We start from the raw sequence: 72,089 nt of genomic DNA, 5'->3' as shown, positions 1-72,089 counted from the left end.
AGAGGTGGTTTGGCAGAGTTTCAAATCTGCTTGGAAAACAATTCTCACTTTCACTTATCCCTTTATGTATTCCTCCTCTCTCCTGACTAGCTTTGTATATCTCAGCCCTTTTTTTTCTCTCTCTGTTTTTTTCACACAATCTCGACATTCTTTCTTATTCTCTGTTGTTTACTGTTATTCTTTTATATATAATTTTTCTACTTCTTAAGCATCCTTGCCCCATTAAATTGCTTCTTCTTTATTCCCCTTCTCTTATTATTATACTTTCCTCATTCAATTTTTTTTGAAATTTACCTCTTTTAGTGTTTGTCTTTGATTATCCCTATATACCCTATTCACATTCCACCCCTATCAGGGGCTGGAGAATGGTTTGGAACAGGGGGGGGGGGGGGGGGCTGACCATGCAGAAAATCACAATCAGATGGTTATTTTTTAGTTGATTTTTTTACACATTTAGGGGGAAAATGGGGGAGTTGGAAGCCCCCACAGCCCCCTGGTTATGCAGCTCCTGCCTATCATAGCATTTCTGACAATCTACTGTAATTTGATACTAAAAACAATAAACAGTTCATCACAAAAATTGATTAAGTGTAACAAGACCGTGTTAACTTACCTTCAACAAGACAAGCAAAATAAGACACAAAGTAGTAAAAAAACAATTACAGGGGTGGATTTAGCCCCCTCCCCCCAAAAAGAAAAGGCAAAAAAGACCGCTGGAAACTAACAAAAGAGCCCTATAAGTCCCCAATCACACCACTGCCAAATGCGTCCCTATGCGCTTCATTGGATATCATTACCCTGGCTTTAGCCCCGCAGCCTTTTACAGCGTGGTGGTATTTCAAGGAATAAATACCTGCCAGGTACCCATTTACCTCACCTGGGTCAGTCACTGCACAATGTGGATAAATTTCTTGCCAAAGAAAATTACGCCATGGCTGGGATTCGAACCCACGACCTTCTGTTACAAAGCCCGAAGACTAATCCACTGGGCCACAACGCTTCACGCTAGAACTTATCCAATGTTGCAGATTTAGACAGTAAGTTGTGAAAAGAAGCCCTCAAAAATAAAAAATAAGCAATGGGTAAGCATGACACCTACTTATTAAGCTGCTGTATGGACTTCACATAATATCTTTTATCGATTTCATCTACTACTTTCAAAACGTAGGGCTGAATGCATGAACAATCTCACTTTTAAAAATTGCATGCACCCTTCACAGGAGTTTCATTTTCACTTTGGAAAGCTAACGAAAAAAAAATGTTCAACCCCTGATCGCAGTTCATATAGTTAATCACTGGGCTTCGTGTTGCTTAAAGGTTAAGGTATTGAACCCACTTTGTTGATTCTTAGAAATGCTCAGAGAAGTTTCAATACGAAAGTGCAAGTGGGGGAATCTGTCAGGCAGTTGTCATAACCCTGAATTATACATTTCTCAGAAAATTAGGAGAAGAGCTTAGTATATATCACTGCTGTTATGTTCCTCCTCTGACAGTGTTGGTGTGTAGAATAAATAAAGAAGATGTCAATCATGCGGTTTTGCTCACAGACATTGGTTAAATCCATTTAGTGGAATATGAAATCAAAACATGGAATACTTTCATACAAGTAATAAGTAAAAAAAAAAGAGAGCTAATTATGCTATAAGGGTTGGGCTCAAGTACAAGGTAATTGATCAATTATGTAATTAATTACATTTCTTGAGTAATTGTAATTGTATTTGAAATTTTGAAAGGAAAGTAATTGTAATTGACAAAAGTAATTGATAATTGTAAATGAAAAAAAAGTAATTTAATTGAAAAGTACTTGTAATTGAAGAAATTAATTGATCCCAACCATGAATATAATGATTGGCTCATAACTGGATACCGTGGGAGAATTTCATGAACTAATTAGTAGGGGATTTCACTGACAAATTGTTATAAGCTATTGAAATCCTTGCAGCTGATTGGCTCATAATGAATGAGTCACTGAAAGGCACTGACACGACCCTTCACAAAACACTCTGCAATACATTCCACAAGTTATAGGGCTAATATATTGATTTGTGCAATATTGGCCTTTATTCCTAGAATATTTCTGGTATCCCATAAAGAAAAAGATATCCAATATAGTATCCTGTAAATTTGTTATATGTTAGGTAAATTTAATAAGGTTATATTCCAATTTAATTCAATAATTAGATTATTCATAATAATTTAATAATTGTATTCAATTCGTATCTCATGACACAATTCTGTGAGTGTTTAATCTATGATTCATGAATTTAAAGCCATTGTGTGTAATAATCTTTGAAAATCAATTTCTTATTTCTAATTTTTTCAATTTCATCTATCCGCACACTTTTTTAATCTTAAAACCATCTCAGGTATATCTTGGACACCAATCATGTAAAGATTAAAGGAATACTGATGTATTTAAAATATGAGTTGTGTTCCCACCCCCTCCCCCATGATTTAACCCACTGTAATTAAAAGCCTTTAAACTTTGGCTGAGAAGAGACAAGACAGAAGTTGTTAAATATTAACCCGAGCTTGGAATTTCACTGCTTAAATGTTATTAGCAGAAATGTACACAATACATATGGGCAGAATGGAATCAATTTAGCAGGGGTCATAGTACATGGAATATAACCTGATATGATGGTTTAATACAACAATATTATCATTATTATCTCATTATCATTATTATCTCATTATTATTATTATCATCATCATCATCACCACAATTATTATTATCCTTATGAGAAGTATTATTAAAATTTATTTGACAATAAAACATACAAATTGTACAATATAATTATAAAAATACAATTTAAATAATAAAATATAAATATATGTATGATAAAAGCTATAGATAATAATCTATGTTAGTATATTCATTTCATTTGACATTCTATTAGTGTACTTTAATTATAGTATGTGATGACTTTGTATTGTCTCTTTGATGAATATGAATTTAAATTTTACTCTGAATTTAATTGAAATCTACTCTTGATATGAACATACTGTACAGATAAGGTAAAGTACCACTTGGGCTCCTCCCATTATGCCTACTTTCCAAAAGGTCACATCCCACTTAATTGCATTTTGCCTAGAACTTTTTTTCTACTAATAATTTGGTCAAATTGCCACTTAGCCCATTTACCATTTTAATTGTTTCCCAATCAAGGTATGGCAAATTCATTTATGACCCACCTGGTCTAATACCTGTTAGTCAATATGATATCATAAACTTCTTATACACAGAAAAAATGTTGTTTAATTCATTTATACAATGGTGTTGACTATATGAACCTTTATAGTAGTTTTTGAAACAATTTAAACAAGTGTTTAAAACCATTAAGCAACTACTGTAAGGTTCACAATGTAAACAGAACTGTATAAAGATTTCAGCAATGTATTTTAACCATATAGATCAAATTTCATTTGACAAACAATGTAAATAGAATACAAATTTAAGTAGATTAAGTGGAAAACATACTAACTTTGCATTAGACCAAATGGCAGTTGGTCTGAGTATTAGACCAAGTGGTTATTCACTACATTGATTAAATTGGCTTGGGCCATGTAATACCAGACAACAAAGAAGCAGATCAAAAGTGGTTATATATACCTGTAAATAAATAATAATACATGCCCTTAGGAAAAATCTTTTTTATTTGAAAATAAGATATGACTCCATACTATTATACAAAAAAGACACAACTATTAGCCATCTAAGTGAGTTTCATATCAATTTTCCCTGATTAAAAGCAAGATTTTAAATTAGATTGTAAAATAAAAGTGTTTCTATTTAAAAAGTAGAATATGAAGCAGTGGACTACAAATTGTATTTCTTTAGCATTTTTCATACAGTACAGCGAGACTTATTAAGGTAAGAGAAATCGAAATGCCTCGTAAAAATAAATCCATGACGCGTGTTTGCTCTATGCAAGTCTGTGCTCTGCGTGGTACCAGTAAACCTTAATGTGTATCTGAATTAGGTAAATTGCTCGTACATGGATGGAAAGTACCATTAAAGCCTTAATGCGGGAATATACGACAATAAATATATCAAGATATAACTAGAGATATGTATCCTTCCTGAATAGGTTGGTGTCTTTCAGTCGTGAATGTTCGAAATAGAAATTGCTTTTAACATGCTCATAAGATACGCATGTTTTTTCAGTGTATTTCTATTGGATCTTCCAGCCGTTAGTTGAAGCCGTAATTAAAGCAATACAAAGACTGAATACATGCAGGTTTAAGGGGAAAGATAGATAGTAGGGAACTTGCTGCCCACCCCCTCTTCCTTTCTTTTCTAAAATTGATTTAAATTTCTAAGTTAGATTAGTACCGATTGACATTCCTTTTATCCCCCCTTCTCTTTTCCCCCAACTTCCCTTCTTTAGCATAAAGATAAACCAACATGTTTTGGAGGGAATAGGGACTTGCATATTGTCACAGAAAATATTCCTGATTTTAAAAGAAAGGAGTATTACTGTTCATTCCATCTTTTCCTAAATTTCTCCCTTTTTTAGACTTTATTACCTTTTTTTCATTTTTATTTGGTCTTTTTCTTTCCTTATCTCTCTAATTATCTATTCTCTCTCCTTTTTTTGTCTCCAAATTATTTTTATTCATCATTTGCAAATTTCTTTCTTCCTTTCTTTTTCTTTCTTCCTTCCTGCTTTCTTTCTTTCCCTTGTTTATATCAATCAGAGGCCTATTGCATAATTTTATATAATAATAAAAATAAAAATAGGCATATATATATCTCTATTCCAGGACACTCTACTATCATTACCCAAACTTTAGCTTGAGCTGCCTTCCAGCGCTCAGAGCACATAAAGCTCTGAAGTGTGACATCATCAATTTTCCAATTTTGCATTTCAGCATTTTTCATACCATATTTTGGAAGAGCATGATGAAGTATCTCCACTTTCAAAATTTGGTGAGAATCGGTCCATGGGGGACTGAGATATGACCTCGTGAATACATAATTAGCCTCACTGAAATCAATGTATAACTGGTCTGGTTCCTTACTATACTGTAGAACTAAGCCAATAATACAATGACTTCAATGGGCCCAATTATGTATTCACGAGGTCTTATCTCAGGCCCCCTAAGACCAAATCGCTCAAAATTTGGGTAGCGGAGGTATTTTATCATGTTCTACCAAAACATGGTATAAAAAATGCTGAAATGTAAAAAGAGGTTTTTTGTTGTGACGTCATCACTTGGGTACTTTATTATATAATGAATTATTTTACCAGGTAAACATGGGAAATTTTCTTGCTGAAGAAAAACACGCCATTGCTAGGATTCAAACTCCTGTCCGTCTGACTGAGGGATGGGGGTTGTAACCATCAGACCACAAAGCCCCCATATCATAGTAACTTGTAAGCTAATGGTAACTTAACATGGAATCCTTGCTTCTGATTGGCTATTGAACATATCCCCATTGTTATTACAATTGGAGGACTGAATTACAATCACAAAAACTTTTATGCGACAGTACCCGGCTGTCTGGCTCAGATGGTTACATGTTACCTTCATATCTTCATTAGATTTCATTAATTTCCATGTACTTGGATTGCTGTTGTCTGATTGGCTTAAAAGAGAATCATGTGATCAATTTGAAATTTGCCAATCAAACATAATGTGGTTTTCTTCTTTCGCTGATCAGTCAATGTTAACAGCCTTGATCTAGAGTCGCAACAAACATAATTATTTAGAGTATGCAAAAAAAATCACAACGTATTTTAATGTGTACTTTCTTTCCAATAAGTGCACTTAAGTAGGCATAGAGAAGTACATTAGTTCAGCAAGCACATAGTTATTACAAACCAGGGTATGCCCTTATGACAGATAAAAGCTTTATCTTTGTCTCAAGTTAGCAATATGATTTCACTTCATAAATGTATTGTTTAGGTGATGTGCTACCTTTTCTTGCTTTAATTTGATGGTTTCAAAAGTATAATATGAAGCAAATAATCTTGTTTGGTTTCAAAAGAATCTATCGCCTTCATGGCAGTGTGAGTGTGGACAATATCTTTCCTCAGCTTTTGCTTCAGGAAGATAGCTACATAAAAATTGCCTCAGACATAATGGTTTGTCCCATCAGTTCCACCAGTAGTGACTACTTCCTTACAATCACAAAATATATTAATTTATTAGTAGCAAACTACATGTAAAATGCAAACCCTTTCCTAAACTACAAGGCCTTTATCCCCATTACACGATGAAATTTATGATTTCTCTATGGCATAAATCATCATCTTGAAGGCTGATTATGTTAAAGCACCTTCAATTCAAGAGAGGAAAAAAGTACAACTTCTTGAAAAGCTGGCTCATCCATCCAAGATAAGGAATGGAAATGATGGCCCAAAAGGATAGCTGAAGTCAAGCTTTATCTCAATAAACTAGACAACAAGATTAATGGAGGGTATTTATAGGAAACAAGGCAGCTGAGCTTTCGACTATCTCAAGAGAGATGTCAAATTTGATGTGTCGGTCAAGTGGTGTATGTCGCAGATTGACCTCAGGGGTCAGGGCGTCTGTGTGACAAGAAGAGTAAGATTCCTCCCATGTAAATTAATCATATGAAGAGGGATTACATTATTTTTTTTCTAAAACTTATTTGTTTATAGTGTCTCTTCAGCATAAGTTTGTATTTATAATCCCTGTTACGACCCTCCTCTCTTTTTCTATCTATCACACTCTCTCTCTCCTTTTAACCCGTTGCCTCCGAGATTCTTTGAATCCCATAGGTTTTTCACAGGGACCACCCGGTTCCCGTAAGCAATGGCTTAATAATCTTCATTATCTATAATGCACTTAAGGCAAACTGTACACTGTCCGTGAGTGCTTAAAGATTAATTATTACCCCATTCATAGAATTCAGTGAATCATTCCATGCAAACAATGTATGCACATTCTCCACTCCCTGGGAAGTATTCCAGACAGTAGTCCCCAATGATGCGTACACAGTACTGAACAAGCTACAATGACTTTCCACATCTATACCAGGTACCAGTTTAGCACCGGGGTGGAGAGTGGCAAAGTGTGGATTAAATGCCTTGCCTAAAGACACTAGGCGGTGGTGGGACTAGAACACATGACCCCCTGATTACAAGGCAAGAGTCAGAATACACCGTCCCCTTTCATCATATTCCCCCTCCCTCCATTTTTTTTGCTCCTTCATTTCTCTCTCTCCCTCCCCCTTCCCCTCCCTCTCTCCTTCTCTTTCCCTCTCCCCCCCCCCCCCCCCACTCTCTCTCTCTACCACACACTTATATTTATTTCTCTCTCTCATCTTATAATCCCATCGCTGGTAATAGATCAATCCACTTGGCGCATCATCTTCTCCGTTCCTCCAAGTTCTGGTCCAGTCTCATTCGTTCTTAAGAGCACTGACAGATGGCCAATACAGATTACACTGCTAAAAATATCCTCCACTTACTTCACCCCCGAAACAATCCGCAAACATCCAAACTAAACATGTCATCAACTAAACTTCCTTCCATAAAGAGGCTAACAAATGTGTATGAGCAAATTACCCATCCTATTCAATGAGCTACACTCGAAGATTAGCAAACTTTTATGCTACCCGGTAGCTCATGTGTAGTTTCATTTTGGTTTTTCAACAAACACAGCCTGAATGAATACAAGAAATAGAGTGTGCGATGAATTTTAATATAACAGAAAATACATAAAAATGAAACACAATGCTTAGGGAAACATATTTATTTACTAATTACTCGGGCCCGTATTCTGAAGTTGGGTTTAACTTAAACTGTGGTTTAAAGTTGTGGTTTAAGTATGGATAGCCAACTGTTACATAATCACTAACGGCATAGAGACATCAAACTTCAGCTCATTTGGCTCTCAAATCATTTATAATTGTGTAGGAAGTATAAATAAATGATTGTCTTCACCATCAATAAATCAGGAAAGAGCACAGTAAACATAAGAAACATATAACTCAATAAAAATTTTGATACTTTTGGCTTTCCATACTTAAACCACAACTTTAAACCTGAGTTTTAAATTAAACCTGACTTCAGAATACGGGCCTCAGTGTTGCAGACGTGTTCAGCAGTGATATTAAACAAGGGAGCTTGCAGCGATTGAGTGGGAGAATTTTGCAATTTTAATATTGAAAATGTCAATTTTTTAAAGATTTTATTGCCCTGAAGGTATGAAGCATTGCACCAATATTAATTACAGTCCATCATGCTGAATGTATTTTCTTCCAAAATGTGGCCCCCCCAAAAAAAAGATTGGTTCCGAAATCCGTTATTTGGAAAGGATACCATAATGAAATGAACTGCTGCAAAGGAATGCATCCCTGATGCTCTTAAGGGGTGTTGTAAGAAAATATTTGCGATCTATTGCAACTATTCTATTGCAATTTTACAACTGATAGATCAACGTTAGCTGTAGAAAATCAGATTTAACTTCTTCTGTCATGGAGCAGATTAGAAATCAATCACAAATTTGCAATTAACTATGAAACACATGATTGATTTTAGGACCTAAAATAGACTTGCAATTGATCGCAAGTTTCTTGCAACGCCCCATTAGTGTGTGTTCAATGTCATTTTCTAAGTTTAAACAGCAACATGAAAACAGCAATGATTGAAACCCTGATTACAAAACGTGATATAACGAGAAACAAAGGGTGTGTTCAATGTCCTCCATTCCTGGTGGTAAATGTAAACGTCTTTCAAATCATGATTCGATGAATATTTAAATGTTGAAAAGATGCGTTTGTAAACGCGATCAGCTCAGAATTTTGACCTTCAGCATTGTGAATGCAACATTTGAACACTATTGAGGTTTGAAACGTCTTCGTCACAGTTGAAACCTACACAAGCACTTGCCAGAATTGACCTTTATCTCTCAAATTGCATCTTGCTTGCTTCTGAGCATCACACATGTCATGGGAAAATAGAATTCACACCACATATGTCAAGGTCAGAAGGAGATAGTGTGAAATATGTAAGATAAGTCTGAAAAGTTGTGTAGAAACGAATAGAGTTGTTCAAAAAACCAGCCATTTTGAGGATGCCCATAGAAAGTACAATAAGATTTTTCAAACTTCCATAACTTGCTTATTCTATAACCAATTTTGATAGAACAAGTTTTAGTTTGCTCCTATCGTTTTATTCTTTCTGAGAAGATTGATTTTCTTTTGTATTTTGGTTCCCTTTAAAGAAATATATGTATTCTAAAGGATAAGCTTCATGATAGAGAAGTAAGGGATAGCATCATCTTAATGTAATGCCCATCATATCTCTCTAGCAGTATCAGCAAATGAATGCATGCCATTATGTAAGACTGTTGTCAAAGCCCATTATCTGAGGTATCCAAATACAACTGATTTAATTGCATCCAGACTGTTTGTATATCACTGAGGGTCAAAATATCAATCAACAAAATTCAAGCTTGTAACTATTAGTTTTACTTGACACAATATGCTAAAATGGACCAGGGGCCTGTTTCATAAATCTTGATATAATATCAAATTGGCAATAACAGTTTAAAGGTACTGAAATCTATCAATCTGATTCGCTAAAAGTAAATTTGCTATAGAAATTGTGCATTTGTTACTATGATAAGTCTTTATGAAAAAGGGACCCAGATTAGATCACAATGACACCAAGGGCCTGTTGCATAAAACTTTTTACCTGAGAAAACTCTGGTAAAAACTGGAAACTAAGGTTAGTCTGATTTCTGCCATTGACTTTAACACAGGGCAAAAACTCAAAATAAACCTGAGTTTTCTCAGGTAAATAGTTTTATGCAACGGGCCCCAGGTGGGTGTTTCATAAGGCTGTTCGTAAAATTAAAAACGACTTTAAGCATGACTGGAACCTGTTCTTAGGTCATAAATCAATTACATAGGGATATCACATAGCACAAGAAAGGATCACCAGTCGTGCGTAAAGTCATTTGTGTCTTACGAACAGCTTTATGAAACACCCACCAGTTGGCTCACTAATCCTTGTTCTAGTTTTCTAAATGACAACCTTTCCTATTTCTCAAAAAGTGGAAAGGGAGAAAGAAAGAGCCATTCTATATGTCTGATTTTCTCCATCAAGCCGACAGGACTATCTATTCCCCGCCACTTTCCGTGTTGCATTTGCTTTGGGGTTTCATGCCGCGACACTTTCACGCTAACTCAAGCCCAGCGTGAATCTGGGCAGCTGTGGGAGGCGACGGCAATCTGGAGAAATGCAACATCACGGCTGGTCGAGGCTTTGCGGTATGGGATTCCAAGTGTCAACATCGTCATCGCCATGACAACAAGATTACCTGTCAATCACATGACCAATCTTTCCCATTTAAGTCAATCGACTTCAGCCGATACTGTCTAGCGAGCAGTCTGGTAAGGAATGCAGTGAAGTAAGAGATGTAATTAAATCTAATCAATCACATGTACAGAAAGCAAGCAATCGATGACATCCTCCATCATCTAGAAGTTTTCATTTGGTTGACTAAAAGGACCATCATTCTGTTTGGTAGAATCAGTGACTTATGCAAGAAGCATGCATCATTTCTCACCAGCTCTGTGTTCAAAATATTTTTGTTAAAATATTATGCTGTAATTCACGTTCTGCACTTGATAATTCTGCTTGAATCTTAAATCTTAATCTTATATTCAGCCGGTCACTATACACAGCCAATCTTGATTTATTCTAAATCCTTGAAATTTAGAGTGTAAGATTGAAGAGCATACTTTGCTGAAATATAGTAGAATATGGAAAATTGGTTTACAGAGCTGAATTGGTGAGTGCATCAATAAGACCAATTCTAAGACCTTGGCTGTGGGCTCAAAAGAGCCCTGGCTAGGGACCTCGTCCGCACAGCATGAAGTTGGGAGAGGCGTCGATGTTCTTGTGCATCGATCATGCTTTGACCATGGAGGCGCCGCGGCCTGTCGGGAGAGACCGATGGACAATTATCGTCCCACTGTGTGGGCACTTCTCTCGCTAATCACAGTTTAAAGCGGGAGATCAGACTCAAACAGATCTACACAGTTTGGCTTCACAGGGGGACTCATAAGTTTGTGAACCCCACCAGAAAATGAGCAAAGTGAAAATGTTCAAAATTCTAACCATGTTTCAGATTCAATTGTGAAGTCGGGTGATAAAATTCAATAAAGTTGGTTTCTTTGGCATCACTGAACGTAATAGTGTTGTTGTCTACATTCATCACTCAGCTTGAAGGAGTGCATTTTGTGCTAGGGTCCACTAACTTTTAAGCACAACTGTATTATCACTTGGAACAGGGATTGAGGGTTGAAGAAAGGGAGATGATAGACCTTAATTGGTCACACTTCTTGTCAAAAGTCTGCACTGCATCTTTTACATGCAGGAGGAATTGTCAGAGCTGCCAACCTGAACAAGAACATTTAAGTATCATAAAAGCTGAAAATCAGTATTTTGGCGAGGAAATCAGTATTTTCAAAGAAATACAGTATGACAAAATATAACACTGAAACTTTAGAAATCAGTATTTTGCATGAAACAATCAGTATTCTTCTCATTTTCAATACTAAAGACAGAAAATCTGTATTACTTGGCAGCTCTGCACTATAATAATGATGATAATAATAATAACTCATATTTAACCAGGGTAGCCACTTCAGCTGTAAGCCGTTCTTCCAGCGGGCCCTGCATAACATAACTTTATTATTACCCTTCTCCAATCTAAATACTGAGTGCCAAGCAAGAAGGTAGAAGGTCCCATTTTTGAAGTCTTTGGTATGACTCGGTCGGGGATTGAACCCACAACCTCCCATTTATGATGCAGGCGCTCTACCACAGAGCCATCATGTTCATCTTCTCATTGTGGCTTTCCTTCACTCCCCATTGCTTTGTCTGTGGTGACTGATGATTGTGATGAAAAACTACTTCCAGGATTCCTGCAGGAAAAAAGTGGCTCTGACCTTTGACAAGGTGCCTTACTGGTGACACGACGTATGTTCCTGCGACAACTGCTCATTTCTCAATATCTCAAAAGGCATAGGACTAGAGTTAGGATTGTAATAGAGTTTTATTTCAGAATGATGCAAAGATTAAGATTATGGTTTATTTAGTTTTGGAGGTTAGGTTTTATGCTTCGCTTACTGTGCAGATTTTCAATTGGAGCAAATGTCATGGGACCACCTTAGCCTGCAGGCACAGACCCTGATTGGAACTTTGATCAACAAGTGTGCCTCCAAGCAAAGACTAGCACATACAAAGCTTGAGAACGAGAGGGCCTTCAGTACACAAGGCATGAGTAGGCTGCACATTCAGAACTTTAACTCGAGTGAAGGGTTTGCCCAGCAGACTAGGACTACCTTACCATCCCCATCATCACAATCATTGCATACTTATAATACTGAAAATGTTGCACATGGCCTCACTTTGTAATTTCATTTCATTGAAATTACTGAGTTTTTAAATTATCATATGCTGTTGTTATTTTGGCGAAGCAAATGACTCTGTGACTTTTAAAAAGTGAGGGTTTTGCTGTTCATGCGTGTTCACTCATACATGGCTCATCTGGGTAAATTTATTTAACAGAAGTTAGGTATTGAGTATCAAAACATTCCTGCAGAATCATTTGAAAAAAAAAAACATATTTCAATAAATTGGTATAGTATTTTTTTAAAGAAACAACTTATTTTAAAAATATTTATTGTGTATCATGACCGAACTTGCTTTACATCTCTACAGTTTAGCAAATAAATTTATCTTGAAGATGAATAAAATGGAGATGATTGGGGTAATGATACTGCAGTGTAAAGTGTTTAGAAACAAAATGTATTATAAGCATGATATTATTATACACTGCAAAAACTCAGGTGTTAATCTAACACCAACTCTGAATCGATATCTGTCCACACCAGAGAAGTATTGAAATAACACCAGTTTGGAATCAAACCGATGCTGTTTTAATACTAATTGGTGTTGTATAAACACATATCTGGTGTTAGACCAAAACCAAACTAGTGATGTTTAACAATTCTCTTGTGTGGACAGATATAGATTCCAGGCTGGTGTTAAATCAACACCGGAGTTATTACAGTGTAGATAAAGAGTGAAGACACAACCCATCCCAGTTCTTTCAAATAATTCCATCCATGATTTTTTCTTTTATTCCTTAATATCTTTCAAACTTCTCCGCTAAAACAAAACAGATACCGAGACCTTGGATACAGATCCTGATTAGCTAGCGCCATCCCATGGGTCAATTAGGGGTCATTCGATTCACGTCATTCTGCCGTCTGACTACGAGCAACCTAATCTCCAAGTATTCACTCCTCATATCGGCATGCATCTTTGGCATATTTCATCTTCGACATCAACCACACATAAAACCAAACAAATATTGAAGATTGTGTTCTTTTTTTTCTTCCAGTTAAAACTAAACAAGCCCGGGCAAACATCTTGGTGAGATAAACAATGTGATTTGAAGGTTTCAGATCTAAGCTTGGCTTCTGTATAATTTTTTTTTTCTTCCAAAGGGGAGGGGAGTATGTATGATCTGCGAAGTCTTTGACAGATTATAATGAATCAACATACTCTTTACAAGATTAGTATAAAATACCACTGCATAATCAATTTCTCAATATACAACTTAAAACATAACATTTGCTTGAAAAAATAAATAAAGGCATATTTAAGATATAATATTTATAGTCTGCCAAAAGTGGTAAGTTTATCATATGAATAAAAACTGAAATATAATATTGTTTGTCTTCAAATAGAATGGTAAAGAAACTTTCATGGAAACATTGCTGTTTTGTTTTTTACACAACTTATCAAATGTATATTTCAACTGTATACCAAACTCATATATTACCTAATACATGTATTGCCATGTTTCAAAATTACATCATCTTTGAAGTAAAACCAAATTCCTTGATTAGTTTAAACAAAGGAATCAATTGACATCTGTATATAAAAAGGGAGTAGCATTGGATAGTTCAAATGTACCATGATATATTACTTTATCTTTCTATTTCAATATTTTATTTCTTATCAAAGTTTATGAAGTAATGATTAAAAAATTTCTGCAAACATTACCTAATCGTAGCCATATCAAACTGCTGTGCTGCTCAGAAATAGAAAATTTGCTCATGCATGGCTAATAAAAGCTAGTCACTAATTGTGTGATACGTGAAGTTACTTTTCTAATGAAAATTAAGTTAGAAGGAATATTTGATCCTGCCTGACCCTGTCTGAAGGAAAGTTTCAAAGGAAACAATCCCAACAATTTCATGCTCGATGGGGAGTCATTATTAGAGGAACAGTATCTTGTTGCCCTTGGCAACCATGGGCGATGCCATGACGTCACCCAGGAGTGAGGGAGGGAGGATGGAAGGAAAGAGAGGTGGGGGAGTGAAAGAAAAAGACCGTCATGTGATTTACTGCCACTGGAGTTTGAATGCAACAAATTTAAGAAAAGAGGAAAAAGGGGGTTCAGCTTATAATATGTATTTAGATTGAAGGAAATGAAGTTTAAATTATGATGGCATGTAGAAGTGATGTAAATGTGAGGTACAGAATGTGATAAGATTTTTTAAGAGGAAAACATGAATGTGGAATGGGAGATCTTAAATGTAATGAAGAAAAGAGTAAAATGTAGAAGGAATACTTAATCACAATGATAGATAGATTATAATAACTAAATGAAGACAGTGTTATGAGCCCCCACCCCCCCAAAAAAAAAAGAATGAATGGCCCAAACATGTTGTATGGGTGAAAGTCTCAAGCAAGAACATTTTTGATCTCTAAAATACAAAAAGCTAATTTTGTGGCAGACTTATATAATATAATTAGAAAATGATATCATATTTCAACTTTTTCTTTTCCTTTTGCTTTCTTTAAGAAAAAAATATATACTTCATTTCCACCTATATGCCATTGAACAGAGACTTGGAAATATTGATTTTAAGTTACAAATGGCCTTTCACATAGCTGAAAAATATTTTTGGATGCTAAATCAGATTCTAAATCTTTTTCATATTCATTGGCTGAACCTTACAATCTACCTCCATAGATTAGATTTCCCCAAATAAATGAGGATTGTAAGGAAAATCTTAATTAAAATAATATTAACAATAGATAGAACAGTATAATGATCAATATAAGAACTTGGAAATATAGAGGATTAAGGATGGGTTGATGATGAAAGATTACAGTATACACAAAGGGATTGACTTTTCTAAGATAAAGTAAAAAAGAACTGTATGAAAGATTAAATGCAGAAAGTGAGATTAAGGGATTGGTGATTGAATAATTTTTATGAATAACATGAATGAATAATAAAAAAAGGTGGGAATGTTGGTGATAAGAGAAGATGGAATAAAAGGATATTCAATTATTAGTATGAGAGACAAGAGAAGAGAGGAAAAAATAGATGTGAGTTATAGAATCCAAAGATATGAGGAAAGGTAGTTTCATGGTATGATTAAGGATTCACATCACCCAACAAAAATAGAAAGAGAAAATTTATCAGATATCAGATACGTCTAAAATTAAACATTTATTGCAATAAATCTGAGTTTTATGTATGTCACTTTCCGTTAAATTCAAGATTGATGTATACTTTTAACGTGTTAGCAATATACGAAATATGATATTTGGAAATCATTTTGCATATTTGTTGTGAAGAAAATTTGTGAAAAATTTGCCTATTTCACATGCTACTATATCTGATAAGCTCTGGCAAACTTTTGTGTTGTAATGTACAACCTTTGATTAAGGTAAATGCCAGTTTTGGTAATGATATCAAAATGAGTTCGTACAGACTCCAATGAATAGATCACCAAAGTGTCATTATTGTCAATACCTGTCATATCATCTTGGTCATAAATTTTAATAGAGGTGTTGTGGCTTAGTTGACAAGTCTCCAGACTTTGAAGTACAAGGTCAAGGGTTCTAACAACCACACAGCAATCACGTCCTTTGACTAGGCTTTTATCTACATTTGCCACTCTCTACCTAGGTGACGTAAATGGATAAGAAGTTCCATGAATACTCAATCACCCGATCAGTGTAGCTGCGCTAAAGCCCTGGTAATAACATGCAGTGCCTAGATACATTGTATTTACCTGGAATTTTACATTTGCCTAATGAAAATGGAAGAGTGCTATGAGCATCACTCCTTCATGATCAATGTTATAAAAAGGACCTTTAGAATGTTTCTGGCCTGTCATTGGAATACTGCTACTTCCATTTGTAATATGAATGACACTTAAATGACATGTGCAAAGAGGAGACTATATACTTTCAGTGACGATAATGTGGAATGCTACATAAGATCACAAGAATGCATTGCGCACAGTATCAAATTCAACACAGCTGTGAAGTGTAGACACGCACGCACAATCTTCGACAAGATGGAAGCAAATATCCCCCTAAAACAGAAAAGATTGAAAGATTTGATCAGCAAGGCTGTTTACAACAAATGCCCTTTTCTGTTTGGTATATTCTATTTTCCAAACAGCACTCTTGAATCATGCTTAGTAAAGCACTAAATGATAGCTAACCACGACTTTGAGATAAATTATTAGACAAGTCTCATCTGATATATTCTGTCATTAATGATTCTATAAAGTGATAAGGCAACACTTTAAAATTAACCTAAATTGAAAACAAAAGCAAAGAATTATATTTTATTCATTTGATGGATATGCATTCTTATACATGCTAGAAGAGTCTACTAAGACTCAAGATTGGTTGGGAATACTATCATCAATGAATAATTAACTTGTATCTTCAAATAATTATAAATCTCCTGCAGACATTAATTCTCAAGATCTTTTTGTGCATAATTAGTTTAAAATTCTGGCAAGGTCTCCCCCCCCCATGAAAAATGAAGAAATTACATGTCAGAAGAAATGCAAAGCGAAAAATGTCAATTTAAGTTACATTTTTTATCCTTTTTAAATTTTTGTTTCATTAAGTGATTATCAAAATATAGAAACCAATCTCAAACAGTTTCTGCACAGTATATGCCACTCTCTACCTAGGTGACCTAAATGGATAAGAAGTTCCATGAATACTCAATCATGATGCTCTTGGTCATATGGTACCCTTTTCCAATGGTATATAATATGCTGCCCCCTCTTGGTAAAGCTTAGTACAATGCTGAAGCTTCCATCACGCATGCTATAATTTCATATCTTCAATAGATAAATTAATCCTCCAAAGAGTCAAAGAAGGTCTGCTGCCCTCTTGTGTTTTCTGTATTCACATGTTTTAGTTTTGCAGTTCAGGATGTCAGGGGCAGATGGCATAAAAGGGCATTTGCAATGACTGTCTTTCATGTTGCCAATTTACTGTGAACATGATATCAATGAAACCAATAGTTCAATGCTGATTCTGACCATTCAAAAGAAGAAATATACAATGCTTGAACAAAATGAACACAACAACAAAACATATTTCTCTTATGTTTTAGCTTAAATCAAATGTACATGTGCAGATTAGTGTGTTTTTCTAATGCTAAATTTACTAAGCATTTGTCATCACTCTGTTTAACAGTCTTAATATGTTTTTTCTTCATATTTTATCTTTTCACTGCCAATTCTACTATTTTCTTAACAAGAAAGTATATCAAAAAGTTTAAAATTAGCAAGTGTTTCAAAAGACTAGGATATGGCAAGCCGAATGGGTGCTTAATCATGTCTAATAGAATTTAGTGAAAATGTTCAGACATTGGTTAATATCGTTCCAATAAACATAAACATTCACTTCCGCTTACAAGTATATTATGGCACAATAATCAAAATTACATTATTTGAAATGAAATCTTAAGTAAATTATCAGGGAAACTTTGAGCGCAGCAGGTATTAGAACTTATTGAGTTGTTCATAATTTCAATGATAACTTTATGAACAGTTTACTGTAACAGCCCCCCTCAAATATACTGTAATGTCAATGGTGACATACCAATACCCAAATAGATAGTCCTAACTTGATGGATGCAAGTAGCCAGTTGTTGATGTCCACAAGACCTTGGGAGGAATACTGCCATCTTGAGTCCACAATAAGATAGTCTACAGATCATCATTGTGAACAATTTTTGCTCAATTTACACACCAAGTACAAACAAGGAAAACAAACTCCCGTACACTCCAGGTGGCCTTTATCAGCGTAAAACATCAATCATCACGATGTCATTTCTCCCCTCTGCATTTGGCAAAACGATCATAATATTGTTGGCTTTAAAATTCTCCAGAGCTAGAGCGCAGAGTGAAGGATAAAGCCAGACACATTTGCTTTTTAATTGGTCTGCATCAGCATCCTGTAAAATACAATGTGTTCGTGAGGTATTTGACCAAGCACATATATAGTAGATTTATACCTATATCAGCTTTATTTTTGCTACATTATTTAACATGTATATTCAAAATAGTTTTAAATAATGTTGCCCTTTGAATTGGTCTATGACTAATAAAAATAAGACCTACAGTTTGTTTGCAAAAAAAATTAAGTACAAGTAATTAATAGTTAAACTAAAGCTGTTTATTGAAAGCATATTACAAATTAAATCAACTTGTTTTCAACGACCCCCAATTAGAACTTGATGAAACAATGTTTTTTACTCAGGCATTTTCCAGACAAAACATTAGGCCTATAAATTTAAGCCAAATTTTAGGTACTTCTTCAACTAAATCTGACATTTTATCACAAAAACATTGTATTTGTGTATTTTTGGTCTGATAAAAAAGACGCACTATATTTTCACATTTAACGATATGAGGGTAATATAAAGTAGTATTTCTTTTCACCAGACGTCATTCATGTGTTTTTCACCCGACCTCCTTTTCAGTATTGAAGAGTAAATGTCGCGGCAGACAATGCTCAAACAATGAAACACTGAATCATAATGAGGGTCAAAATAAGACATTGGATGAGTTTTGCTAAGGAAGAGGCAGAAAGATGCAAGATGGGGAGAGTCAAATTTCCATTTTGATCTATTGTTTCCATGTTGGTTCATTGCTATGGCAACATAATGCCAGTGGCTCTGAAATAATGAGATTGTCTGGTGTACTGTGCAGGTTCTATTAAAATGAATCTTAATTTTACAAGGAATAATCTCATGAGGAATAGGAAGCTGGGGAATGATGTCTTACTATTTCAGTACTGATGATGATGCTGATGATGGTGAGGATGAGGAGGATTACCATGTTGATAATGATGGACATGATGACAAAGATGGTGATGAACATGAATATGATGATGGAGAGGATGGTGATGATTGCAAAAGTGATGATGATGATAATGATGAAAAGGATGAAGATGAGGATGATGAAGATGATGAAAATGATAACAATGATCATGATGAAGATGATTTTTAAAATGATACTGGCAATAGTAATTAAACATCAATGTAAGCATAATAGTGACGATTAAGGTGATGCTAATGTTGATGAAATTTATGTTGATGATGAAAAAGGAGATGATGAGGAATAATAAATAAGTAGTACTAGTAAAAGATGATGATGGAGATAATGGTACAAGGGAGGGGAAGAAGAATGAGAAAAAAATGAGAAAACGGAACATGAGTAAAAGAAAAAAGAAGAAGTAAAATGAACAGTAGTAGAAGAACAAGAAGAAGAAAGGAGAAAAAGAAAGAAGAATGATAAGGTGAGGAAGGAAAAGAGAAAGGAGAGGAAGAAGAAGAATGAGAGGAAGAGGAAGAAAAAATGAATGGAAGAAGAAGAAAAACAAGAAGACAACAAACAGATACTCCTGCAACTAAATGTTCTTTTAATGAAACTGAAATGTATTATCAGGGCCCATTTCATAAAATTATGCTATGATGGCAAGTCTTGCTAGAATTTCAATTGCCATGACAACAGTGAAAATTCTGCCTTTTGATTGACTCTTCCAATGAAAGGTGTTATTCCAGCAAGAGATGTCTATTATCAAGATTAGATATGAACACATTAGAGATTCCTGTTTGAATGCTGCAAGCAGCGACTACCCATCCCTCTTTAGCTAAATATAATTTGAATAAATGAATAAATAGTGACATGTTTATTCTTTGTACATGCTAATTAATTTATTTAAATTTGATTAAATTTAACAATACACTGATTGAAAAAATAGTAACTAATGACCTAAAAACATAAACACATCCAAAATCAAATAAGCATGCATTGAATATTGAATGATACATAAAAGTCTCCAGTATTGTGATTTCATAAAAATCATAAAATTTAATTTATATCAATGAATGAATAACATATAAATGAGTGAAAATGCAAATAAAAATTGAGCACCGTTCTTACTTTATGGAAAGGCAATTTGAAAATGTAAACACAGGCTTATATCCAATTTGCTTATCCTAGTATCTCCCTTGTAATCAGATAGGTGTAGGAATGATTTGTCAATTAACTTGATGTTTGCAAAATTAAGACAATGTGGCTACTTTGATTTCATCTAAAGGCAGTTTTCACAACGAAATCTCTCAAGTGAGGTTTTGATGAAATCTTGGTTTTATATAAGAGAGGTTTTTGAATGAGCGGACAATGAACCTTTTTTGATAGACCTTTTTTGTGGCTGTTTTAATCCTGCCCCCCTCCCCACTCAGTGTTATTTAGGGTACGCCTATGCTCGTTTCCTCCCTTTGAAAGCACCCCCCTATTGAAGGTCTGCCAAAATTTCTGAACCCCCCTTTCGAGGGCTTTTTGCTGGCTTTTCTGCCTTGGAGACCCCCCCCATCCGAAACATTGCTCAATGTACCCCATATCTCAGGTGAGCTCTCATTCCAACAAACGGTCCGTACTTTACTTTTCAAAATGAAATAATCCTGAATTCAGAATTATTCAGGCTCATTCGAATGAGCTTTCAAAACTAGCAAGAATTTCAGGAATTTGATTCTGGGATTTGATCAATTTTTCTGTTATTCACAATATTTGATAACCCCCTTTTAAAATTTCTCAGGAGTCCAAACAGAGAAATAAAAAACACCCCCTTTTTAAAGAAATCTGCGGATGAAAATACAAATACATCCCCCTTTTTTACAATTCGCAGGCTGGACTTGTGCCGCGAAAAAGTACCCCTTCATCAAACATTTTGGGAACATGCATGCAATCCTTCCGACCCCGTATTGGGGGGCCGGGATTTTAATCTTGATAGCTTCAATGAAAGGTCTGCTTGAGCTCCTCTTAAATTTAGAATACAAGAAGTGACAGTTATAACAACAACTTTGCCAATGAAGGCAAATATACTCCATTTATCTTCATTTGCCACTCTCCATACGGGTGTATTGAATGGGAGCCCGGTGCTAATGAATTCCTTGAAAGCCAGAGCACCCAATGAAGGTAGCCATTCCAAAACCAGAATAGCATGCAGAGCTTAGAATTATTGGCCCGAATTCACACAAGGTGGTTTTGAAAACCATCTCTTTAACCCATGGTTTATGTAGATTTCCTGTATAAATTACACTTATTTTACCGCGTATATTAAAAAATGTCCAGTGCACTTTTGTCACAGTGCACCATATTGAGGCCTGTTACCATGGTTAGATGCGCTATTTTATTCATGAGTCCACTGTTTTGAATTAATGAGTCCACTCTTCAAACGGTGGACTCATGAATAAGATAGCGTACCTAACCATAGTAACAGGCGTCAATTTGGCACACTGTGACAAAAGCGCGCATTATTAAGCGTAATTTATACAGGAAATTTGCATAAACCATCTATTCAACCCTTTGTTTTCAAAACCACCTTTGTGAATATGGGCTATTGTGTTTAAGTGTTGTATACAAGATCTTCATGGATTAAAAAAATCATATACATGTAGCTTATCAAGCCTCTCTTCCATTTTCCATTGTTGTTTTGATTATATATTCCTTAATCTATTATTCATATATTATGTATTATTTGATCTCATACTTGTATCATTTAAATCAACGTGGTATTTCCATATATTACCTTTACTTACAAATATTTTTAGAATGGAACTAAATGAATGAATAAGGAATGGTGTATCGTGGTGCAGCAGATCTGTCTCTTATCGTGTGTTTGAGTGGAGCTAGATCAATGACAATGATAATTGGAAAACATCCCAATACTAATTACTATCCGAATTCAAAATGTGTTAAACGCAGATAAAAGTATTAGATATTCTGTGGTTTGCGTAATCTAATGAGATGGCATGAAATAATTTGTTGCAAATCCTTTCCAGTGGGGATGACCTTATTAAATAACACCACATCTCATATTTTCCAACCAAATTCACACTCGTGCAATGGAATACTTTGGAATATTTTAGATGACCGTGAAAGGACAGCTATTTAAATATACTTGAAGCTGTGAAAGGAGATGAGATAGAGAAAGAAAGAGAGAGACAGAGGAAGAAAGGGATAGAAAGAAAGGAAAATAGCAAGGCATATGGAGAGAAAGAGGATGAAGGCAAGAGAGAGAGAGACGGAGAGATATAGATAAAAGGGCAAGAGAAAGGGAATGAGTAAAGAGATGGGCAGAGAGGAAAAGTATATAGAGAGGGAGGATATATCATAACGGGATGAAGGAAAGATAGAGATGGGGAAATATAGATAGGATGGGATGAGAAAAAGATGAAGAAATTGAGAGAAGGGAAAAAGAAGTAGAAATGAGAGGAGGAAGGGATTATAGAAAGGAGTTGGAAGAAAGGGGGGGCAATAATAATAATAGCTGGATATATAAAGCGCTTGTTGCCAGAGGATACAAAGCGCTGCTAATATTACCCCGGCTTTAGCTCGAGCTACCATCACCGGCGCACAGTGCATGCCAGGAATTACTCCTGCCGGGTACCCATTCACCTCACCTGGGTCGAGTGCAGCAGTGTGGATAAATTTCTTGCTGAAGGAAAACACGCCATGGCTTCGATTCGAACCCACGACCTTCTGTTTCAATATGGAGAGCAGGGAGGAGAAGAAAGAGGGGCAGAGAGGGGAAGTATATATAGAGGTAGGATATTGAAAGAAGGACATGGACAAGAGAGGGAGAGAAAGATGGAGAAAGAGAGAAAGTGAGAGGAATCAAGAATAGGAGTATAGCAAGAATCATAACAGAAGGGTAGATATATAAAGAGAGCGAGCGAGGGGAAGCGAAATAGAGAGCAAGAGCAAGTAAGGAAGTTAGGTAGAGCATTTGGATTGAAAAATTAATGACACATATAGATAAATCATTCAAGGAAAAACAGATAATAATAATAATAATTGCCAATTTTTATAAAGCGTTTTTCCCAGAATGGCCCAAAGCGCGTTAAAGCATATCATTACCCCGGTCATTGGATTCATTTCAATCTCGCACAAAAAATGCACAATTTCCACTCCCTGGGGAGCATTCCTTGCATTCATCGCAGCCACATTATGGCGCTGGCAAATTCAAACATACAATATCTTTCGCATCCTACCGGGTACCCATTTAGCACCTGGGTCAAGAGTGGCAAAGTGTGGATTAACGCCTTGCCAAAGGACGCTAGACCGCGGTGGGATTTGAACACACGACCCTCTGTTTACAAGGCGAGAGTCAGAACCACTACACCACGGCTCTTCATTTGGTTTGTATTTATAAATAGAAATAATGTGAAACTGAGATGGGTAGAGTAAAAATTAATAGCAAAAGCAAATAAACTAGGGATGAAAGAAAATATTTATCATTTCCCATTATCTCTCGAACAAATAGTCGTAACCATCATAACCACAATTCCATAGAGCGAAATGCAAACAAATGCTCAAAAGATGAAAACAAATCATCATTCAGCATGGAGTATCCGGGGCAAGCAGCTAAATGCCTTGCAATATACTAATGGAATGGCAACACAAATATCCAATGAATGATGAAAGAAATCGTGATTCAATTTCAGTCCTTCAGCCAATGCTGCAAAATCTGATAGAATTAGAAATGATGCGACTGATTTATTTATGTAACATTAAGGCTGTCAGAAAGGCAACGTATATTAGCATTACATCAATGGCCCGAGGCTTATAGAGAAGAAAATTTGCTCTTTGGAAATGAAGTTAATGGATTTTTATGTCTAATGAATTAAAATACTCTAGATATTGATACAGACTACGAAAACAGGAAAATGAAAGAAGAACAGGAGAACTATGACACACTTTTGCTGACATCTGAAACTTCTGTACAAATCAATTTAATTCAATTCAATTGTGCTTGAAAATGTCTATAGAAAAATAAAAAATTAATTTGCTAATCATTTAAAATTAGTACTCTTAGCAAATTGTCCACACCTGAAATGACCAAGCAGCCAAAGTCTTCAGACTTAAAAGTGTATTGCAAGAAACCCATTTACAATTGATGGCAAAAATATCAATTTATACTCAAATATTGCAAGTACATGTAATCGATTGCAAATTTGCCCATTTTGCAAAACTCGTAACTAATTTTTAATCTAAAATTGACCTGCAGTTGAATGCAAGTTTGTTGTAATGCCCTCTTCCTATCGCAAGTCCAACTATCGCTTCACAAATGTTTCAGCGAGACACGAAACAAGAACATCTATGCCAAACATTCAGACCTTCTCCCAATTGAATGATCACTGAACACAGCTATAAACATGTGCATGCTTCTCATTCTAAACACATTCCAGTAATTACTTTCCCGGGCAAAAACCTTGGAGTTCAGCGTCTTATTTCTTATCCATGAAAGAAGTAAAGGCCCCTTCTCATGCCCCTCAAATCTCATTTTCGGTAACGAGACCCTCTCAATTTGACAGTCCATAAATCTTTTTCTTTCGTCAAAAGAGCAATAAGGAGGATTCTTTAATCCTCCTGTGTGTTTATTTTAATTCAAAAATAGCTCTTATAGCGCCATTATATGACTAGCTTGATGAGGTGTCCTATTGGATTTCAATTCTTTTATGAGGGGGGGGGTCTAAGAGATGTCTGGGTTTTTTTCACTAAGAGCAAGAGCCGCAAAAAGTGTTCCTCAGTTTTATCTCTTATCATGAGTGGCCCTTATTTGTATTTATTGGAAGAAGAAATTCTTACATATCGTCGCACGCATCACGAACCGTCCTCTCTGCGCACTTGGATGTGAAAGTTAAGCGCACTGTATCTATTCCACGAACCATCCTCTCTGTTACGTTGCCCACTATGGCGTAAATAATTAACTTCAAGAAAATATAAAGATACGGGATGAAACTTTGGAACCTGAACTTTTTAACGAAGACACTGGTAAATAATTTGCTCTCCTAGTAGATGCACTTATTGCTGGTTTAAAAAAAACTTTTCTTTAAATGCGTTTTCTGCAAAAGTAACTTTCGCATAGAAGTGCTCAGAGAGGATGGTTCGTGGTGCATGCAACGATATGTTGGCTCCCAAACTTGTTATCTCAAAGTATATATTTATTGATTTTCTATCTAACTTTATTTTTCTATTCAATTGGTGCCCAATATAATTCTAGAACAGGGTTTTAAAATGGAGAGGGTTGTAAAATCTTATTCCTGCTGGTTTCTTTTAAAAACAAGTGGAGCGCCTCTGGCAGTCTCGCCTGCATTACGTGATTTAATATAGCAGCAGTGCTGACTTTGAAAATGACTATAAAAAATATTCATAAAATGCTACTACGTTCATTGACCCGAAATGACATTTGACCTTGATCAAGTGATGACTTGTGCAAGATGAGCAATGATACTGGATTACCCCTATGTCCATATATATCAATAAATTTTCAGTTCTGATGGCAATTCAACAATTACCTACAACATGGCCAAATTTCACTCAGCCTAAATGACCTTTGAACTTTGTCATGTGACCTGAATGTTCAGTGATACTTGATTACTCTTCCGTCCAAGTTTTATAAACTTGATCCATAAACTTTGAAAGTTATAATGGTATTTGGACAAATACACAAAATATGACAAAATTTCAGACCCTAAATGACCTTTGAACTTAGTCATGTGACTTGAAACTCGCAAAGGATCTTCAGCGATACTTGATTACTCTTTATGTCCAAGTTTTATGAACTTGATCCATAAAACTTTAAAAGTTATGATATTTCAACAAATACACACAATATGACAAATTTTCACTGACCCTAAATGACCTGTGACCTTGTTCATATAACCTGAAACTACAGCAGGATATTTAGTAATACTTGATTACCCTTATGTTCAAGTTTCATGAACTAGGTTCATTTACTTTTAAAGTTATGATGTCATTTCAAAAACTTAACCTTGGTTAAGATTTGATGTTGACGCTGTTGAGGTCAGAAAAGAGGTACCTGAAGAAAGATTTTCATTATTTGGTCTGAATCCATTTTTAAAAGCCCATTTATAACCTCAGACCTATCCTCCGTCTCATGGCTTTATTAATTTGTCCATGTCCAGAGAATAATTTTCCTGGTATTGCAATGCAATTTGCTCCACATTTTTTAAAGACTGCTACACAAGAAGTCTTTTGTGTAGCAGATTTGTTTCCATAGGACTATACAGAACATAGCTGAGAGCTTTTTTCTCTTATGACAAAAATTAAAATTCAAATATGGTACATGTACAAGGAAAAATTATTTCTAGATGTCTCTTGTTTTCCTTGACAAGTGACTATCATAGATCTGGAAAATACTCATTTACTTGAGCACTTTTAATGAGATCTCTGCCCCCTATCACTTTTATCCTTCTTCTAAATAATCATAAAACTATTCATTCAATGCCTCAATTCTATGTTTTCAAATGTGATCCCAACATTATCAGCAATGGCTGCCCCCAGTGCATGATTTATCAAGATTCTGGTTCCAAATATCATCAATGTATTCACAAGACAAGATTTCCATGCTGCTCTAAAATGTTGTTTTCCACAGATAAAAGAGGAGTTACATAAATGCATCCCCGAGGAGTTGGGGAAAACAGGAATAGAAAGGGATCTCTTAAAGACAATTCAGATTTGAAGATATAAAAAGACACCCATCCCATGCTATAATTTCACGAATGTGCGTCACGTGCACGGGGCATTATACAGACAACCCTGTTCAGCGGTCTTAACGTTTTCATCACCGTAAGAAATCAATGGGTAATATGCATTAAGTGCTCTTGTGCTGACACGAGCCATGCATCCCGATCCAGGCAGATAGTGATGGGAAAGCTAGAGAAAGAAGTGATATGAAACGTACCCTCGGTGCCCGCAGGCATGCGTCCATAGCACCTATAGCTCCCTGAGGACAACAAAGCAAGATGTTACGCCAATAACCATCATTTATCCATATCATTTATTGAGGTAGTGGGATTAGATATGATAGTCCCTCTGCAATGCTTTGTAAAGGCTAGTCTAGTTTCAAGTCAGAAATATCACTCCTCAGTCAAACTTAACGCAGCTTAAGGGGCTTAATGTCATCTGGAATCTTGTGAGAAAAAGGGAAAATCAAGAACTCATCAAGGCCACTCATATATTGTATTTTCTGTTAGGAACTAAAAAGACACTAAGCTATCTTTTAGGACGGTATTAATACCTCTTTGGCTATTAACAACAAAGATTACCTCATAATAAACCTGTGACACAATATTTGCTCTAGGCTTAATTTTGTCTAAGATGTAAGGTTTGCTGCATTCATAATTCCCCTACGGCTACCGTAAATGTGACCTTGCCAATAGGGTTGCAATTGGGTTTTATGTTTAAGGTTTGGTTTAGGTTAGGGTATAGTGCTAAACCCAGGGTTGAAGTTGATCATTCGATTAGTGTGTGGAATTTATACAGCCGAGCAATTGTCGCCAGAGCAAACGTCATGGAACCAATGAACAACTTGCACGAATGTGACACAAACAGTTCTTGATATTTAGTCTCATACAAAAGAACACAACTAAAATTCTATTAGAATGTCGACCAATTGTTTTGACAATAAAAAATGGTCTGGTATAGAGTGTTAAATTGTATTTAAAGTCATGCAAAATGTAAATAAGGATAAGATATAATTTCACATAAACTAGAACATGAGTGCTTACTTAATTGGATTTACTTGGATGTTGAGACATAAAGCAATATGCTTATGTGCCCTTCGTTGATTTTCTTATTTTGGTAAGGTCTGTACTTCAGAGAGAATCATGAGCGCTAATCACAGACACGATTTCATAGCAATTATCATTACAATGATGATTCAAGATTAACGTGTGAAAAGGCCCTTTGACAGTGCGAAGAATAATCACTCTTTCTGATAAGCTAATCTTCTAATTTTTGCATTTTGAAGACCGAGTTACCTTTTGGGCTATTTATAGAGAACCTTGTCTGGCAACTTATTGTTGGTTTCAGGTGGCTGGGGACAATCCCACTGCTGCCACCATAAGTCAGAATGACTGTACGTAGCTCTTCTCAAAATGCAATTTCATTAACAAAATCACAAGATTATGTTTCACTGGGTTACAGGCTTCTGGGTTACCCAATCCTACCACCTCTCTTTTAAATGGGAAATAAATGCAATAAAAACATCAGTGAATTGACTTCTGGTCTGGTGCCAATTTGTCGAATCCTGAGTAAGTCCTATTTCAGTTCACCTGGGTCCCGTAACACATAGGTTAGCAATGAATCGTACGCTTGATTTTCACAATTGTACATTGTAGTCAATGCAATCAATCGTAGAAAAATGTTCTACAATCATTGCTAAGCTGTGTGTTACGAGCCCCTGGACACAATTGTTATGCTCTCGATTACATGAACAAAAGTTTGGTTTGGCAAAGAGAATTTTTAATAATTACATTATCAATACGTTTCATAATTTCTCCTTTCATGAGCAATCAAAAGTTGGTAAATAATGCTCCTTTGACTAGTGATTTTTCAGGTATACTGAAAGGGTTCGAGCCGACGACCACAACACTGACACGACTCACGAGGGCTGCGGTTTCATTGAACTCTTTTATTCACCAAAGGAAAACAGCCTCGGTCAGACACTAATTCTGCATTTTGCTTCAACATCTAAAGTAAAATTGTACATCAAGGGAAGTCCTTGCAGAAGTCTTCTCTACTTCAAAATTAAACTTCCTTCTGTAGGGACAAGTCTCCTCCTCAACAACAAGCAGTGGGAATCCCCTGGCTACTGCCAGTGTCATGAGTCACTGGACTCTCTCCCTAGCTAACAATAAAAGTGCAATGGTGCACATCATAGTACAAAAGCATCCCTAAAGGGGGTACATGAATTGGCATTACTGCTACTCCAAAAAAGGCGGGAAAGAATTAGCCAATGAGCAGAGAGGGAGAGAGTAAGTCAAAGCTGATAGAAGTACAGAGAGGAAGAAAGAGTACTAAAGATAAAGTTGGCAGATATAATGTGCAATATAAGTTCATTATACACTTTATATTCAAATGCTACATGTACTGAATTGAAATAATAAAACATAGTATCATTTTAACTAGATTTTTTTTAGAGAAATATTACACAAGGAAAATCCAATTTACAACATCTTCCCCACGATTAATGTCATAATGTTTGAAACAAAGATAAAACACAAAAAATACAATATCTTCCCCACATTCCATGCAATAATAGTTGCTATCTGCGGTAATTGCATGAAATTCAAAATGAAGTATAAAAGTGCTTACTACAGTAAACTTAACATGCAGAAAAAAATATGTCAAACATTATAGAATATTAATCACACTCTATATCAAATGCATATAAGATGAAAAGTCTCTCTAAAAGAAATAATCTTTTCACTTCACTTTGGTAATACCGACACTGGGAGATGTAGTCGATTTCTGTGTTGTCCCTTGTTCACCCGACGGGACCTCCGACGCTCGACCTCATGATTCATGTTATCATGTCGAGATCTGTCGTCTTCAAGGGGTTCATTCTGCGGTATGGCATCTTCCGCCACATTGGTTTCTTCACTAGGAACATTTCTACCAGTGGGCTCATTCTCTCCGCAAGAGCCATTTTGATTAAGGGTGACAGGTCTCTCTTCACCAGATGTAAGCCTATCAGGCTCTGAGGGTTCCCACAAGAAGGTGAAGTAGGGGGTAGTATTCTCTGAAGTGGGCAATGGTTGTGACTTCACTCTGTCCTCTGGCTTATCCTGTGGAGTAGGAATTGCTATTTCCTCCCGCGGGTCAGGAATCAACAATCTCCTGTTGACCACCTTTGTTGGTCCTCCAAACATGGGTCGGATTTTATACACGTCACCCATCTCATTCACTGCTGTCACAATGAAGGGATCCCTTAAGACCTTGTCTTCAAGTTTATGACGTCCTTCAAATGCGCATTTCTTCAGTAGTACCCTTGCGCCGATGTTGAGAGGTGAACTCATAGGGAGGGCATCATGCCTCATCTTCTCACTATTCTGTATCATTTCCATATTCTGCTGCGCTAACATGTGGGCCTGTTGGAGTGACTTAGAGTGTTCTGACACAAAGTCTTCATCCCAATCTGCATTTCCATTCCCTATGAGTTGGTCCAGTGGGGTGTTGGGCTCTCGTCCATACAGAAGTCGGTACGGTGACAATCCAGTTGTTCCATGTGGAGTACAATTGTACAAGAATACCAACTGGCCAATAAGCCCAGGCCACTTCTTTCGACGGTCAGGATCAAGGGAGCGAATCATACCACACAAGGTTCGGTTAAATCTCTCTGTCTGCCCGTTTCCTTGGGGATAGTAAGGAGTGGTATGTGTCTTTTCAATGCCATATAGCTTGCACAACTCTCGTACCAACAAACTTTCGAAATTTCGCCCCTGATCTGAGTGAATTCGAAGTGGAGCACCGTAGTGAACGATCCAACCATCAATCAAAGCATGTGCTACTACTGCGGCAGTTTGGTTCTTGCAAGGAATGGCTTGAGCAAATTTGGTGAAGGCGTCTGTGATTACTAAGACATCCTCATATCCACCTTGGCCTTTGTCAAGCTTGAGGAAGTCGATCGCGATCAACTCGAGGGGTCTGAATGCCAACAGATGCCGTCTTGGGGTCCGTATAGCTGGCGTTGGAGTCTTGGATGCAACACAGGGAAAAAACTTCCTGATGTGTCCTCTCACATCATTGCACATACCCGGCCAAAAGCATCTTTCCCGCAGGATTGCTAAAGTTCTATTGATGCCTTGGTGGCCCCATTGGTCGTGGGCCATTTCTATCATCTTTTCTTGGAGACTCTTTGGTACAAGAAGCTGTCTTCTTTGAGGATGTTTTGATTCTGGTGGTTGCCTATACAGGACTCCCTTGTATTCTATAATGCTAGCTCGCTCCTTCAACCAGGACTTTATTTCTGCATTCTCTTGTTTGATTTCATCCTCGGACTTCCATTCACACCTGAGATAACGTCTGCACACAGAGAGTGCATTGTCACTCTGTTGAAGAGTTTCAAGTTCTTCTACTGAGTATGACGGGTACACGCCAGGAACTCTCGGCGGCTCCTCATCTACCAACTGGTCTCCTGAAACCACAACTTCTGCCGGGAGGACAGTGGTCACCGTCAGTGCTCCGATCATCTCCTTCACCTCGCCTTCATCATTTCCAGGGCACCTGCTGAGTGCATCGGCACATCTGTTAAGTTTTCCAGGACGGTATCGGATATCCAGCTGAAAGGCTGCCAACTGTGCTACCCACCTCTGTTCAGTGGCCCCCAACTGTGCAGTTTGAAGGTGGGCTAGAGGGTTGTTATCCGTGTATACAATACACTTAGCACCCAACAAATACCCTTTGAACTTCTCGACTACTGCCCATTTAAGGGCAAGAAGTTCTATCTTGAAGCTTGAGAAATCTGGATAATTCTTCTCGGCTCCACGTAGGCTACGGCTTGCAAACGAGATAGGGTGTAAATGTCCATTGTCATCTTTCTGCGACAAGCAGGCACCAAGTCCCTTTAGAGATGCATCAACCTCGAGTATGAATTCTTCTCCAAACTTGGGATAGGCAAGAACTGGTGTTGAAGACAGTCTCTCCTTAAGCTCATGAAATGACTCTTCGGCCTCTTTGGTCCACACAAAGCTTGTGTCTGGAGTGATGTCCCCTGTCTTCCTTCTCCTTTTCTTACACTTCTGTCCAGTTAGTGCATGGAGTGGTGCTGTTATTCTGGTGAAGTCAGGGACAAACCTTCTGTAATATGAAGCAAGACCGAGGAAGGAGCATAATTCTGATCCGTTTTGAGGTACAGGCCATGACTTGATCCTTGATACCTTGCTTGGGTCTACCATGACACCCTTCTCAGTGACAATGTGCCCTAGGTGGGCTACTTCTTTCTTGAAGAGCTGGCACTTTCCTCCTTTCAACTTCAGGCCATGTGTTGTTAGGCGGTCAAAGACTTCTCTGAGTGTTTCGAGGTGCTCCTCAAACGTTCTGGAAAAGACCAAAACATCATCAAGGTAGAGTATGACTTTTGAAAAGTTCATGTCACCAAAAATTGCCTCCATTACTCTCTGAAATGTGCTTGGGCTGTTGCATAGACCCTGAGGCATTCTTTCAAATTCATAGAGTCCCCAGGGTACACGGAAAGCAGTTAGGGGCACCGATTCTGTGTGCATAGTGATCTGGAAATATCCATGAGACAAGTCAAGGGAAGAGAAGTATTTGGCTCCATTCATTACTTCTAATGATTCGTCTATTCTGGGTAGTGGAAAGGAGTCTTTGACTGTTAATTTGTTCAATTGTCTATAATCAATACATAAGCGTAATGCCCCTGATTTCTTCCTCCCAAGAACGATCGGACTGGCATAGGGGCTAGTTGACCTCTTTATAATCTTACGTTCCAGCATGTCTTGTAATAGATCACGAACCTCTGAAGTCACATGAGGAGCTATCCTTCGATAGGGCAGACGCACTGGCTTGTCAGAGGTCACTCTGATTTCATGTGGTACTATATCACAACATCCCAGGTCGAATTCATCTTTAGAGAATGCTGCTTCATGATCATGTAGGAGTTTAGCAATCCTAGATGCATCTTCATAAGCCATCCCATCTAGGCTGATGCCCTGAGGAAGCAGTATTTCCGTACCATCAGTGAAAGAGAATCTCTCCTGTGATGCTGATGCTGTCCGACGGGGAGGCTTGGTATCCATTGCTTGCTCTGGCTCATGTCCGTCGTCATCAACTCCCGGCTCTGTCTTGGCAATCAATACATCACAGATATTAACCTCTAACTGGTCATCTTTAGCTTGTAGACAAATTTCACAATGTTCTTCCACTTGTTTGGCAGAAGCAATAGTTGAATGGGGTGGTACTATGAAATCTCTGTCTCCAGAATTCATCAGTAGAACATGCATGTCCCCATTTTCAGCACAACAGCCTTCAATGACTTCAACCTGGGAATCTCCAAACTGGCTGTTACCCTGGATAAGCCAGACACTTGACTCAGGATCTTCCCCACCTTGGAAAGGCCTCATTGCGCACTCTATGTGTTGTATCGTCCTGGCAGGCAAAACTACTCTTGTTGCCCCAGTAACAACCTCTCGTACATGTGCACTACCTGCAGTCTCAATGTCGAAGCAATCCTTCACCATCTGAAATTCCCCTTTCGCTCTCTCCAAAGGAAATAGTGCTCGAAGGGCATTGCATCCCAGCAGAATAGGGAAGTCTCTTTGTCTTTCCCCACATGACTCTCGTTGTACGATTAGGAATCCTATTGTAGCTTTTTGATCGTTTACAGAGACATGGGTTCGGATGAAGCCTTCCACTGGTACTTTGGTTGGTCCCACACCGACAATTTTCAAAGGTTTATTAAATGGGCTCACTTCTCCTACCGCTGCTTCCAACTGTCGATGAAACACGTCTGATGGTATAATGGACGCCTCTGCCCCAGTGTCGAGGATGCAGCCAATGGGTACACCAGCAACTTCTGCTATGACAGCTGGGCTTTCGGAAATCAAATCAGCTGTGTCGACTATCTCATCCATTGCTGGCACAACCTCTGCCACTGAAGTTTGTCTGCCTTGTGCCCCACTGGATTCATTTACATCCTCTGAATTACCACCAAATGACATATCAGTTTGTGGATTGGTTACAGTTCCTTCTATGGGCTCTTCTGTATGATATTGCTTTCTAATGTCCTCTGCCGTTTGGCCCTCAACAACAGAGGGGTCTAGTTTTCCTCCTGGGATGCGATATGTTGGTGAGGAATACTGGCAGCTCCTTGTGATGAGGACTGGAAGACTGTTGGCCTGTTGAAACTGCCATGATTCTGCATGGTACCTGATTCCGTGCTCCAAGTGGGGAAGCTTTGATTCTCCTGATGCCAGTTGCCAGCAGAGTAATTATATTCATGTGCAGGGGAACCGGTGGGTATGTTGGGGCAGTCACGTCGTAGATGTCCTTTATGGCCACAGCTGAAGCATCGTCCATCAGTCCTCTTCCTCTGAGGTTTTCCTCCTTTCAGCTTGGCGACTTCTCCCCTAAGTTGCTCCAACTCCGTCATTATAGCTTTCTGTTGTTCTACTACCTGTTGCACAAGCATGGAATCTTTCATGACTGCCCTTCCAACTTCAATATCTGCTTCTCGCACTCTGGGCCTCTGAGTGGTGGCAGTCTCCTGAAAGAGTTTGAGGGCTTCCTCACGAATCTTGGCAAATCCATCGATTTCATGCATCATCTGTATTCGCCTCAACTCTCTCCTCACCCAAGCCTCCCGGGCACCATTGACAAATTGATCACTTAAGGTCTTGTTTTTCAACTGACTTAAAGCTTCTCCTTGAGCTTGTGTAGTGGCAGCTTTTTCCATCTTGTTGTAGGTGCGAATCAGGGCACGGCTGAAGTCACAAAGTGATTCTCCATCTCTCTGTATGCGATTATGAAACTGACTACTGAGGGTCTGTGTGGTTTCCTGATAGCCAAAGCACAATTTCAGACGACTTACTATTTCATCAAAATCCTGTCTCTTTGATTCACTGAGACACATTATTTCCTCTCGTGCTGGTCCTGAAAGGTGATCTAGCAACAGTCGAGCTTTGCTACTCATTTCCATATTTTGGTTAGCAGTTACTCCATTAAATTCTTCAAGCCATTCTGACAAGGACATATCATCCGCATGATGTGGCATCCCTCGGAATTTTGGTAAGTTGCTCTGTAATATACTCTGTAATCCAATTGAACGGCGGAAGAATTGGGACAAAACATCCATACTCTCAGTTGTAGCTGATGATGAACTCGAACTGGTTTCCATGATCCTAAATTTCAATTTGGAACATAAAAAGAATTTTGCATACAGAATAGCGAAACCACAATACAATCACTGCAAAAATCAGTAAAAAAAGCATATGTTGTCCATTACATACAGTCTGACCGAGGCTGTTTAGAACCAGTCTAAAGTCATTTCAATTTTACGTTGTGCACGATGACACCAGGATAAGACCACGTACAATGTAAGTTCTCAAGATTTCTTCTAAGTCCGATATCTGCAGAGCCCGCACCAGATGGTCCCTTGTTGCTGATGATCCCACTTCTGACACCATTGAAAGGGTTCGAGCCGACGACCACAACACTGACACGACTCACGAGGGCTGCGGTTTCATTGAACTCTTTTATTCACCAAAGGAAAACAGCCTCGGTCAGACACTAATTCTGCATTTTGCTTCAACATCTAAAGTAAAATTGTACATCAAGGGAAGTCCTTGCAGAAGTCTTCTCTACTTCAAAATTAAACTTCCTTCTGTAGGGACAAGTCTCCTCCTCAACAACAAGCAGTGGGAATCCCCTGGCTACTGCCAGTGTCATGAGTCACTGGACTCTCTCCCTAGCTAACAATAAAAGTGCAATGGTGCACATCATAGTACAAAAGCATCCCTAAAGGGGGTACATGAATTGGCATTACTGCTACTCCAAAAAAGGCGGGAAAGAATTAGCCAATGAGCAAAAAAGGCGGGAAAGAATTAGCCAATGAGCAGAGAGGGAGAGAGTAAGTCAAAGCTGATAGAAGTACAGAGAGGAAGAAAGAGTACTAAAGATCAAGTTGGCAGATATAATTTGCAATATAAGTTCATTATACACTTTATATTCAAATGCTACATGTACTGAATTGAAATAATAAAACATAGTATCATTTTAACTAGATTTTTTTTAGAGAAATATTACACAAGGAAAATCCAATTTACAACAATACTATGGAAAGCACACTGCAAAAACTCTGGTGTTGATTTAACACCAGCCCGGAATCTCTATATGTCCACACCAGAGAAGAGTTAAACAACACCAGGTTCCTTTTGGTCTAACACCAGATAGGTGTTTATACAACACCAATTAGTATTAAAGCAGCATCGGTTTGATTCCAAACTGGTGTTCTTTAAATACTTCTCTGGTGTGGACATATAGATTCCTGGATGGTGTCATATCAACACCAGAGTTTTTGCAGTGCAATGTGAAGGAGAAACTCCCTGTAAATGTGGATGTGGCAAGACATAAATGAAAGTAGGTAGAATTGAAAAATCACTCAGAAAAGAATTGAACAGAATGGGGTAGAGTCAGGAGATAACAAACTCTTAGATATGACTATCATTTATTGAAATATTAGTGGACAGGAAACTATGAAAAATTCAGACTGTTAATTGTAAAATACAACTCGTACCATTCCACCATTTTCAGTCATCAGAAAAAGGCTTTTCACAATCTGGAAATGTTTTCACATAACTTTTAAAGGTGCAAAAATCAATTTCCTTGATGGTCGGCCAAAACGAATGAAATTGAAATCTTCGAAAAGGAAGATGAAACAATTCTACTTGGGAGAGAGGCTAGCAGAACTGTATCACAGAAATCATCAATCATCGAGGTTCTACCATAATCGAAATTAGATTTTCCAGGTATCCTTCATAATGTGCACCTAGGGGTTCATTCAAGCAATTTTCTATTTATCGCGTACATGAATCACATGATACTGAAAACACAAAGCACGGAAAACACAGGAAAGCATTCAAGCCATTTTTCATCAATGCTGATTACCTCTCTCTAGGCATCGTGTACAATGCATTCAAACATTAAAACTGGAATTGCATACATAAATCATGTGATAATGAAAACACAAAACACAGAGGCCTGTATTCTGAAGTCAGGTTTGACTTAGGCCATGGCTTAACTCTGTGCTAAAATTATGGGGAGCCAAAAGTTCAACAATTCTGTTTATATTGTATATTTCTTATATTTACTATTCTGTTTCCCTTTAATTCCATAATGAAGAGGAACAATAGCTGGTGTCAGTTTAACTCCCAAGCTTTTGCAGTGTCTGCTTCTAACTGCAGTTTGACACAAGAGTATAGATATGATCGGAGTGCAAAAGGTGCATTTTTAACCAAACGCAGGACACTTGAGAAAACATACAATTTTTAACAAAATTTCTTCTGTTAAGGCAATTTCTATGACTGTAGTACACAATATCAACCATTTTTGTTTGCGTTTTGAAATACATGCATCTCTTGACTGATGAAAAACATTTAAATCAAACATTGTCTGAACGCAGTGTCCGAGATCAAACAAGGTGCACACTGAATGCAGCCGAGATCACATCCTCAATCAATTTGTAATGCCGTGCATGATGGCCCCGGTATACACCATTAAGCCAATGTTGCCCCATAATGTCTACAGTCTTTCCTGCATACCAAAACAGGTGCTTTAGTCCCCCAAGTGCCTGACTGGGGACTGTTAAAAAATGAGTTGTTTTTCAACACAGCTATCTAGACAAAAAAAAATGCAATCAAGTTTTAATGTGTTTTTGATTTGACTGATTTACTAAGAAAAGTTTTGTTTTGTTTCTGGACTTGTGATCTGTAAGACACCTTTCATCTTTATGAAAACCTAGAACTTCCAATAAAATGTTTCACATTTGATCTTTGCCATTCAATTATAAGTCTACTCCCATCCCTTTCTCAACCCTACTTCACTTCTTTGGTATAACCTCTCTTCTCTTTCTTCTCCCCACTCGCCGTCGCCGTCTCTCTCTTTCTCTCCCCCCTCTCTCTCTTTCTGTCTTCCTATATCTCACTTTCTTTACCTCTATCTTATTTCTAACATCCTCAGACTTATATTTTCACATACAATTCAATCATTAAGGTTCGTCCACATCATCACACATGTCATACAAAGATTATTATTCATTTTCCCCAACAGAGCTAGCATCAGGACTGTCCTTCAATATGATCTTCATATCATACCTACTTATTCACCCTCCATTCTTAGATTTGTTCATATGCAGTAAAGGATTTTCTATTACTATTTCCACTATCCTAGATATTCCCTGCCCTTTGGAGACTAGATCACATTTCCTCCAAAATAGACCCACCAGGAGACAGCACCCCCCCCCCCCGAAAATAGTCTGCAGAAAGTCAATTTTACAGATCGAGAGTGCATGCAGGTTTGCCCCGTGCAGTTTAAGGGAGCGGACTACTTTCAACATGCCGCCCAGTTCGTTGGGGGGTTAATTGAAAATCATTTGTTGAGTGGTAATCGAAGGAGAGGGGGATAGTCCACGCAGGTGACAACTTGTAGTGCTTAACCCTCAACATACCAAGAGAACCTCCATCCCAATGGGATTGATAGGGAGTGCCTGCTCGCTGATGTAAGGAAGATCTAGGAACACAGAAGATGCATTGAAAATGCTTGTCAAATGACAATGAATACCTTGGAGGCATTTGTTAAAAATTGATAGTAATAACAATGATAACTTTTTATTTACCCAGGGTAGCATATGGCTACCCTGGGTCCAATAACATTATTACCCTTCTCCAATCTAAATGCTGAGCGCCTAGCAAGAAGGCAGAAGGTCCTGTTTTTTATAAGTCTTTGGTATGACTCGGCCGAGGATCGAACCCACGACCTCCCATTCATAAGGTGGACACTCTACCACTGAGCCACCGAAATTGATGAACCAAAACAGCAGTTTGTTCTAAGTTTTAGACGAAAAAATTGCAAATATGTCATTTGTCCAGAGTCCAGGAAAAAACCTTAGTTTTCATTCACCTATTATCAGTAGAATTCTTGGTTACTCATCCTCATGAAGGGCATTTACATTCTCATTGTTATTGAAAGCAGTCTGTGTTGTGGTTTAGAAAACTTATTATTGTATCCTGAAAATTTTGTCCTTTTAAGTAAATCTAGATCGGCTGTGAATATACTGACCAGCCGAATTTTTAATTAATTGTAAATCTTGAGGAATAAATTTTAACTCAAATGATTGAAATTCAAATCTTTCAGATTTACATTCAAATCAACAAGGTTTAAATCTAAAGCTTATATTCAGCTGGTCACTATTCACAGAGGATCTGGATTTATTCTAAATCTTTATGACTGTATTCTGAAGTCACCCTTATAAAAATCGCCAATGGTATTTGAATGGTGCCGAATGGTAGTTGAATGGTGATCTGAATGGTAAATGGTACGCGAATGGTATTTAAGTGGTGTTTCAATGGTAAGATCTTAATGGTAATTGGTAGTTTATTTAATGGTAAATGGTATACCATATACCGAATGGTGTTTCAGTGGTATGTGACTAATGATATGATTGGTATGATGAATGGTATACCATTTACCCAGTGGTGTCTCAGTGGTATTCAATGGTGTCTCAGTGGTATGTGCTTGTAATGGTATGATTGGTATGATGAATAGTATACCATACATCCAATGGTGTCTCAGTGGTATACAATGGTGTCTCAGTGGTATTCAATAGTGTCTCAGTAGTATGTGCCTGTAATAGTATGATTGGTATGATCAATGGTATACCATACACCAATGGTGTCTCAGTGGTATACAATTGTGTCTCACTGGTATTCAATAGTGTCTCAGTAGTATATGCCTCTAATGGTATGACTGGTATAATGAATGGTATTCAATGGTGTCTCAGTAGTATGTGTCTCTAATGGTATGACTGCATGGTATACCATAATATACCCAATGGTGTCTCTGTGGTATACAATGGTGTCTCAGTGGTATTCAATGGTGTCTCAGTGGCATGTGCTTGTAATGGTATGATTGGTATGATGAATAGTATACCATACATCCAATGGTGTCTCAGTGGTATACAATGGTATCTCAGTGGTATTCAATAGTGTCTCAGTATGCCTCTAATGGTATGACTGGTATAATGAATGGTATACCATGCACCATGGTGTCTTAGTGGTATACAATGGTGTCTCAGTGGTATTCAATGGTGTCTCAGTAGTATGTGTCTCTATGATGGTATGACTGGTATGATGAATTGTATACCTTATACCCAATGGTGTCTCAGTGGTGTCAAATGGTGTCTGAGTAGTATGTGCCTCTAATGGTATGACTGCATGGTATACCATTATATACCCAATGGTGTCTCAGTGGTATACAATGATGTCTCAGTGGTATTCAATGGTGTCTCAGTAGTATGTGCCTCTATAATGGTATGATTGGTATCAATATGGTGTCTTAGTAGTATGTGCCTAGTGGTATATATAATCATGTTGGATAATTGTAAAGCTATAGTGGCTTAGTGGTGTTTGCCTAATGAATGCCATTTGTGTTAATGGTGAATGATATGCCCAATTGCATTACCCATTAACATAATTCCGAAGATTTAAAGAAAATATATCAAAGATTAAAAGGTATTTAGAGTTAATTAAATATTTGACCTGTGACTTTTATGCGAGCAGCTTCCCCAAATCAAGTGTAATCGCTCATGATTGTAAACATGGTCTCTTTCATTCTTTTAAATTGTCTTTGTCCTTATTAAGTAAAAGGTCTATATGTGTTTAAATATTATTGATCCAGTGGTTAAAATACAATATTATAAATTTGTTATATTTTACAATTGTACATATTACCGTCTAAATTTAAATCTGATGCAATGGGTGCAAAAATAAAATCAATCGGTCAATGAAATCTTTTTTGATAAAAAGGGTTTTAATTTTTAATTAATAAGTTTTATTCTATTTTTATAATCATTTTGCTTGTTTATGGCCGCTTTTTGTAAAAAGAACTATATATTGAGTGTTTCAAGAAGATATTTGCAATCAATCCCAAAATTTGATCAGATGCAAATTTACAGGTGATGATACATTAAGTTTATCTAGAACATATCAATTTGGATTTTTTATGGATCAGTTGCAAGTTTGCAATGAAAAGTATGACTCTCATGATTTTGGAGTCTGAAATTGATTTGCGTTCGATTGCTTCGATTGCAAGTTTCTTGCAATGCCCCATATTTTGCTCAAAATTAATTCACTGTTGGTTGTCTTGGTCCCCCAACCTCTATCAAATTCCCATCCGCAAACCCTGATTTGGTCTGTCTGCAACGTCAAAAGCCCCATCTGAACCCATTTGTACGCTATTATAGCTGCTTCCAATCATGAATTATTTCACCCTTTTTTTACAAATGATATTTTCAAAATTCTATTTTTAGACCCTAGATATTCTTTCCCACTTGTGGACGGCGTTTATAAAGAGGAGAGCTATTCTATAGGCCGGCATTACTTGATTGAAATGATTTATCCACATGGTCTTGCTCCCTCACCCCTATCAAAATTCCCTGCCGCCATACAGGGTATAGTACAATGTAACAGAAAAGAAATCTACTGAATGAAATCTCAATTTCAATCATTACAAAAGCAAATTAAAACTAAGAGGAGTGAGTAAAAAAATATATATATAAAGGGGAAAAAACAAGAAAAGAAAAAAGGCAAAGAAGAAAAGAAAGATTAACAGAAAAAAAGACAACGAAAATAAAAAAGAAAATAAGAGAGAGAACAGGAAAAAAAAGTGAAGGGATCGAAAACTTTTTTCATAGATTCCAAGATCCAAGGAAAACAGTGGCACTCACGCCATCATGGTTTCCAACCCAGAAGCAATCTAGAGGAAAAAGAAGACACCCCTGATTTGGTTTTAATCCACCCCTCCCCCCCCCCCCCATATGCGTTGGCAAGCAGGGCCGGGCCGCTTAATTGGCTGCTTGCTAGCTAGCTCTATTGCACGCGCGCGCACGTGCGTCTAACCGCCAATTACAATATTTGAAAAAGAAAACTCCATCTACCGGGACCGCCGTTTTGCTGTTGATAAGTCCGTCGATAATTCATCAAAAACTAAAGGAACATGGGTCAGATTCGGACAGCGACTTCAAAGTCATTTGTAGAAGTCTAAACAGTAAGTTCTATAACAATTTTCTTTGATTTATTTCTCAAATTGTCTCAAAATGTTAGATGTCGGTGTACTGCCACGACCACTACACTGCCACCGCCATTGCCCCGTTGGCGCTGGCCGCTGCTCTACGCGGCCGGGACGTGGCTATGACGATAGGGAGTGCTTATGCTTTGTGTTGGCTGAGTTTAGCTCGGGGAGCATTGAATAGATTAGTAATTCGCTCATATTGCCTGATGTTTATTGTCAATGTTTTACAATAACCGTCTCTGAATACGTTGAATTCATGAATGAATGATTTGTTAATCTAATGTCAAGACTGTCAAAACGTTAATTGTGAAACACGTAGGGCCTATACTGCACAACGTTAATTCACTGAAATTGAAAACTTGCCGCGACAAATAATGTTTTGGAATTAGGCCTATAAATTTGTTGTTGTTGATGGATGTTGGTAAATGAGATAAAATGGAGGTGAAACATGGAAGGGGTCCTAAACTTAAAAAAGTTTAAAAAATGATAAAGGCTACGCAGCCCCTATAATTAGTATAAAGTTACACTCTACCACTCATGGCACGTATGGTGAAATGTGCACTTTGTGTGTGGAACTGTGACTGGACAGAGTGACAAACGATTCCTATTCAATTTTTCTACAGAGGCTGCAATAATTATGCAGAGAAAAATGGCGCTAATGCAGTTTTGCACCGGCTGATTACCAGCATACCTCGTCACCAAAATTTGTTCCCAAATGTCATGACAGGTCTCTCAGTCACATTTCGATGTTAATACCACCGCTTTTCAAAATATCTGGAACGGCTGTATTTAGTCTTCGATCTCGATGAGTTGATCTAATCCGTAGACATCACTTCGCGGATTGCTTGGATTCGCTGTAATGTTTATTGGGACTGAAGTTAGCGAACAAATCAATACATGTGGCGAACAAACAGCCAACATGCCACATGCGAATCTTTTGGTCGCATAACTTCGGTCCATATCAACATGACGGCAAATCCAAGCAATCCGCAATATTTTGAAAAGTGGTGGGCATATTGTGTATTGACCTCAAAATGTGTGTAGACAATTTCTGGTGGGGAGTTTTGCTCGAAGTTGGCTGGTGTGAAACTTGTGAAGCATTAATGCGGGAGGGTATTATTAGATTTTTTCATGGGGCTAGGCATATCAATTTTTAAAGTAAATTTTATCCTTTTTTTTAAGTTTGTCCTGTGATCACATTTTATCTGTTTTTATTTATTTACTGATCAAAACTTGCCTAAAACAATGTCTGGAATTCATCCACTGACATATGATTGTCCATGAACGGATCCATGATTTCTCAAAGGGGGTAGTGGGGCAGATTTTCCCAAGGAAACTTTGAATAACAAGCAAACCAAAAAAGAGATCCTCTTGTATGAGACAATATTTTCAATATAAATATTTGCTGTAACTTTCGAAGGGGGGGGGGGGAACACTTGTGTAAGAAAGCCACATTCTTATCTTGCTCTCAAGGTGGGGGCACAGGGGTCCATTGCAGAAAGAGTTGCGTTTAAACGCAGGTAAAAAAATCAATCGCAAGTCCCAAATGCGCGCTGTTGATTGGTTGAAAATCAAGTTGCGCATGATATTTAGAGTTGCGATTTATTGCAACTCTAAATATACAACGGACCCCAGGTCAAATGTGCCCACTTGGATCCGCTTCTGCGATTGTCAATACCAGGGAAATGGAATTTATGTCATCGATTACCCTCCTTTTGAAAATTGCTGCTCTGGAAATTTGATTTCAGATGACATAGCTATTACTAGTATAAATCATGCACAGTTATAATACAGCCTTGTCTGAACTAAGCTGAACAATATCACATTTCCTTATTGTTTTCTTGAATTCTGGGCTGGTAATCAGAGATCCATGAAAAATATCTCTAAAATTAAAGTTCTAAGATCATTCTTTTTCTATTACTATATTAGTATTCTATTTTTGTTTGTATCTGCACATACATGCAGATTTTACAACACTCAAATTGATTTTATTTCATTTTCAAAGTTTGGACGACGGATACACTGGATGATAAGGTTAATGGTCCAGCCTTATCTGGGAATGACACGACGGGTGTTGAACACAGAAAACGTGCCGTGTACAAGAAAAAAAATGGAGTTATGAAAGGTATGTGTGTAAGAATTTTCTTCAGTAGGAAAAATTGCAAAGCTTCATGAGATAAAACAGATTGTATTCCTGCAGTGGCATAGCTGAAAAAAAAATCAGTATGTTGGCTGAGGGGGAGGGGTGGACGCTTTGTCCTCAGGTATTCATTTGTTGTGGTATTTGTCATCATTGGGGCCTCCCATTAGATAATAGGTTATTTTCTTCCCATCTATGGTTAAACATAAATTTATTTATCATATTTTACAAAATGTTTTGTTGGTATTTGTTAATTGGCACCATTCAATTGAATGGTAGTGTATACTGCAAATTGCTCGATATTTAAAAAAATATATGAACTTCTAAAGAAAGCTTACACACACGACAAGCATTGATGTTTTGAACCCTTAGCTAATATACTGTCCTTTGCATTGTTTTCATCCAATATTTCTTATTACAGCTTCAAGGAATTAATCCTGCCGGGTACCCATTCACTTCACCTGGGTCTAGTGCAGCACAGTGTGGATAAATTTCGGGCTGAAGGAAAACACACCATGGCTAGGACTCAAATTCATGACCCTCTGTTTGTAAGGTGAGAGTCAGAACCACTAGACCATGACGTACCCAAGCTGATGTCATATCCCCACTTGTTCTTTTGTATTTTATTACAAGAAGTCGTGCTTATTTACACTTTGTCCTCCGAGAACTATAAAAAATGGAGTGAAAATTTATTTCAAAGACATGTCCACCCTAACAAAATGTTGATTTGATTAAAAAGAGAAAAATCAAACATAAAAATCGGATGAAAAATAAGAAAGGTATGACATTTTTAAGTTTCACTCAATTTCACTTAATAGTTATATGCATATCCTGGTCGGTATGCAAATGAGGGAACTGATGATATCACTCATTCACTTTTCTTTTGTTTTTTTGAATATGAAATATAATTTTCTCCCCATTGACATATGAAATAAAGTTTTATTTCTCACTGAACATGTGGAGTTACCATTGCTTAACATTATTTGGTTCAGTCCAGTTGGTCCTTATTGTCAAATCTGTAAAATTTGAAATATTGTAGAATTCAAACAATGAAAAACAAACCAAAAAGTTAGGGACATCATCGATTCTCTCATATGCATGTGGGTAAATTGTGCATATAACTATTTTGTGAAATATAAGCGAAATTTCAAAATGTCATAACTTTCTTACTTTGCATCCGATTTTGATGAAATATTTTGCATGATGCTTGCCTGATTTTTCTCTGTTGATTCAAAACAACCTTTTCTGTGGTGGACTTGACCTTTAATGTGAAGATATTCATTGCTGGAAATAATGATATGATACTTGGGACATATCATACACACATGTATGAAAATATTAAATAATTATGATTTCATTTTATACAATAAGCCTAGCAAATATTCCTGACGATCATGTGTACATTAGGTTATTTTTTTTACCAAAATATTGTTAAAATTTCAAATTCAATAACTTTGTTATTATTAGATGTTAATGAAATTTTCAGCATGATGCTTTTCTGATTCATTCTCTCCCTACCAAAATCTCCCCTTTTCTCATGCTTTCTTTCTATGGTCCCCTTCATTCTCCTTATAACTATTTTATGTGTAAAATGTAACCAGTCGTCCAACCCATTCGATTGAAGGGCTAGAGGTACTCGAGACTGAAAGTTATGTGATACAATTCAAAGTGTACATCAGACAAACAAAAAGCACTTAAAATTTCATCAAAATTTGTTGAGGATTAACAAAGTTATGACGAATTAAAGTTGTTATTTTTTTGTAAAACTGTTCTCTTCAAGTCCTCATGAATATACAAAATCACAATTTATATATTTTTTGTATTATATGAATTCAAATTTTGTCCAAGCTAGGTTGTAAAAAATTACAATTGACTACTGATTCTGTGTAAGACAATAATCATATTATTTCTCACACATACTTGAGTTATTCATCTGATTCAGCACAGCAAAAATAGACAGAAAAGAAATAAGTGGGTATCTTGTATATATTATTTTCTATATATTTTGCAAAAAGAGGTCTCTATTTTTTAATGTTTTTTAGTGTTCCAAATTGAATAATTTTCTTTCCCTATTTTCATTATATTTTCTTTCTATGTGTGATATATTATTTATTTCTTAATGTATCTTTATTGTATTTATGATAAACTTTTGGCATGTTTCTACAGTAAATCATTAAAAACAGTTTATCTTTTCCAGACTCGAATAACCTTATAGCTCTTAAACCAAGCTGTTTCTACAGACCAAATAATCTGATTAACTTGCATTTCGCTTCGCAAATACGGCAGAAATCGGAAAATTCAACCTATAACATCAACATTGCATTTTGGTATGTCAAAAATTGCATCTCGTCAGGAAAATTTTCAAAATTCATGGTAGATCTCACTCATTGTAGCAGGTATACATGTTTCGCGATCAGCTGGCGAGATTAAACAGGCCAGAATATATGTATACTGTGAGATCGCACTTCTGGGTTCAAGCACTTAAGCCAGACATGAATGCTATTTTGCCCCATGTTTACAGAAAAGTTAAACGGATTTACATGGCAATAACCACCTCTCAAAGATGGTTATGAGAAACCGTATTTTGCGCGATGCAATTTATCAATTAACTGCATCGCGTTTGTTTCTACAGGAAACTTATCCAGGATTCTGGATACTTAGGCGGGTAATACTTTTTAACAATTCTTTGTAGAAACACGCCATTGATATATCTTTTTAGGTGAAAAGAAAAAAGGGAACAATTTGGGGGACGGGGGTACTATTTTCCCCCTTTTGGGGATATTTCATTTCTTCTAGGTGTGGTACCCTTTATTCATTTGGCCATGTGAAGGCTATCGCACATTTTGAGTTTAATCTTCAAAATTTGGTGTTCATTAGTTTGTTGTCCAAATTCTGTCTTGCATGTAAATTTGTTTATAGGAAGATTAACATAATACCTATGTGGAGTGTAATCATTGATCTCTTGTCGTGTCGCGCAGTCACATGTATTCATAATATGGTGCTTTTTTGCCATACCTGTCAATACTCTTTTGTACTTGAACTTATCAGTAAAAAAATGTTTATTAATATTGTTGAAAGCAATTACACACAGATTTAACATCAAGTATCAGGTTTGTACGCAGAACAGTGGTTTTGCCAAGTACTCAATCCATGTAAAAAGCAATAAGAGAGAACAGGTTTATTCTTGGAAATGTTAGTCTTCATTTGTTGTGTTTTTCAATCAAACTCGATCTGTCTTGATACATGTTTATTTTTTTCATAACAAGATTGACAGAGATATCAACGAGTAGCTAAGACTAAGTCATATATATTAATAACTTATGTGCTTTAATTATAAAGTCTATACTTGTGAATACTCTGTGCCATTTATGCTGTACTTAAACTTCTTATAGTAAAAACAATTTAATGACGTTCTTGAAATAACTGCTTTCATTTATTTTTCTTGTGTATACTTATTCCATTATCAAGCCTACCATTAACCCCAGAGATATGCTGTACACCATTGGTCTACCATTCACTGTACTTTATTGGCTTACTATACATTGCACATCTTTGTTCTGTCTACCATTAGTCTACCATTGAATGTACGCTTGTGGTCTATAGTGTATGACCAATGGTGTTATTTGAATGGTTGACTAATAGTATAGAGTGTATGGTATGACAGTATTGTATGGTAAATGGTAGGTCAATGGTGTACAGTGTATGGTAAGCCAATGGTGTATGGTAAGCCTACGGTGTATGGTGAATAGTAGTTCAATGGTGTATGGTAGGCCAATGGTGTACTGTAAATGGTAGGTCAATGGTGTATGGTAGAATGGTGTAAAGTGAATGGTCAATCAATGGTGAACGGTGTATGGTGGTTGAATGGTGAGTGTCGAATGGTACACGAATGGTGTACGTTGAATGGTACGCGAATGGTGTACGGTGAATGGTGTACAGTGAATAGTACGCGAATGGTGTACGATGAATGGTGCGCGGATGGTGGATGGTACATGAATGGTGTATGGTGTATGGTCAATGGTAGGCGAATGGTGTATGGTGAAAGGCAATTGGTAGGCCAATGGTGTCCAGTGAATGGTGGCTGAATGGTAAATGGTAGGCCAGTGAATGGTGGCTGAATGGTGAATGGTGGTCAATGGTAAACCTGTCTATAGTGGCCATATGGTAGATCAATGGTGAATGGTGTTTGATCAATGGTATATGAATGGTAAATGGTGCTCATGAATATGGTAATAGTAACGTCCCAATTATTTAAATTAGTTTGAATGGTATACCATTGAGGCTTGAATGGTATACCATTGGTGTATGATGGGTGCTGTGCGAATGGTATTCCAATGGTATATCAATGGTGTATGATAAATGGTAGTCAATGGTATACCATTCAATTTTTTTTATAAGGGCAGGTTTAACTTAGACAACGGTCTAACTCTGTGCTAGAATTATGGGGAGCTAACAATTCAAAATTTCTGTCTGTATTATTTTTTTTTGTTTCCTTTTGCTTTCAAAATGAAGAGTTACACTTCAAAATACTATAGTTATCATTCTCAGACAATTATGAACAATTTGAGTGTTATATCATCTAATAAATTGTATGTGTATTTTAAGTGATTTGTGCCCCAATTGGCTATCCATAGTTAAACCACAACTTTAAACCAGGGTTTAATTCAAACCAGAGTTCAGAATGGAATTTAGAGTGTACTGATGATAGAGAATTTGGTAAAGACCAAAGAGAACAATGCACATTGTTGTTTCATTTTGGCAGGAATCCTATTTTGTGGGACATAATTGAAAGATTCTAACCATTGACATCACAGATTACATCTTTTAAAGAACAACTGTTATACTTTTTTTTTCATTTTTTGTAATCTTATGTTATATCATAACATATTAAGGAGGAAGGGGGAGGGGGGTCTTACAAAATTTTGTTTTAGATAGCTAGGCATCTGTTTCTATTCTTTTCTAACATATAAAATCACTTCTCAAGCGTGGAATGGGATGGAAATTTCAAGATACAATTTATAAATATCAAATCACAAATTTTTAAGATTAGTGTTTAGAGGAGCTTTAACAAGGGTGCTACATAAGGACCCCTTCTTATAACGAGTTACTATTGATCCGATCAACCTCAAGTATATGGAAATCCATCAATGTAATAATTTTTTTTCTTTAGGAAATTTGTACAATGTCCTTTGAAAATAAAGAGAAGCAAACTGTTTTGACAAGAAAACAATGAATTTATGAATACACTTCATATCTATACAATACTTTGAACAAACATGTACTTCAGATTTTGACGTTGCTGGTTTTCCAAAGTTATGATTGATTGGATCAATCGTAACTCTTTTTAAGACGACCCTGATTAGCTGACGAAAATTCAGTATGTGATGTAAATGAGATGAATATGGTCAAACTTTTTTAAAGAACAAATTATTAGAAATAGCTCTCTGCAAGCTGAATTAATTTTTGGGGATAATAATGGCAATGGTATTCATATTTTCTCTTAATTGATACTGATTATAACTGTTAGAACTATAGCAATTTATTAGTTTCTCCAAGAGAAAAGTTGTTGAATTTAACTATACGAATATGCAAAATTACAACATTAGCATGCAAGACACTACTGAGACTTTACACCAAAGAATGATTTAAAGATAAATTCCAGTTTTGGTAACTATCTCAAAATGACTTTTTACAGAATCTAATATAATGACCACCCAAGTGTCTGATTGTATGAATAAAGATATGTGTCAAAGGATTCTGGAAGAAATTGTGCAATTGCTGAGAAAAAGGCGAAAAAAGCAAAATAAGCGTGAATTCGGTTACTTCTGTCGGGTCTTTATTCCAGCAATAATAATACACTGTCCCACGAGTGCCTATCTGTGTTGGCGATCTTCAGTATGATCATATTTCAGCTTAGATTTTATGATTTCACAAAGTTCAGTTTAGATCTAGATCCACGATGATATATTCATACTTAACCTTGGTTTTACAGACTTTCTCAAAAAATTAGTGTTTTACTGCACCTACTATCATTAAGCTTTAATCAAGAAATAAGAAGAACTTACCACCTTTTTGTTCCAAGATGATACCAAAGATGAAAATGAAGAAAATGTTGACAAAAGTGAAGAAGATAACGGGTGATAATACATCATGAGGAGGAGGAGGCATGTAATAGAAAAGAAAATTTAAAGAGAAAGATGATTAAAGATCATGTGAAATTTCAGCATTTTTTTATCATACTTCTTCAATAGAGTCATTGATCATTGAGATAAGACATGGAAGAAATAATTAAACTGTGTCAAATTTCAGTATTATTTGTCATACTTCTTTAATCAAGTTTTCAAAAGAAACCAACTAAAACATATATATATATATATATATATATATAAATCCCACTCTCAGTAAGTAAAAAGGGTGATCACTGATGTTGCTCCAAGTGTAGTGAAAAAAGGGAGTGGAAATTCACTCCTTTTTGGAGCAAGAGAAGATTATTTGTTTGAAAGACATGTTATCAAATAATGGAGGATTTGTCATTGTAAGTGACCAAAGTATTTTCCCAAAAAAGGATTATGATCAGAAATGGCCAAAATCATATTTCTTTTGTCCATTCATTGACCCTGATTTAATTGCTTCCAAATGTCAAAAAGATAAAATAAAACATTTTGTTAGGATTATAATGCAATGCATTCAACGTATCAACAAAATCATAAAATAAAATGTCATTGAATTACAATAAATTAGTCTATTCACGATGGTTACTCATTTCATTGTAATCGTAAACAAAATTGAATTATTTTCTAATCACATAAAAATCTTACTGGATATTAATAACATTATGTTAATAAAGGACACATGCACTTTAGCTTGATGCCGCTAACACTACATTCTCCGCACATTATCATTATTCAAAGCCAGTGGTAATGTTCGCTATCAATTTTGCATTATCTTCAATCATGAATTTTAGAAAAGCAAGCCAAGTCGCTTTGATGTCAGAACGGTGTAAGATGCTCTTACTGTAAGATGGATTATTTCTTTTCTAATAAGAGCAAGGGATAATGGCCATTAAAGCAATGTCCCCAAGGCTTCTTGTCGACCACTTTAACAAATTTGTTATGTTGTTCTCTTGAGTGGAAATACAATCCCCCTTCTACAAACAGAATGAAAAGGTGCGCTAACTATGCAAGAAGGATTGTGTTAGAGCAATGTTCACATAAATGAAAAGTAATCAGGACATTTAAGTCCATCTTAAGTTTTGGTAAACCTTAACAAAATAATTACAGTGTCCGTGATTACTCTGTTTTATTACTAAATTATATGAATGGGTATCAAACTAAAATAATAATGATTATGCTTGAATTATGGTGTTTAACATTTACTTTATCAGAAGTCTTTGAGGGCTTCGTATCTAAAATACAGCATAATTACCATGGCTAGCAGAAGTTATATGTGTAATACAAATGATTTATTGTAAGAATTTGTAAATGTATGTTAAGACTAGATCCTGGGCAAAATCATTTGTTTTTTTTTTACATCAAACCACTCCTCAAGAATGAAATGGGCTAAAAAATAATCAGAATACATTAGTTAGCACCTTTCTGGTGTTTAACAACAGGTGTTGATAGACTCAGCTCTTTGCAAATCAGTTTCATATGAAATGAGCATAAAAGCTCTACACATATCACAATGAATGATCCACAAATAATAAAATAATAATAATAACATATAGAGTATTTCTAAAGTGCCAAATCCACATTGATTATGTGCTCAAGGCACTGAAAATAAACTTGGTATACCCCGGCTGTAGCTGAGCGGCCATATATGCGCTAAAGCATTCAAGGAATAAATCCTACCGGGTACCCATTCACCTCACATGGGTCGAGTGCAGCACAATGTGGATAAATTTCTTGCCGAAGGAAATTATGCCATGGCTGGGATACAAACCCATGACCCTCTGTTTCAAAGTCCGAAGACTAATCCACTGGGCCACAATGCTCCACAAGTAATCAGTCAATAATTAATTGATTAAAGAAAAAATGACTTTAAAAAAGAGAAACCAAACAATAAGAAAAAAAATGAAAACTTAACTATATTAACTAATGCAAAGTTTGAAAAGTTTCACTCTCAAACTTCCAAAGAAATAATTTAATTCAATTTGGAAATAAAACATGTTTCTTTTCAGTGAGAAATTTATAACAAATAGTCATTGGTTCCCGGAAATAAAGCTTTACAATTACATCGGTCAAAAGTATACAAGATGAATTATTCAATCAATGTACCACTCTGAATATGCTGCTAAGTCTGTTATCTGTAAATTGAATTAATGGAATAGGCTGTCTGTAGCTTATATTTAATCACTGATCACATAATTGAAACACCTTTTTTGAACCACACATCAATCTGTATGCATGGGATCAATATCCTCTTTTTTAGGCAAATAAAACGAATGGATAGCAAATCTGCACAAGGGTGTATATTACACATTAAAATCTAAAAATAAGTGATACCCTGCAGGATAACCAAATATTCAACACCATGATATGTTATACACTAGCACATAAGCTGGATTTCATTAAAACATGGGGGGGTGTATCCCTCCTCGATGTTCAATTTTACAAAATCGCATGCAACTTTCTAGAACCATATAGAAATTTGTGTGCAAGGGATCAATATCCTTTTTAAGCACACAAAATAAATTGATGGCCAAGCCCCCAGAACCTTTTTTTAATCCAAATGTGAAAGCATAAACATTTGATATAACTCTATACACTGAAATTCTTGTAGTGTAATAATTTGAGCTACTGAACTTAAAGGTCAAGTCCACCCCAGAAATATGTTGATTTTAATAAACAGAGAAATATCAAACGATCATTATGCTGAAAATTTCATCAAAATCAGATGTAAAATAAAGTTATGACATTTTAAAGTTTGGCTTATTTTTCACAAAACAGTGATATGTACAACTCAGTGACATGCAAATGAGACAGTCGATGATGTCCATCACTCACTATTTCTTTTGTTTTTTATTGTTTGACTTATACAATATTTCATTTTTTACAGATTTGACAATAAGGACCAACTTGATAGAAGCATATAGTAGTAAACAATGCTAATTGCACATGTTCAGGGAGGAATTAATCGTTTCACTTGACAATGAGAAAAATTGAATATTTCATATAATAAAATACAAAAGAAATAGTGAGTGAGTGATGTCATCAGTCTCCTCATTTGCACACTGACAAGAATGTGAATATAACTGTTTTGCGAAATTAAGCGAAACTTCAAACTGTCATAACTTTCTTATTTTACATCCGATTGAAATTTTCAGTGTTATACTTGTTGGATTTTTCTTTTTTTATTTGAATCAACTTTTTGTTGGGGTGGACTTGTCCTTTAAAGAATGATTACTCTCTGCTCTTTCCCTCCTCACTCACCCCCCCCTCCCCCTCCCGATATATCCTAGAAAATGAGATTCACAGATTCAAACAAATCAAACAATCAAAAGTTTGCCATTTTCTTGAGAAATGCGAATATTTGTCCCACTTGAACCGAGCTACATACTAGCTTCTTTCTTGGAAAAATGCAATCATTCACAAAAATTGTGTCGCAAGAAAGATATCAAAGCTCAAGAATGCATGGATATTAAATGCAAACAAATCCCTTATACCAGATTGTGTTCCAGGCAGCCGACACGCATTGCTGTGCAAATCACTCGTACAGTGGGTGCCGCAGTCACTCGGTGGCTAAGGTCAGGATTTTATGAGATTTGGTGGACTGTTAGCAAATATCAAATTGTGGCTGTGTAATGAGTTGCAAGCAGTGAACACCACTTCCCAGTGGTCGGAGGAGAAATAAGGAAAGGAGTGATAGGACTACCAACCTCTTGTAACAAAAAAAAAGAATCTTAAAGTAAAAAATAAAGGAATTTCCAACAAACGGGGCATTTTCTAACTCGAACCTTAAAACTAGACCTGCCAACCTCTAGGAATGAAATACTATATTCAGTGATCTTAAAAATTAATATTGAGCCTCAGATTACCTTCGACCCATTTCGAGTTACATTCATCCAATTGCCTATACTTATGTAAATTTTAGGAATAGAGAAAAAAAAATTAAATAGAAAATCATGAGTTCTGAAGGCAAAAAACATAACACCGTAAAGTTGTGGCAAAAACATTATGGTTGGTAGCTCTGGAGAGGCATACACTACTTCACACAAGACCACTTCAAAATGCGAACTGTCAGTTCAAATCTTATTCTCATCATAATTTTCCAGTGCTATCGAGCAAAATAATACCTTTTTACAGGATAGCAAAACACATATTACCATATTGCTAATAATATCAGATTTTAGTGGGACGAGTTAGCTTATGGAATAATAAGGCATAACTGTTTACTATATTGTTGGAGCTTCCTCACATTTCGAGTCCCTCACTTTGAATAATACTCTTCAGCAATCAACTTTCTTTGGTATATTTTGTGCCTCCGTTCTTATTAACTAAACATCTTTAACATCATTCTGGATTATTTTTATTCAGCGTTATTTTCACATATTTTTCTTTATCAAGTTGCTGCTCTATGCATATTAGGCAGCCTTATAAAAATGAAAATTTGCAATCAATTCATTTTCTAATCACATCATTCCAGATCCATAATACTTAATTTAGTTTTAAGAATTCATGAAAAACACACCTTTATATATTTTGATATTAAACAATATACCCTATAACCATATTGGTAATAGTATGAGTCACCATACAGGCAAATTATTTATTAGCCTGCAAACACAGACTCAAATTTGAAACTGTTTATGGTGGAGACTTATCTCTAAACTCTGCTGTTAGTCTCCTTCTGCAGACCCAACAATATGCATTATGCAAAAAAGGGTACGCGCCTGCATGCAGACTAATCAATTATGGCCATGACAGGTATAAACCTCTTCTAAGAAAATCAGTGTATACATAGCTGTGTAGGACAAAAAGGGTCTGAAAACAAGTTTCCCTAGTGTGAAGACACGAGCAATCCCAGGTGTGAACGCATTAGTGCAATCGCACCATCTGGTACGGTCCTGCGAGACTGACTCAGTCAGCTAGAGTGGCAAACAGCTGTCAGATTTCATAATTTGTCAAAATTCACAGGCGCTATGTGATACACGTGGTGCAATGTTTGACAGTTGGTAGAACAACAATGCACCAGAGGAGAAAGCATGTCAATCAAGCATACTATAGTCACATCTGCAAAAACCAACCTAAAAATCCTTATTCGGACCGATTGGAAGTTCAGGAATCTACCAAGTATTCTCTGTTTGAAAGATTTACCCTGATCTAACCTAATTAGGAAATATCAGATATGCTTGCCAATTTGAAGGTAAAATACATGTAATATTCATTACTGAAAATACCCACTTAAAGGTATACTTGTCGAAATTCTGAGAACATTTGCAGGGATTTTGTCAAGGTCACAGGTATTTTTTGCAGTGTGAAAGCAAATTATGGGAACTTTCTCAACCCAGTCAGCAGAGTGCAGGTGCTGTTACCATGACAAAGGGATGGTCCAGGCTGGAGATATTTATATCTCAATAAATACAGAGCAAAATGCTGAAAATTTGATCAAAATCAAATACCAATTAAAGAAGTTATTGAATTTCAAAGATTTGCATTATGAAACAGTTCTAGGCATGTCTGCATGAATATTCATTAGGTTGGCTGATGCCATATCCTCACTTGTTCTTTTGTATTTTATTATATAAAAATGAATAAATATTCATTAGAATAAAGAAATCTCAACCATTTCATGACTGTTGTCTCTTTTTAAGGCCTTTAAAAAGTGCTGTTCTGTAATATCAACCCTTGTTGAAGAGTATGCTCCTAAAATAAATCTATGGCTGTCACAGTAGTAGTATGCATTGCATTCAAGTTGCTAAAAATAAATTCAAGCTTGTAATATTAGTAGAATGCAGAACATTATGAAAATTTAGTTTCAAACCACACAAGCTGATGAAACCTGTGGTAAGATTTAATGCCCATCTTAAAGACATAGATTGGTTAAAGGACAAGTTCACCCCAACAAGAACTTGATTTGAATAAAAAGAGAAAAATTCAACAAGCACAACACTGAAAATTTCATCAAAATCGGATGTAAAATAAGAAAGTTATGGCATTTTAAAGTTTCGCTTATTTTCAACAAAATAGTTATATGAACGAGCCAGTTACATCCAAATGAGTCGATGACATCACTCACTCACTATTTCTTTTGTATTTTATTATATGAAATATTTTGATTTTCTCATCATTGTCATGTAAATGAAGTTTCATTCCTCCCTAAACACGTGGAATTCCATTATTTTAACATTTTGTGCTTCAGGCAAGGAGGTCCTAATTGTCAAATTCGTAAAAATTGAAATATTGTATAATTCAAACAATAAAAAACAAAAGAAATAGTGAGTGAGTGACGTCATCGACTCTCTCATTTGGATGTAACTGGCTCGTTCATATAACTATTTTGTTGAAAATAAGCGAAACTTTGAAATGTCATAACTTTCTTATTTTACATCCGATTTTGATGAAATTTTCAGCATTGTGCTTGTCTGATTTTTCTCTATTGATTCAAATCAACATTTTTCTGAGGTGGACTTGACCTTTAACATTACCGAGACGAGGTCTTACAAAAATTCTAAACAAGCTGAATTGTGTATATTGTATTAGGTATTGTTCATCAAGACAAAAATACAATGAGGGAGAAAGAAATATTTTGAAGATACTTTAAAAATATTTTTAATTAAAAAAAATGTATTTTTTCTATACAGGGGAAAAACGATTTTAACACATGAAGTAAAATGAAAATTGTGACATTGTTTCATGGTTAAGTTTACAATCGTACTTCATAAGCATTTCATGAGTTTTAGGTACATTTTTTTATCAGGGCTTCATTTTCATAATACATATCAGAGATATTTAAAGTTTGGACCTTACAGCTCAAATTTTTAAGAGACAAATCAACCTTACCCACTACCTTTAATGTATCTAGACTTGGGTATTATAAGAAATTTAAGACTCATTAGTTCCAAAGTGCAAAAGCATCAGATATTTCTCAGCCATTGATCCTTACGGTACTCCAGAGGGCAATCGCCATGGCAACCGCATCTCTAGATGTGACACTCCCGAGCTGCTTCATAGATAAATTGTTAATTGCATTGCTGGGTTATTTTCTTCTAAAAGTGCATACATTTTGGGGTTGATTCGAGATGTGGAACTAGATAAATATGTGTTATCTAAAATTGAATCGTGAGTGAATACAGAACGAGTCTGTGAAGGAAAATTTTTGACTGAAAATACCTTGTTTCTTATTATAGTCAATAAAATAAATATTTTTAAAGACTCCATACCAATACAGTGCGTATCAAAAAAAAGTTTACACTTTGAAAAAGCCCCGACAATTAAAAAATATACAACATGTGGGTAATTTTCTCACATACATTCTTGGGTTTGGGTCTCATCTATCCAATGAAAGTAAAAGTTTTGACAGAATGTTACAGTTGAGTGAGCATTGTCCATTTTTTTGAAGCTCACAGAAATCTGTTTGCGCAGAAATGCTTGTTTTCACGCTGTGTCAAGGGGGATACGCACTGTATAACAGAGCAACATATCACAGAGAGATAGAATCAAGTTGACTATTGCACAATATTTTTAATCAGGCATTCCAGCACAGATAATTTTATGTAACAGGGCTCCTATTTAAACAATATTAAGGAAAATAGTATAAAGGAGATGCAGTCCTCATCATAAGTTATACATTTGATTTTGTTGAACATCATCAGGTAGGCATAAGACAGTCTCATGATCCATTCCCTTCCTCTCTCTCTCTCTCTCTCTCTCTCTCTCTTTCTCTCTTCCAATCTTCTTCTATCAACCACTTTTTTCTTTTTTTACTTCTCCCTCCACATCTCTGCAATAATCTATCAATCTTATCAATCACACATCAATCATTACTAACACAGAGAGAATAAAAATAACATCTCCAATCTTTCTTTGAATGGTTTACTGCAATGGAGTAGTGAATGATCAATATCTTTTCTTATATTGTACTTTAGGTTGACATAATCCTCTTTTTGTAAAACACGTTGAATTAAGCATGATGAAATCAAATCTCCCACCATACTGCCAAAATGGAAATTTTCCCCGACGAAAAAACACTCAAGGATTAGGCAGGAGAACAAATATTTCAAAAGAAAAGTAATGTAAAAAAATATAGAGTGGTGGCACAGAATAATAACAGAGAATTTGAAAATATATATTTAAAAAATAAAGATAAATCACTACAAAATAAAATGTATAACACTCTACAAAATGAAATATCAAATCAGCAATAGAAAGGTTTGAGGAGTGACAATCTTTCAGTGAAAATGTTTCATTTACCACTTTAAATTGTTAGATTCAGCTTTATGCATGGTTGGATATGATATTTGGATAAGGCTACAACTCCTGCAACCCTTCAAATGTTGATTAAACAGGTCGCTTTTTAGTGTGTATGTTTCAAGAAAATCACTCAGAAAATATACAAAATGATTACAATCACCTCCCAAACATTCACTGACATATATTTATACAATAATATACAGATATTGCCTACCTAGAGTTTGAATATAACATTTCCTCTCCCTGACGGAGTTATATTTTTCCCAAGGGATTATATTTTGACCGAAGCGCGCCACACTGAGGGAAAATATTCTCCGGAGGAAAAATATAGCTTCGAGGGGAGTTAAAATGTTAATTATTAAAAAGATAGACCAGGCACTATCTGCAATATTATAGTCTATGTGGATTCCCCATCAGAAATTCCATTCATCATCATTCTCGTTCTCTGATTAACCCAAAATTCTTGCTGCAGCTCTGATCCATCTACGTCATAATAGAAATATTTTGGAAAATACATCAAAACATGCTCTACATGCAATCGACGCATTAACACTAGTGCGTACATATAAACTACCTGATTACGAACTTGTAAGCTGCGAGTGATGTCACCTTAGTGAATACAACACCACAATTGACAATACAACGCAGTTATATTCACTGAGGTGACGTCAAAACCTAGAATATAACAAATGCGATCCTCGCCCCTATGGTCATGTGATGGTGTATTGACCTATCACTGATTCGAATCTACATAACCTATGTAATATAAATATATATTTCAAAAAATAAAAATAAATCACCATAGAATAAAATGTGATATGTTTCAAAAAATCATTCAGACGATATATTCATTTTTTTACAATCACTGGGTTCCCAAAATTTAATTGATATGATAGAACCAGAGTGCATGTGACTTTATTGGGAAAATATCCCTTATACCTTGTATCAGCCTCCCTCATCTCTTTGCACCGATGCATCGGTAAATTTAATCCAGACAGATAATAATGAAAGAGCATTGTATAATGTATGATGCATCTCATTTCAATCAAGGACTCACAGTCGATGTACTACAATTGTCTGTCATGAGAGTGATGAATGATGTATGATATGATCCTTTGTGTTTTCAAGGTTTCAATTCTTTCATTCAAATGTTGTCGGGGTGAGTAGTTTTAGAATTGCGCAATTCGAATGGTATGTCTGTACAATTGCACCGAAATGTGTATGTATGTTGACGATGATCCGATAACCTAGCACAAATTTATTCTTTTTAATCATATTTGCTCTCTAAAGGAGACTAGTTAAGTCTATAACCACCCCCCCCCCACAAGAAAAAATTATGTTCAAATACATTATTTTCCTAAGTGTAAGTTTTGACAATCTCCTCTGTTCCCGAATTATATTATTTTTTTTAAATGTCGATTTCCAATTATTTTTTTCTCTTATTTGAAAGATAATGTTTGTGGGTGTAATTTCAATAGTGTTACAGAATGCTTGAAATAAATCTGATCAAACAAAGGAATTTGAAAAGAGAGGATTCATTTCATACCACCCATTGCTCTCTCTCACATTTCGCCAATTATATTATTAATTTAAAACATACTCCATGCCCATCCTCGACTCGGTCAATGCTTTCCCTCAACTCTATCATGGTGAGTTGTGGTACCCTAAATTTTTCTTTCGCAGGAAATACAATAGCAAATTCTAATACATAGCAACCAAACAGCTCTATGGATAATTGACAATTCAATATCTAATGAAGAAATGAAGTTTAATAAGTAATGAAAAAATATGCATAATTTTGGTGAAAGAACAGTAGCCCCTTTAAACCAAAAAGTGCAATGTCGCACATCATAAAGGGAAGATGTTAATATCAAAACGCTCCCTCCCATTCAGTTTTATCATCACAAGCATTTTGGATATTCTACAATAAATCTAGACATTGCTTCTTACATTCAATCATTCTAAATGGTCTCTTATTTCAGTTCAGATCAGGGAGCAGCAAATGCAATTTTCATTCATTTTGCAATAATCTCCAATCTCGTACTTCATACCGTGCAATATACCGCATTCCTCTCAACCTCTATGCCATATATGTATTAAAGGTAGGAAAAGCAGTATTCATTAATGTCTGCTGGACTCCTACAAATTGCTTGATTTTCCAGCTAGCTCCTCTTCACAGAAACATGGGGTGTATCGGCAAAATGAAAAGCGTCATTGCCTTATTCATGATTTCCATCACCCATTTTCATACCAAACTTATTACTGATATTGAATATTTGATGTACAAAATGACAGTTTTCAGCATTCAAAATACAAGATATGTTATTAATATGGGTGACTCAATTATAACATGAATGTGTTGAGCAACACAATATGGATTCCAATAATGATGGAGATGTATATTTATTATAATTTTGTAAATATCACAAATGACAATTTTCCAAAGGATATTTTGTCTATTAGTTCATTTGCTTCTTTTCCCCCTTTTTCAACTACATATTTCTATGATAGTTCTTTTTGTCAAAACAAAACAAAAGTAGTTCTTTGGTTTATTGCACAGTTAAAGTCTATATCTCCAAAATGTATATATTGAGGATGTAATAGTACAAATAACCCCCTCCCCCCTCAAATCCATTCCTTATTGTCTTCAATGCCCTTTTAAATTCTAACAATTAAATATACATTGTTTATAAGGGATACGTCACTGTCTTGAAAATGAATTCAATTGTATTATTTGACCATCATGAGCATCTGTCAATAGTCTGTTCTAAACAAAAAATACAAATACAAAACAAACAAATTGAGGAACATTTAAGGAAAAGCAAAATAACAAATTATCAAATACAAAAGTAATTTAAAATGTTCACAAAAATATTATTGAGTATATTGTACAACTAATCTTGAAATTAGGTTTATTCAGAATATGTTCCAGACAATGAATATCACCCCCTTACTAGATCATTATTCTTCACTGTCCTTTTACATTCTAGAAATCAAATAAAGAGAGCTTGTTCATATTCCTGGCACTGTTGCCATCCAATCACGGTGTAGGTGTGAGTGTCATTGATTTCATACGAAATCTTAGCCGTTGGGTAAATGTTATCTCACCTATCTCTTTTCACTGCTCCATTCCCAAATACTTATTAATCTAAGGCCCCGTCCGCACCTGAATATTAATCAAGAGACTCTAGCCTTTAAGGCCCATATTCCAAAGTTAGGTTTAAAGTTGTGGTTAAAGTATAGACAGCCAATTGGTAATGTATAATAACTACAACAGTAGAGATATCAAACTTCAGCTCATTCGGCTCTCAACTCATTCATAATTGTGTAGGAAGTACAAATAGATGATTGTCTTCACCATGGATGAGTCAGGAAAAAGCAAAGTAAACATAAGAAACATACAACTTAATAAAAATGTTGAGACTTTTGGCTTCCCATACTTAAACCATGACTTAAAACCCGAGTTTAAATTAAACCCGACTTCAGAATAGGGGCCTAAGGATTTAGAATATATCCAAATTGACTGTGAAGGGGGACAAGCCGGATATTAGATACAGATTTAAAAATTGTGGATTTAAACATACAGCTACAAGATTTGAATTTATATCTTTAAGGATTATCATTTAATCCTTTAGATTAAAAAATAAATTGAATGCTTGGCTGGTCAGTATTTACAGCCAATCTGGATTTATTTTACAGCCATAGAATTTACAGCGTAGTGGCTGGGAGGGGGGGGGTCATTTATTGGAAAAGGATTTATTGGGGACTGGACCACTTCGCACATGAATATTAAGAGAGGTAAGTGATTTAATCTTAATACTTTTATTGGCAATCATCAAATTTATTTCTAGTTAGTAGTAATCACCTGGTCTTCCTCTGTTTATTGACTTGCAATATTCCACATCCTCTCTACCATACGTCGGGTTAGATTTTAAAATCAATTATCTAATATGGATAGGATTTTGCAGTAATTGATTTATCCGCTCACCGATTCAAATATCAACAAACAATATGAAGTTTATAAATGTTTTGAAATACACAAAACTTTTTTCACTTTTATAGCTTTCTTAATATGATGAAATCCTGCACATCCGTGACAGCTGATGATATAGTTGTTTGTGTGCAATACGACTGACCGATTTTTGTGACGTCACAGTGTCCACAATATACATCCTACAACCATTCTTTATGAATTGTTTCAAAGCCTCACTTGTCATGATAAATTGACAATATAAGCTTCACAGAAAAACTCACCCCTGTAAAACTGACAGCACCAATTAATAAAAAAAGACATGAAAAAGTGTAATGCAACTGACTGTGGAATCCCCTTTATGAATATAGCATAGGCTAAAATAGGCCGCACCTTGCCCGGGCTATTTTGTTGCTGTGTTTATCAGCACCATCAGACCAGCGCCATTGTAAAAGTAGCGTAAAAAGTAGCACGTATCTGCAAAAGGACTACCCACACTTTATCAAACCTCCCCGGTTAGTTTGTGGTCTCTCATACTTGCAGCCACAATTGACGGGTAAATACCTACGCCCATGGTCACAGAAATGTAACTCTTTGCAGTTTCATACGATCAACCAGAGCTGTCCTAACTAAGTTCATCTATCCAACCTTCTAAACCCTTCCCTCTCAAGTTTCTTTTGGTAGACAGATTCAATTGAGTAACTCCTGATGATGAGCAAAGCTTATGTGCTCAAAACGTCGAGAATGTTCTTTACAGAGCTTCCATCAGAAAGATACACCAACAATCCTTTTCAAGACTAACGTATATGGCGTAACTGAAAAACTCTGCATTCAGTCTTACCACCATGCAAATCTTTAAAGCTCAAAATTTAGTCATTTTTCGAGGACTGTACATACAATTATGAAAATACTTACCTGATTTTCTTATTTACGAGATAACTCATACATCTACTTGATTTGCTAGTTCAGCCCTCTGGACTGCCATACCCGAAAAGAACTCCCAAGGATTTAAAAAGCGCGAGCGCGCCCTCTCCCGTTCAGGCTTACTACCCATGATCACCGCGCAATTAGCGTCCATCTTCCTCAACTTTCGCAAGCCCATACGTTGAAACATGTTGCTACGCAAGGCGGAGGGTCGGTGGGAGGGTATCAAGTAGATGTATGAGTTATCTCGTAAATAAGAAAATCAGGTAAGTATTTTCATAATTTACTTCAATAACTCCATACATCTACTTGATTTGCTAGATCAACACGGACTCAAACCGTAGGGAGGCATGTTTTCAATTGTAAGCCTAAGAAAATTTAAAAAACAAAAACAACGAAATTTAGGGAGAGGGGGAAGCCGCAGCTGCTTTAAGCGCCGAAGTAGCAAATCTCGCCTCGCTGGACAGAATGTCCTTCAAGTAGAAAGGAGTGAAGGAGTTAGTTGAGCGTCAAAAGGCGGCCCTCAAAATGTCCTCGAGAGGAATGCCCTGTATACTCAGGAATACTAAGTATCATGGGCCCTCGGCCTAGTGTCAGGAGAACAACATCACCTGCTGACTAGAGCGTAAGAATCAGAATTTGTTGAAAATTTCGACAAGAATCGTGATCGGAAAACTGAAGCTTTTAAGGCTCAGTAAGTGATCAATCGAACAATCTGAGAAGGCGAGATATCTCAGAAGCCTCCGCGTGGGAGAAAGCGCCCAGAATTCGATATCTGTCTCAAATGCGTGAGGGCAGAAAATCTGCAGAATTCTGATAGAGAGCTGTGGCAAAAAGTTACTAGCGGTCCGAAGGGGACCAGGAATGACGGAGAGTAGGGATTTAAGAAGAAAACCACTCGTAAGGCAGTCAAGGGTCGAGAAAGCGACTGAGTGCCATCCTGTTAATAAGGAATGCCGCGGACCTGTTGCCTATGTAGAATAGAGCAGTCTGGTCAAAACAGCTCAACCGGGCGTGTCAGGGAAACAGCGCGGTACACATCACGACAAAAGCGTGTTAGACCGAGTGATCGAGAGAGAACTCAGGATCCCCTTTCTCCCATACTGGTTGAAGCACCCATCTGAGGGTGCAGTGCCCGCGGTGGAAGAGGTGGCTTGGCTCAAGCCACCATCGCCGAGAGGGCCTGTGAGGCTAGGCTGCGATGGCTGTCCGCTGGGCGGGGGAATCCCTAGCAGCAGCAAGCGTACGCCAGAGGGAGCTGGCAAAAAAAATCTGCCACGATATTACGTGTAAACGACCATCAAGAGATGCTCTAAACGAACAGACATCGCCAGATATGATACCTCAACCGTTACATTCCCAACGGAATCGAATGAGGTAGCAACGGCCCTGTCCTATCAAGTTAGGGACGGAAACTGGCTAAGAGTGTCGAAGTCCTCGCTTGAAGAAACAAGCGAAGGAGACTTGAGGAAGTAATCACAAAATTTCCATCAGTCTGCGGTGAGAACCAGTTGTTTATGAAAACAGTCACAAGTCCCGTTTCTCAGGTGATCGTAAGAGCAAGCACCGCCGGCGCCGGTTGCGGCAGCGTGGAACAGTCCGATATCGGTAAGATAAGGAGCTCCAAAAAGCTGCGGGGGGCGGCAAAAATGACGCCCTAAGCAGCGGGGGATGAGAATCTAAGTTTCTAAAAGAAGAACTCCAGTGAAGTAAATCACTTACATGGAGAGACTCATCCACAGTCGGCCCGAGAGAAGGCGGGTCGTAGTGATCGTGGTTGGTAAGGCATAAGCATACATCCATCCACGGTTACATCATCCTCGGTCGCGCGGTGACCCTGGCCACATGCATTGCATGGGAGGAGGATGAAAGCAGCATGCGAGGCGACTCGAGTGTGCCGAGTGAAAAAAATTTCTAAGTAAGAAGACGATTCGACAAGCGGGTACGGTAAAGACATCCACCGTAGACCACTCCGCACAAGGAGGGAACGGCGGAGACGCCCGCAAGTTTGACCCACATAGAGGGCAGTCTATAAGATAGACAGTTAGAGCTCGACCGATGGTCTGGCGGTGTACCGTTTGGTGTGAACTCGCCGGCCCGGTACGGTGGGTGTGCCCAGAAAGTAGGCATAGAATGCCGACAGAGAATCCTGGGGCTTTAAACAAGCTTGAACGCACGTACATAGCCAACAATCTCATGAGATGTACGGCGGTTACTTTCCTCCGAGATGATGTTTACCCAACCGGGAAAGACTCGGGGAACAGCTGTGAATGTCAACAGGAGGGATATCTAGCATATGAAAAGCTGATTCCTTCCACTTATTCGGTGCGGGTGCTGCCGGCGGTGTCCGGGGGGACGACCGTTGATGGCAGCTCGGGCAGGGCTCGTACGAGCCGCCCGAATACGAGACAAATAGGTTAACATAACCATAATGCACCGGGTGGTGAAGGCATAGCGATTATTAAGCACAGGAGACTTTTTAATCGTCATGACATTCAGATCCGATATACATACTCATAAGCACGGAGAGCTATGAGATAGTGAGACATACCGCTGAGCAGTGATGGTGCTCATATCAGAGTCGCCCTCTCTTCAGCGGCGATCGCTGGAGAACGGGTGTCTGTACTAGCCCTGACTCTGGCCTTGCAAGGGTAGGAGCTAAGTAAGACAGGGCACCCTTACTTTCGAATAGAAAGTGAGGTTCAGGCCAGAAAACGACGGTCCCGTCGCCTGGGCGGACGGTCCGCGGACGTGATAGGTTGCCCTCTCAAAGCAGCCAAACATTCTCACGAGAGAAGTGTGGCATGCGGTATGTAAGAGATTCATACCTCCAATCTACGGGCCCGCTTAGGGGGAAGAATGGAGAGTTACCGCTGAAGGAATCGTCGCCGTATGTGAGCTTGACGTAGAGGGCGAATTCGGGAGTACCTGCATAATACTCGCCCCCCCCCTTCCCCTGCCTTCTCGCTAGCCTCGAGAGGCTTGGAAGTTTCGAGACGGCGGTGCCGGAGCCTGGCGCTTCCGGGCAGCAGCAGAGCGGGGGTGGGTTTGCACCCTCGGAGCTGGCGGCTTCCTCGTCGTAGGAGCCGCCTCGTCTAGGGCGACCCCGTCACTCTCCGAGACCCCCAATTCGGCCGATTGAGCTCGGAGCGCCTGAAGAGGCGGGGCGAAAAAATAAGGACTCCCCTGCTTCATCAATACCCCCGCTCGGAGGGTAGATGTGAGGTAGAAACTTGTCAAGCAGCGCCTGAGCACTTACTGAAGGGTCGGCCGCGGGATAGGGGTTGTCCTCGCACTGGCCGCCTTCGAGAGACTCCTCGTAAAGGGAGTCTCGCTCCATGGACTGAACCGGGAGGTTGTCCCCATGACAAGTTTCCTCCCCTGGAGGAGCTCCGAGAGCCGCGGGAGCCGTACGGCCTCTCGGCCGGCTCTCATGAAGACAAGGGAGTCCAGTAAGCGCCGGGGTGGCCCCGCGTGTCGGCTGGGACACGTGCTCTGAGATCGACGAAAATGCTGGAAAGCACACGCGATCTTGAGGCACCCGGTTAGTCGGTGCACTGGCTGGCGATTTAACAGAATCGCTCGAGGATTTCCCGGGTGTCTGGTGGTTATTGCCCACTTGTCTCGCTTGATGCTCAGGGGCATCAGCGGGGTGAGTAGACGTCGAGGGTGGGGTGAACCCGCACTACTCGAAAGCAGAATGTAGCAGCATGAATAGCTGTGACATCTGACCACCGACACAAGGGTCTGAAGGAGGGACGCCCATGGCAACAGGGCTGGCCGACCTCACCTTCGACCTCTTCTTCTTCGCGGCCTCCGCCGGCGTGGCCGGGGCAGAAGAAGGCACAAGAGGCACGGGTGATTTCTTACGATTTGCCGCCCCTGGCAGGGCGGCCGTCAACAACGAAACTTCACCCGAATCTGACGGGGTCAGATTGTGGTCACAGTCTGATGTGTGACGCCTCTTGTGGTAGCAGAATGTAGCAGCATGAATAGCTGTAACATCTGACCACCGACACAAGGGTCTGAAGGAGGAACGCCCATGGCAGCAGGGCTGGCCAACCTCTCCTTCGACCTCTTCTTCTTCTTCTCTTTCTGCGGGCTCCGCCGGCGTGGCCGGGGCAGAAGAAGGCATGAGAGGCACGGGTGATTTCTTACGATTTGCCGCCCCTGGCAGGGCGGCCGCCGACAACGAAACTTCACCCGAATCTGACGGGGTCAGATTGTGGTCACAGCCTGATGTGTGACGCCTCTCGCGGTAGCAGAATATAGCAGCATAACATGTATGACTGTAACATCTGGCCACCGATACAAGGGTCTGAAGGAGGAACGCCCATGGCAACAGGGCTGGCCGACCTCTCCTTCGACCTCTTCTTCTTCTTCTTATTTTGCGGGCTCCGCCGGCGTGGCCGGAGCAGAAGAAGGCACAAGAGGCACGGGTGATCTCTTACGATTTGCCGCCCCTGGCAGGGCGGCCGCCAACAACGAAACTTCACCCGAATCTGACGGGGTCAGATTGTGGTCACAGTCTGATGTGTGACGCCTCTCGCGGTCAGGGGCTGGGCGATCTCTCCCGATGCTGTCAACGGAGGACGACTTATACGGCAGAGATCCTGACCTGTGCCGGGGGGAGAGAACCGCACTCTCCCTCCGGACTTCTGGTGACCCGGTAGCCGGTGGGTCGCATAGCCCTATGGGTGCTGCGGCGGCAGGACCTAGTTTAGGCTTGGAAGCCTTGGCTACCACTTTTTTCTTTGTCCGAGACCATGGCACCACAGTCTCGGCCTTCCTTCTCTTAGCATCCGACCGCAAATTCGGAATGCTGATCGACGCACCCTCATACTCACCGCCGCCGGGCGCTCACCGCGGCGTCCCTCCTACTCGCCTGGAGGCGGCCGACTTCTGTAAACTTGCAATCGGGACGGTCCCCGTGGAGGGCACCAGGTCCTCTGGGGCTGTGTTAGTCCCATTCATCGATACCTCTCTCTACCCTGAAAAAAGAAAAACAAGAATTTTTCTTTTTTTTTTTTTTTTTTTACAAAGATCTCGCTTAGATTAAAAGTGGAGACCGGAGTGGTCTTTCCCTCCTCCTATAAGGAATTTGTTTGAGCAAACAGAACAAATCAAGAGGGGAGGGGTAGGGAGGAAGAAGAACCTAAGAATAGTTTAGGTATCTGCCTGTAAGAAAATAGAAAGGAGGTCGGAGACTTTGAAAAAAGAAACTCCTACAAGGTTCCCCTACTATATTCTCTTTTTTTTTTTTTTTTTGTTCCTGAAGGAAAAATTCGAAACAAAAATTCAAAAATGAATGCAAGTTCAGAAGAGAACGAAGTTTCCACCTGCGAAGAAACACAAAAACAAGAATTTCAGAGCAGGAAGAAAGGGGATTGAGAGACAAACAATTCCATATAAGAGAAATTTTACGATAATTTCCAAGAGGAAAAATGTAACCTCCTGTGGAAAGGTAAAGAAATTCAGAACAGGAGGAAGGAGGAACGTCTCTAGTAACGATTCCAAGAGGAAGAACGACACAGTAAATCCTCAAAAAGAAATCGTAGAGCCCGCCTGTCGAAGTAAAAGATATATAAGACTAGGAGGGAAGAGGGAATTGAACGAAGAAAACAATTCCGGGAAAGGTCAAAAAAATTTCTAACAGGAAGGAGACCCCACCTGTAAAGAACAAAAATTTTTTTTTTTTTTGGGGGGGGATTGGATAACCAATCAATCAAGGTATAATTGCGTAAGCCGAATTAAACAATCCCCGAAGCGTCTGTGAATAAAATATTAATCAAGAATTTTATTCAGAACAGAAAGGAAAAGGAATTGAGCTTTAAGATCCGCCTGTGAATAAAATATCAATCAAGAAATTTATTCAGAACAGAAGGAAAAGGAATTGAGCTTTAAGATCCGCCTGTGAATAAAATATCAATCAAGAAATTTATTCAGAACAGAAGGAAAAGGAATTGAGCTTTAAGATCCACCTGTGAATAAAATATCAATCAAGAAATTTATTCAGAACAGAAAGGAAAGAGAATTGAAGAATTAATCAATCAATAATCAATCGAAAATCTTAATAAATCAATTCCAGAAAGCAAGGAAGGCACAGAGTTGGAGATCCCAACCTGCAAAAAGAAATAACAATAACACCCTCGACAACAAAGTGTAAAGGCTGTCTAGAATTTAATTCAAAAACGGCACCAAAAGCCACCACACTTTGAACGTGAAGAACAATAACCATGACAGGTGGTGAAGGCTTGCTGCCACGTAGGCAGGCCAAGCCCGGTGCCTCGCGAACGCGCTAGCGATGCGGCGCGACTAGAACTCAACGTTAGGAAAACAATTTAAGTGTCACCAAAAACACGCTAAAAAGTCGCGCCAGGCGTAAATTCTGAACACAATCTTACACACAAACGGAAAGATTGAATTTAAAAGGGAGAATGCACAACAGATAAGCAAAAATAATATACCAAAGCTCAAAAAGATTTGAGCTCTTAGGAGACTTATCTGAGCACGTCTTGACAGGTGGCTTGCCGAAAGCAAAAGAGGAAGATGGACGCTAATTGCGCGGTGATCATGGGTAGTAAGCCTGAACGGGAGAGGGCGCGCTCGCGCTTTTTAAATCCTTGGGAGTTCTTTTCGGGTATGGCAGTCCAGAGGGCTGAACTAGCAAATCAAGTAGATGTATGGAGTTATTGAAGTAAATTAGCCTATCAAAACGCAGGATACGAAATACCCATGGGTCTTTTTAAACAAGCATAGTCGTCGGATATTTTTCATTTTCATCCATAGACAGTGTTTCAGTGGTGCATTAGGTCTTTATTTGTCTCCATGGATTGCCCGTGCAATATCAAGAGCCTATTGAACAATGCGCCAAAAATCTGTGAAATTCCCCACAGGCTAATGTTTGAAACCTGCTATGTAATATCTAAATTCTTTTGGATGGCTTAGAATGGGAAACCAGAGATATTCCACAAGTTAGGGCTAAAATTGCACAAATCAAAGATGAATGCAATATTGGCCCTAATGAAATTTCAGATAAATATACATGGCATTTTCTGTAACTGGGTGGGTGTGAAGGCATCAATTCGATACAATGAATTCACAAGCCACTGGAAACTGGTTACCATTTAATTCCAACTCTTATATCATTCCCTTGTATCCCTGTAGATTTCTGCATCAATTGGGCTCGGTAAACATTGATACAAGTTTACATCAGCATTGAAATCCCACTCCTGACACCCTAAAATTCTCCTGATGACCTTGGTTTAATACATTACCATTTGGTGAAAGACACATGGAACTGGAGGAAAAGAACTATAGTAATGACTACATGGTCCCTTATTCCCTTAGCTTTCGCCACCTGTTCTCCCGTGTGATGCGTGACATCAAACACCAACCAAAAGTACAATATCATTCTGACCCAAATCATGATGCTCCTTATTTGTTTGATATTTTTACTTACACGGTAAAAGTAGATGGTCGATAAAAGGTGTCACGACATTTGCTCCGGCGACAATTGCTTTTGCCTTTATTTCATTTAAGATATAGGGTTTGGGTTGCAATAGGATTTTATGTTAGCTTTAGGATAAGGTGTAGTGTTAAAGCCAGGGTTGGAGTTGGTCATTCCATTTGTGTGTGTAATTCATAGAGGAGCAATTGTTGCCAGAGCAAATGTCATGAAACCCAATAAAGGAATGAATCAAGGCGATTCCCAAAGCCCAAAGGCATACCTTTCATTGACATTTTATACCCATTCATCCGTCTTTACCGAGATCAGATAACCAGTCTTGATATTACACAATGAATGCTCCTCTATATCATAAAAAGTCAATGTCCTTTTTTAATCTTCTAAATAATGATGAATAGAGTCAGTGACAGATAAAAGTAGAGATATATATGGTCCCTTACTCCCAGTTCATTTATTATCTTAAACAAATTTTTTACAGGTGAAGCAGACACACATTATAGTTTGTCCCCCATGTGACAATTCTCATGATTATTATGAGTCAATTTACTCCCCCAAAAAAGAGAGAGTCAAATTACACACTTAATTTTTCTTTATGTGTCCAATGACACATGTTTTTATATGACACAAATAATTTGTGATGCACATTTGTAAGCATGTCATGCCACACATATGTGCATCCTAGAACACAAAATGGCTGTTCAATGTCATCCGACTCACATATGTGGGCCATTTGACTCAATTTATTGTGTCATTTGACTCTAATTTATTTTACAGGGGGTCACCTGGGAGGCAAAGGTAACAAGTCATTTGAGCTAGATATTAAGATGAGATCAAAGGCCATTAAGTGTGGTGCAATTACTTTTTGCTCCTAACATTCTCGTTTTCTACAGAGTTAGATTTCTATCCTGAGATATTCATTGCAAATTTTTAAACCTTTATCAAATATACCCACCTATGTCAACTCATTTAATACCTTGGTCACATTTGCTCTACGGCGGCCGTACGGCGAGTCAAAAACAGTCGTCTTATTCATTTTTATTCAAACCACCGATATGTCGCTAGTACAAAAAAATGTTCAAACGGCTGTTCTTGTCTCGCCCGTACGGCCGCTGTAAAACAAATGTGACCAAGGTATAAAGTCTTATGAAAATTGGGAATCT

General features: G+C 37.4%; 2 protein-coding genes across 2 annotated transcripts; both read right to left on the bottom strand.

The window, feature by feature from the left end:
* Positions 1 to 29,548: 29,548 nt before the first annotated feature.
* LOC121429155 lies at positions 29,549 to 30,834 on the bottom strand. Its single transcript, XM_041626085.1, has one exon. The coding sequence runs from the start codon at positions 30,526 to 30,528 to the stop codon at positions 29,647 to 29,649; it is 882 nt and encodes a 293-aa protein (XP_041482019.1). The 5' UTR covers positions 30,529 to 30,834; the 3' UTR covers positions 29,549 to 29,646.
* Positions 30,835 to 33,610: 2,776 nt separating this feature from the next.
* LOC121428868 lies at positions 33,611 to 35,069 on the bottom strand. The gene has a single exon (XM_041625736.1). The coding sequence runs from the start codon at positions 35,067 to 35,069 to the stop codon at positions 33,993 to 33,995; it is 1,077 nt and encodes a 358-aa protein (XP_041481670.1). The 3' UTR covers positions 33,611 to 33,992.
* Between the last annotated feature and the right edge of the window lie 37,020 nt (positions 35,070 to 72,089).

This window comes from Lytechinus variegatus, chromosome 15 (assembly GCF_018143015.1).
Source record: "Lytechinus variegatus isolate NC3 chromosome 15, Lvar_3.0, whole genome shotgun sequence".
Classification (NCBI taxonomy): domain Eukaryota; kingdom Metazoa; phylum Echinodermata; class Echinoidea; order Temnopleuroida; family Toxopneustidae; genus Lytechinus; species Lytechinus variegatus.
The sequence above is the reverse complement of the archived record's forward strand: the minus strand, read 5'-3'. Positions and strand labels throughout refer to the sequence as shown.

Bases quoted from the DNA above. Each gene is read 5' to 3' on its own strand.
- LOC121429155 (XM_041626085.1), bottom strand. From the start codon at position 30,528: ATGATTCGCTCCCTTGATCCTGACCGTCGAAAGAAGTGGCCTGGGCTT.
- LOC121428868 (XM_041625736.1), bottom strand. From the start codon at position 35,069: ATGGAAACCAGTTCGAGTTCATCATCAGCTACAACTGAGAGTATGGAT.